Source organism: Bos indicus, chromosome 18 (assembly GCF_029378745.1).
Source record: "Bos indicus isolate NIAB-ARS_2022 breed Sahiwal x Tharparkar chromosome 18, NIAB-ARS_B.indTharparkar_mat_pri_1.0, whole genome shotgun sequence".
NCBI classification, from domain to species: Eukaryota; Metazoa; Chordata; class Mammalia; order Artiodactyla; family Bovidae; genus Bos; species Bos indicus.
The window spans coordinates 23,736,106-23,808,194 of record NC_091777.1 but is presented as its reverse complement, the minus strand read 5'-3'; the positions used below and the strand labels follow the sequence as shown (position 1 = coordinate 23,808,194).

General features: G+C 41.2%; 1 protein-coding gene and 2 long non-coding RNA genes across 6 annotated transcripts; 2 read left to right on the top strand and 1 right to left on the bottom strand.

Annotated features, from left to right (window-relative positions):
- Window positions 1–1,846: 1,846 nt before the first annotated feature.
- Window positions 1,847–5,519, bottom strand: IRX5 (iroquois homeobox 5). Its single transcript, XM_019978612.2, has 3 exons — window positions 4,821–5,519; window positions 3,350–3,755; window positions 1,847–3,201 (listed from the first exon to the last, which is right to left on the bottom strand). Exons 1-3 carry the CDS (start codon window positions 5,067–5,069, stop codon window positions 2,405–2,407), a joined length of 1,452 nt encoding a protein of 483 aa, XP_019834171.2. The 5' UTR covers window positions 5,070–5,519; the 3' UTR covers window positions 1,847–2,404.
- A 1,553-nt stretch (window positions 5,520–7,072) lies between these two features.
- Window positions 7,073–19,204, top strand: LOC109573080 (uncharacterized). Of its 4 annotated transcripts, XR_011561480.1 has the most exons (5): window positions 7,073–7,482; window positions 9,773–9,821; window positions 11,039–11,156; window positions 12,542–12,607; window positions 17,161–19,204. It is a non-coding gene; the product is annotated as an uncharacterized lncRNA (long non-coding RNA). The 4 variants fall into 4 exon arrangements; XR_011561479.1 differs by lacking the exon at window positions 9,773–9,821 and having other exon boundaries at window positions 7,077–7,482; XR_011561478.1 differs by lacking the exon at window positions 9,773–9,821 and having other exon boundaries at window positions 7,077–7,614.
- A 30,997-nt stretch (window positions 19,205–50,201) lies between these two features.
- On the top strand, window positions 50,202–60,814 carry LOC139177071 (uncharacterized). The gene is made up of 4 exons (XR_011561482.1): window positions 50,202–50,633; window positions 55,258–55,388; window positions 58,266–58,482; window positions 59,895–60,814. It is a non-coding gene; the product is annotated as an uncharacterized lncRNA (long non-coding RNA).
- The last annotated feature ends 11,275 nt before the right edge of the window (window positions 60,815–72,089 follow it).

Here is a 72,089-nt window from a genome sequence, read left to right as displayed (position 1 = left end):
CTTCCAAATCCCCCAGAGTCGATGTCGTCCTTAAACTCTCTCTTAAGAGAAGGGGACTGGCCTATTCTTCTGACTTTTTTAGAAGAGAAGGTGATTCCTGGGGTTGCATATTCAACAGGGGGGAAAAACTGATTGTGAACTGGGCTGTGTGTGCGGGGGGCGGTTGTGGGTGGAGGGGATTGGAGCGCGGGGGGTAGGGCAAGTCATCTCTGGAATTCAATTGTTTAAAAAAATCATTTATAATTAAAGGGACAAAGTAAAATACGATCGTCTCATGCATATTTAATCATTCACACTTCCAAGTTTGAAACCATTTTCCCTGCGTGAATTTTCTCACTCATTTAAACTCTGAAGTCGACTGCTGTTCGCCAAAACATCTGGACAATGCTGGTTTCAAACTTGTTTAAATTCGAATAAGCTAAAGAAGCCCCGTTGCAGGTTTAAAGGAAAAAGAAAAAGTAGCAAAAGTAAAAACTCCGGTGAAAGTTTGGGCGGTATTAAAAAATCAAGTAGGGTTAAAGTAGACTTGAGTAGAAATGCAAATATGTGCATTTTGATTTAGCCTAATTAAACCGGTGTTATGTGCAAACACATTCTCTCTACACTCAGGCTTGGGTTTAATAGAGCAAATTAATTTCCCTCGCTGGCGTATGTTTTTGCTCTAAAGCCTCCCCTTCCCCGACCAGTGAAAATTTCCCACGAAATTCCACACGTCCGTGGTTCTCCATCTCCAGCGCAAAATGGAGACTGGAGCACCGACAGTGCTAGCGGGCCTCGGGCGCAGGGCGGTTTCTCTTCCTCGTTTGGGACTGAGACCCGACCTGACTTCGTTTTGAGATGAAATGTGCGGGATTAAATGGAGAAAATAAAACCTCAGAAATACTTTTGCAGCTACTCGAGACTCTTGAATCCGCGATGGGAGACGTGCTAAGGTGACGACAAGCCTGATCAAGTCCACAACGGCCTCATTATCAAGGCAAATGTCCTTTAACTGCTGAATGCCTCTTGTCCAAAAAGGGGGCCCGTGGGGTGGGGCGGGGGACTCTTCTGATCCATCTGGGGCTCCCCTTGCTTCCCCCAAGCGCCTGTGGTGCTCCCTCCCCCACTTCCGCTCCCTCTCTCGCCAATCTCCGACTCTGCAAAGTGCAGGCTTGTAATTCAGGACAAGTGTGACACCTACCTGTGAAAGGGGGGAACCGTCCCCTCGCTGGTCCCGCGGCCCCAGCCCCGCGGCTGCGCGGGGAATCTACCCGGCCGCCTACCAGCCGCACGGTCGCGGATGGAACAATTACTAATTTAATCAAATCCAGCGAAGAGATCAATGCCCAATTTTGAAGGGGTAGAGACAACAGTGACTTAGGAAAGCCTTCTCCTTGGCATCCCCCAACTGCTTCCCGCCCGCATTAGCCCAGAGCACCTTTGAAATAGTAATAAGGGCTAAATCCGGCATAAAATCGAACTCATTAGCAAAGTTCACCAGCTGATTGCTTTGCATAAAACACGACACTGATTGGAAGTAATTAGGTTAAGCGTTGGAGCTCGGGTGGTGCGTGTCTCTAACTGGCTTTGCCATCTCTTCTCCCTTCTGGGCACACTCTTGGGTCTCTCTCGTCCCTCCTCCAGGGTCCAATCACCCCCCACAGCAGCCCGCATCAGTGATCCAAATTTGCATTCCGGGCAGGGCCAGGTTCCCTGGAGCTCGAAGCCTAATTACGGTTTCCCGCTGGCAAACTGGGTTCGGTGGAACCTTTCATTCCCCACTTCGAAAAAAACTTGCAGGTTGCATCTTTTGTCCAGGGCGATGGACAGTTTATTGAGGCTTCTAACAAGTAATGAGTGGCTCTGATAATGTTAAAATCTCTTTTAATTAAATATTTTGCATTTTACAAAGGCGGCTGCAGTTTCTTTTACTTTTCAAATCTAAGAGTATATAACCTGTTTCCTTTCTGTAATAATACTTTAGCTCATACCCAGAAAAAAATCAATAGGTGTAAAAAAATTAAATTAAACTTGTATTTTTAAACTATGAAACAGTTTTGGGGGAAACACAAATGTATATATTTATATTACAAAAAAACATTAAATGCCTGTACAGGTGTCTTAATTTCATAATTTACTTCAAAGATATTGAATTATCAATTTAAATACAAAAATGCTACATTAAATATACAGAATAAGATTTAATACAAATCCTTTTTAAAATTTTTCTTTTCAGTTGGTTAAGACATTTCTGTGGGTGTGTGGAGATGTTTACATTTTTATATCATCCATCTCCATGTACTATAAACTTTTTAGTAGGAGGGGTAGTTTTGCTTTTCTCTCATGTTGATGGAAAAATAACTGCCAAGGCCATGTTTTCTTTTTTTTAATAAATTAGGAAGGTCCGGGACCGACGCAGCCCGCGTTAAATGTCGGACATACCTTTCTTCAATTCATAGGGAGAGTCTTTGCACAGGTCTAGCTGGGACTGGCTCCGCAACATTTTCGGGTCTTTAGCCAAAGCGTCCGCTCGATTCAACACGGTCTGGTTTAATCCATTGAAATGCGAGCCCGGACCCGTGGTGGGGCCTGGCCCGGGCCCCGGGTGGCCGTGAAGGTGTCCGAAGGAGCCATAGTTCGTGTAGCCAGGATAGAAGGGCGCCGTGTAGTAGAGAGGCCGGGACAGCACCGTCCCGCCTGGGAAGGGACACTGCGCCGAGGGCGAGCGCGATGGCGCCGGGGCTGGCGACGCGCGGCTGCCTCCTAGGGCTTGCCCGGCTACGGGCCCGGGGCACGGTGGGCACGGAGAGCCCTCGTTCCCGCCGCCCCCGTCCTTGACCTTGTCCGAGGATGTGGCGATCTCCGCCAGAGACCACAGTTTGGGCTTGGCGAGCACCGCCTGCGGCGGCGGCGGTGGCGGCGAGTGTATGACCGAGGGCCCTCCGGGACCGGGGGGCAGCTCTCCCGCGGCTGGGTGCGGGCCCGGAGCCGGCGCGCCGGAGGGGTAATGAGGGGCTGGGTCCTCGGCCAGCCGCGCTGCCGCGGGCCCGGCCGGGGAGAGCCCGCCGGCGCGGGGGGGCCCGGGCAGCGCGTCGAGGCGGCCCTCGGATGGCGGCTCCTTAAAATCCGAGTCGCTGAGGCTGCCCTCGGTCTCCTTGCCGGCAGGGGTGGGCGGCCCCTGCAGCCGTTCGCAGCCCGAAACCGCCTTTTGCTCTGCTCCTCCTGCGGGTGAAACCCAGGCGGTCAGAGACGCGGAGGCCACAGGTCCCCACCCGCAAAGGCAAAAACCCTGTCCCCAACCTCCAGGCCTTGGGCGCCCCCTCTCCAGGCCCCTCTTTGGCTCCACACACCCTTTCCCGCGTCCACCAACCTGCTTCGGGGCCCTCGGGGTCGCCCTTGTCTTCGGGCTTCTGGGGCTCATCCTCGTCGTTCTTCTCCAGATCAATGTTCTCTTCCTCCTCCTCGTCCTCGCTGCGGTTCCGCGGCGTCCACGTCATCTTGTTCTCCTTCTTGAGGCGCCGGCGCGCGTTAGCGAACCAGGTGGACACCTGGGTGAGGGTCATCTTGGTGATGATGGCCAGCATGATCTTCTCGCCCTTGGTGGGGTAGGGGTTCTTGCGGTGCTCGTTGAGCCAGGCCTTGAGCGTAGCTGTGGCGTCTCTCGTGGCGTTCTTCCGGTACGCGGGGTCCCCGTACGGGTACGAGCCCAGGGGCGCCGCGTACGGGTGGTACCCCAAGGAACCTGCCATGCCCGGTGTATGGTCGTAGGGAGAGCCCTGCAGGGAACGGGCAGAGAGAACGTGAGAGTGGGCCGTGGTCCCCAGTTGCCACCTGGGCGACCGAAGCACACTTGCCCTGCGCCCAGGGGTCTTCGGGCAGCGAGGCCCGCACTCAGGCTTCCCCTGGGGTAGGGCTGGAGGGCTCAGACCCCGGGGCAACCCCTCTTCCTCCTTAGAAGGAAGCGGAGGCCGCCAATCCCTGAGTCCTTGGAGGCTCTTGGAGCAGTCCTGGCTTCCCAGGCACCTGGTAGGCCCCCCTCTGGCTGGGCACGTCCTCCCCTGCGTGAGCAGATCCGGCCACCGAGGCCAGGCCCCTCTACCCAGAGAGAGGCCCGGGCAGCGGCGGCGACTCTGCTCTCTGCGCCCGAGTGGCTGCGCAGTAGAAACAAGGGTAGTGAGCAAAGGAAGTCAAGGAATTTTTTTCCCCCACAGAGAAAGGCAAACGAAGAGCCAAGCCTTGTCCCTGAACTCCCACCCCTCCAAAAGTGTTACCCCAAACCGAAGCCACGGCGCTTTTCCAGAAAGTGCACCCGGCCGAAAAATCCCGGATGCACCGCAGCTCGCCAGACTTTTCAGAAATTTAATACCTCCAAATCGGATTGCGAAGATAGGATTACAGATTTGCAACATTTTGGAGGACTAATTAAAGGCGAGGCCAAACACATTTACACAGACCAAGCACGCTTCTGTTCAGATTTCGGATCTATTTCTTTTGAACTACTTTTCGCCAAATGGCCAAACCCCCTAAAATGAAATAGAGTAAAATGTGCGGGACGGCCTAGAGCTCACGTTTGAACCAAATGTTGCTCTTTGAAGCGACCTCTCCTCCAAAAAACCCCTTCCGCCAAGTTAGCGATCTGAGCAAGACGCGGCTCTCCTCTCCGCGCAACTCCTGAGCCCGAGACTCGGGCGAAGCCGAGAGAGACAATCGCCCAAGTTCGCAGGGGCCGCGAGGCTCTGCCGGACGGTCCGCTGTGAAGCCGAGGCCCGTGTCCCCCGCAGCCCCCGCCCGCCACGCGCGGCCCCAGCTGCCCTTGCCCGCCCAGGCTCCCGCTCACTTACCACGTACGAAGAGAAGGCGGCGGCGGCTGCCGCCGCGGGATCGGCGCCGTACTGGAGGTGAGAGTTGTAGCCCGGCGAGGGCGCCGTGAAGGCTGTGGAGCCGGCGTAGGGCGAGAACGCGGAGCCCGACGACGAGCGGCCGAGCTCATCCGTGCGGGGCCCCGAGATGACGCTGGTGCTGTACGCCGGGCAAGAGTAGAGCGCCAGCGAGGCGGACGGCTGGTACAAGTAGCCCTGCGGGTAGGACATGGCCACACACGGGCATGGGGCGCTCCGCGCCGCGGCCGCCAACGAGCCGGGCGGCGCCCTGAGAGGGCGAGCGGGCGGGCACCTGGTCTCCGGCTGCCCCGGGCCGCCGCTCCTCGGGCCCCGGCTCCCGGGCTCCGGCCCGCGGCGCCTCCTCGCTGGCTTCCCGCGCGCCTCCGGCTGCGACCGATGAGCCCGCTCCTCTGCGCGCCTCGCTCGCCCCGGCAGGGTTTCCCCCCCTCCCTTGTTGCTTTCTCTTTTTCCCCCTCGCTCTTTGCACTGGGGGGCTCCGCTTTTGGCTTCGCAAAGGTCCTGCCAAGATGCTAAGTTGGAAATTGAGGATTCTGACGCCTTGTGCGCGCCTGAAGCTCCTCCTTCCCGGGGTGTAGTCGGTGGGAGGACTGGCAGGAGCCTCTGGGCGGCCGCAGCCAACCCGGCCGCCAGGCGCTCTTCGTCCTCTCCCTCTTCCTCCCCGGCTCCCTCTCCCGCTCGCTGGCGCTCCCCTCGCCCCTCCCTAGCGCCCGCCTCTCCACCGCGGCCCTCCTCTCCCCCCTCCTCTTATTCCCCCCCACCTCCCCTCATCGGTCTCTCCCTCTCTCACTCAGACTCTCGAGCGCCGGCCCCAGGATGACAATCACATCCCAGGCGCGACGATCTCTTCCAACTTTCCTCCCCTGCTAAGTCGGGGAGGCGGAGCGGCGGTTCCGACACAAGCGGGCCCTGGTGGCCGGTCTGCCGTTCCAACGCACAAAGGGAACGAAGCAGCGGACCGCGCTCCAGCGAACGCTCTGCTTTTTCTACGCCACAGTAAATCACGGAGTTAGCGGATTTCTTGTTCTCGAGGAAGCTGGGCTCCAAAGCGGATCGCCGTGCACCCTCCCCTGGCTTTTCCCCCTAAAGGACCCACAAGAGCGCTGGAGACCAGGAATGAAGGCCCCTGAATGAAGGGAGAACCGGATGGATGCCAGCGTTCAGGGCGCTGGGAGTCCGGGGTGACTGTCCTTCTCCACCAGCAGCAGCAGGTGGGCGAGAGACAGGCCTTGGACATCTGCACGTCTCCGGCTCAGCCTCCCTTCCACCAACTCCCCGCCAGACGGCGAGGGAGGAGACACTGGGGACCCAGTACTACGGGGGGAGCCTTTCTCTAGAGAGGTTGTGGGCAAGAGCTGCCAGACGGAGAAGCAGCTACACTGGAGTAGGTCTCTGGACCCCATTACGCCCTCTCCCACAATGGCTCGCTGCCCCTTTCTTGGGGCTTTGCATCACCGGCAGCTCGCCCCTCTAGGCAGGTGGTGACGGTGGTGGAGAGTGCGGGTCCTGTTCCAGTTCGCACGCACTCTAGCTCGCACCCGCCCACGCTCCACCGCTAACAGTCCGCGGAGGAGTAACCAACCCAATCACTGTTTGTGCAGCGAGGCTCTGGCAAGGCAAACACAACTGAGTCACAGGCCGAGCCCTTGCCCACGAAGAATACAAAACAGAATACAAAACAGACCTTTTGCCTGTCTCTACACCCAGCGCCACCGCAAGCCACAGAAGCACTCGAACTCTGGGACAGACAGGGGCGCTGGTGAACCAGGACAGGGGCTGGCACAGTGTTGGGCACTCCAGTAGATCCGGGACTTTGTGGCTTTTATAATGCAGTCACACGGAAGCCGAAGTATACCTAGACACAAAGTTTCCCTCAATGACTCTGACAGTCGAGATACTTTTATTTCCTAAGTTCCAGCCGGGTCTGGCACACAAGCCTGCTCTCCAGACCCACACTCTCTGCAGCGCGACTTCACGCACGCGCGCAGACTCCTCCCCCCGGCCATCAGTTCTCCCAGGCTCCGCCCCTCAGGCGGATATTCTCCTACAACTTCTGAAATCGCCCGGCCCCATCCCTCCCTGCCTTCACCTCTAATTGGACGCTGGCCTCTATAGGCTCCGCCCCTCGGCGACGTGAGCCCGCTTCCCTCCAAGTCTAGGCGCCGAGGGGGCGGGGCGGGGCGGGGCGTCTGCGCCCTATTGTCATGGAGACGGGAAGCCGGCGGCGGCGGTGGCGGGCATAGCCCAGCTGAGGTGGCAGCGAACCGGCCGCGACTGAGGCGAGGCCGAGCAGCCCCGAGCGCGCGGAGCCGACCGCTGGCGGCGTCTCAGGCAGCCAAGGGAGCAGTGTTCTCCGGGGCTCGGGCTGGGCCGGGGTGATCGCGGGGAGTGCCCAGGAGCGTCCCCGCCCTGCTCGCGTCGCTCGCGCTCTTGCGGCCCTTCAGCTCCCCAGCGCCCGCCCCCGGCTCCGCCCGCCGCCGCCGCCGCCGCCGCCGCAGCCCCTCGCGCTAACGGTCGGTAGCGGCCCGCGCGCGCCGCCAGCCGGGGGCTCGCGCCAGCCACGAGGGAGCGTCCGCGGCTCACGCTCCCGCGCTGCGGAGGAGAGGTGAGCCCCGCGTCCACTCTGCCACCGCGTACCCTCCGCGTCTCGGCCGGGCTTCCTGCCTCTCGAGCCGCGTCCACGTCCGCCCGTGGACGGGATGGACGCGGTGGTGCCCTGCGCCCCTCCGGGCTCTCGGTAGGCATGGGCTGCGTGAACGTTGGGCGGGATTCTCGTGGTGTGACGGTCCCCCCAGCGGGCGGGCGTGGGCGTGGTCCCCTCCATCCACGCGCGGCGACTTCACCCTCTCCGCTCTGGTCCAGGATGCTGATCTCGGAAATGGAGCCCTGGAGGTTTGTGCCACCGAGAATCTGAATCTGTCAACACAGACATCCTCATTACATCATCCTGCCACTCTTAGCAACCCCCTCTGCCCCCCCAAAACACACACACACCATACTTACAACTCCTTCCCGTCCCCGCACCCCCCGGTTTTCTAATACTGTCTTCTTTTTGGTGTCAAGGACTTGGAGAGAATCCTGAAAGATATTGAAGCATTTAGAATTTATGGTTCTGTTGCTGTGGTTGTCACCTCCGCTCTGCGTCAAATTTGAGACTCATTTCTTAAGGATGTCTCTATTTTCTGCTTTATTTGCACATTGATGGCTCTGCTGCTCCGCTGGCCACCGCCGCCCGGCGTCTGAAATAGACTCGTGTTAATATGCGAGAGGGAAGAGCTGATTATTAGCAGACAGGCAGGATTCAGATAGCATCTGGCGGGTTTTCTCCGTTTTCATGTGAAAGCCTTCCGTTTTTGCTGGTAAACCGGAGGTTTTAACTTTTAGCCTTGGATGCGTTCCTTTCTCTCCTCTCCCTCCTTTCCCCCCTTTATTTATCAGCTTTCAGTTTGGGAGCCTGCTTACTTTTAGCAGTAGTTTAACTCATCTCCTGTCACTGAAGCTTTCTCCCACGGCAGGCAGGAACTAACTCCCTCTGGTTCCAGGTTACCAAGACGATTCTTTTTCTTTTCCGCTTACTAGTGCATTTGTATCTTTCTGAACATTTGCACTTAGGTTAGGGCTAGGCATGCCTTGATCTTAATGAAAGACTTTAAAACATTCTAATTTTAAAACTTCCTAAGGGTTTATTGGTTTGTCATGTCTGCACGGATCCTGTTACGCATTACTCTTAAAATTTAGAGCTTTAAAATAACAGACACAATTGTATTGCTAAGACATGATGTGGAGCTTGCTCCTAGGGTTTTGGCTGTACAGTTGTCATTGTTTAAATCAAGTGCAAAAGAGGTTATTCCTGTTTATTTAGTGTAATAACTGTTTACAGTAAAAACTTTAAAGACTTATAAAAGTAGATCTGCTGTATTTTAAAGATCTCATCATTCTTGTGGGAGAGACACAACACAGGCTAGGAAAGGCAACAGATTGCTTTTGTCATATCGCTTTGCTGTTTTGGAGTGTACTTAAAGGATTATGATTGATAAGGCTGTCTTGCCAGAGAATGTTGACACAGGTGTGCATCGTTATCTTAATTAAGATCCTGAGAAAATGTTGTCTATAAAATGGTGACATAAGAAGGGCGGCATATTTTTGTACAGTTTTGCTTCTGGAGAATTTAATTGCACTAGAAATCTGTCTTTGAGTTCCAGATTTTGTGAGCACTTTGGCAGCAGAAGTTTGAGAGAAATGATAGTTCAATGTTAAGTGTTCTGGCATGTATTGATACTACTTGTGGCTTTTTTGGCAATGCCTCTATCGGCTTTCTTTGTGCTCCATCTTTGTGGAATAATGGTTTCTGATTTAGAAAGGAAAGCATGAATAGCCTAGTATGTTATTAAGCAAACGTTTATTAGTATTCAGAAAAAAATATGTAGAGGAAGACATGCTTAATGTGCAGAAACAGGAATGTAATGAAAAAGTAAATATATAGGAAATTTATGTCCCTTCATTTTTTTTTTTTTTTTTGAAAAGTCTCCTAGGATGTTTTCATGATCTAAAACATATTCTTTTTTCTTCTCAAGTACTTAGCTACATTGTTTATGGAAAGCCTTGTTTTACTTCCAGACACAGAAGAAAACTGTTTTATTTCTTCCAAAATGTGTTTCTGTAAATTCGAATTGATGAGCAAGAGAAGATAGTGCATTTAGACTCTTATTAGTTTAAGGATCTGAATCATAACCTGGATGACCACTAAAATAATATTACTGTCCTTTACTTCAAATCTCTGAATGCCAAAACAATAGCAAGACGGATGCTGTTGATTATATTACCCCTTGGCTTATCCAGCACCTAATACCCTTCAACATAAGTATTGCATTAAGATTTCTCCCCTCTCTTTGTAGCTCATGATTTCCTGGAAGCTGGCTGTCCATCAGTGTGTGTGTAAGATGTGTGAGTGTTTTTCTTTAATATTAAAACTCATTGTAGAAAAAGGAAGTGAAAGTGGAGGAGGCCATAGGCATTCTGATCGGAGAGGCCAGGTAGAGAGTCACAGCTTGTTTGTGACTCCAGGGATAATTAGCTGCCTGTCATTATATGGGAAACTAAAATCAAAGAATGATTTATTTAGACTTGTTTGCTGAAACGAAAACAAGAGCATTACTTTTGAGATAATTGCTTTAGTTATCTTCCAGATCCCCCATCAAAAAATTTTTTTCTGGCAGCCAGCATCAGCATCCCAGTGTTATTATCCATCTATTATTTTCAAGTATGATATGTTAAAAGAAATGAAATCGGAATATGAGCTAATTACCTGTCATCTGGTTTAATAAATAATACCAAGTAATTATTAATGTATTAATATATAATTATGTATTTTTACAGTATAGAAATCTTGGGGAAATTTTCAGTGCAAATAAATTAGATCATGTGATCCTGAGTGAATTAAATATGTTTTTTAAAATAGGTTATGAAAACAGTATCGTATTTTGGAATAACATTTTAACTCTGAGATAGCAGAGCCTGTTTTGTGTGGTAGTACCTCAATATCTTTACATATTTCCCTTCAGTGTCTACATGGTGTTGAGTCCTGTAGTTTTAACATCTTTTTGGTATAAATGTTAGCTGTTTTTATAGAGAATAATTGTCCTTAATAGAATAGCAGCTGATACAACTCTGAAAAGATGTAAAACCTTGGAATTATTATTATTTTTGTTCAATAATGACTCTGGTTTGCTTTCATAGCACTACTATGGAGTGTGGTACTCATGACTTAACTTCTTCATAAATCTGTAGTATTTTTATAGCTGGAGTATACCTAAGTACCAATTTAGAGTGGTAAATTAACTTATATGCTTCAAAATTGAAAACCAGTATATACAAATATAGTTAAAGTTTAAATCTTTATTAGTGAGGATGCACTTAGTATTTGTTTAGGAGAAGAGAATATAATTTTCTCCTACAGTTATCTTCTATGTAATCCATTTTACCAACCTTTTCTCAGGTTAATGATATTCCACACCTTGATACAGTCTTTACTTGTTTATTTGTGGTAATATAAAGTGATACCTTGGGGAAAATTAGATTAGATATTCATATCTAATACCTCAGAAGTATTTAACCAGACTTCTATATTTCCTTAAACAGAATCATTTTTATTTTCTGTGCAGGTTATGAGTATGATGCTTCCATATACGTTTGGATGTTTTCAGCTAAGTTCACTTCTGAACTGTGGGGCTCCTCCAAGTGTTGACTGAAATCTGTCCTTGAGCATCCCCACGCTCGTCTGTAAGTGAGTGTCTGCACAGTTGTGCTTGTGTATTTGGGAGTAAACCCAAAATAGCACCAGTGTTTGTTTTACCAAAGTATTTATATTGGTAATAGGGATGGTCTCAGTACAGAATGGAAAGAACGCCACTTGAGGCCTTTATTACCATTTTACCAATGTATTAATAAGTAGGAACATTTTGCTTCATGGAAATATACTGAATGATTTCTTTTTTAATGGTATCTTTGGATAGTGAAATTTATGACCTCAGTGCTTTTCATAAAAATCAAGACTAAGGTTATGATGTGTTATAAAGAGATAATTATTCTTTGAAGGAAATATTTATATCAAATTACAGCTTTTTATTATTTTCATTACCCCAATTCTTTTTAGAATAAATATAAGGGGAGTATCAGCTCTAGTCATAGGTACTAAACTCTCTTAATGACAAAGGACATACAGGTGTGCACAAAACTTGTCCCTTCTCATCAGAATAGGGGCTCATGAACACAAGCAGATGAGAAAAGCTATAAGAAAAAAAAAATTGTGCAGAATATTTGTGTTGTCTAGTGGGGAAAGCAAAGTACAGGATTCAGTGATAGAGAATATTTTCTTAAAAAAAAGATGGTTGGAGGACCAAAAAAAAAAAAAAAGCTAATTCTACAGAAGGCAACTGGAGTACAGTCTGCTATAGAAGCAGTGCTTCTCTGAATACTTTCAAAGGCATTAAAGTGACTCTCAATATTAAATGAAGTAATATCTAATTGTTTTTAAATAGCACCTTTGTGTTCTTCTATATCTGACTGAGCCTTATAGGTCTTCATGTATGACCAAGAGCTGAAGTATTGTAGTGACTTAGGAAACACACAGATACAAAGAAAATGTTATACAGTGAACAATCTGATTCCTCTTTGTTTGTCTTTAAGCTTAGTTTTTGGTTTTGTTTTTTTAACCACATAAACTTGTTGAATTTAAAAGACGGAGGATTAGATTTTTTTTTTCCTTCCTAAGAATGAATATAGGAAAATCTAAACATGCAGTCAAATTGGTTGGATTTTATATCTGTTATTCGACAAAATTTATTAAGATGCATATTTATATATTAATGGTATTCAAATATATTAAAACTAATTCTCATTTTATATAAAATAGGTGTGTGGAAGGGAGTTCCCTACTCTTGAAAAGATAAAGAAAGCATGTCCTTTCCAACAATAATAGATTATAGTTTATTAATTGAGAAGGTTATACTAAATGTTCTCTGGTGAAAATGGTTAGGGTATGCTTTTTGAGAAATATATCATTCAGGAATAAAATCAATTCAAGTATAGGTAATTAAATTGTAATTCAATGAAGGAAGGAAGTGGTAGGAAAGATGAAGCTAACTCTTGCTGTTTTTCTCTTTAAGAATCTACAGTCCATAATGGAGCCACTGTACTGGCTTTTGGAAGGAGGAGATTCTGAAGATAGGGAGGTAATATTATCTCTTTTAAGAGAATACTTTTCTCTGTAATCCTGCGCCTTTATTACATATAAGAACTTTATCTAGGAGGCAGCAATTTCTTTAAATTTGGGGTATGGAAACAATCTGATTTTTCTCTGCTGAGTTTTTGAGCTGCTGTGTTGGGAGGGCTGAGAAATCTCAGCTAGGCCTACTCAACACCCTTAAAATAGCTTCTTTCTGAGAATTAGATCTGTGATGGTGGCCTACCCCATCCCGGTAGGTGTCATTTTAGTGTGTGGTGATGGGCACACATGGAGCAGTTGCTTAGCTGTCCTCATTTACCTCCCTGGCTTTGTTGCCTTTTCTAGGGGAGCACGCTGTCTGCAGGGCAGTTTACTGTCAGCCACCACCCAGCTCAGAGTGGGAGACTCGCTGGTTGACAACTGGTTCCAGAGCTCTGCCAAGGAGCTCTCCAGGCCCAGCCGAGGCTGCTGTAGCGCACGGGAGGCCGGGAGCTGCGCCACTCGGGTTCCTTCCCTAGTTGTCAGCTTTAGGTCCCTTTCCATTTTTTGTGTAATCCTGGGCTGTGGGTAATACTTTCCCTTTCCTCTCACTAGGTTGGCTTGCTGCTCTCTTTGCAGCTGTTGCAGGGATTCACATGGAATGGAGGACTCAGTTTTATTCTGGATGAGATCTTTGAGCATTTCTCTGCATGCTTTTTCAGTTTCAAAAACCTAATGTTGGTGTCCAAGAGTGAATATAAGATTCTTGAACAACAAAAATAAAAAACGAGAAGATTTGTATCAAAAAGAAAAGCTTCCATCTTTTCAGGCTATGCTGCTGCCTTGACTATGCAAGTTAAATTAAAAACAGAGTCAAATCCTTTTATAAAATATCAGTCTATCATTCAATCATTCTATTTCGAAGAATGTTTATAAAGGCTTAAATTGTGTTACGGTGTTTATGTAATTTTTTTTTCTTTTTAAGAAAAATGATATACTTTTCTAGTCATCAAAAATATCTACTCCCCAAACTATAGCTATAGAAGGATGTTAATGGAATAATGGACTTTATGATGTCTAATTATATAATTGGGAAATGGGTAAGCAACAGTTGTAGTAGCTAAAACCAGTTTCTTCTATTAAAGAGCTAGTATAGAGTTAAAAACAAAAAACTTCAAGAAGAAGACTCTGTAATCTTTAAATCAAATGACATTTTTGGTTAATACAATAGGAAGAAGAAGCATACCAATCTCAGATTCTTTTTTTCTGGCCTAGGTAGACGTTGGAAGCAGCTGAAGAGCTGTTAACATGTGGCCTGGAAAAAAATTATCTAAAAGTGGTTACTTGGAAGGCAGTTTACATTTGCAGAACAATTCAATATTATGACCTTGACCAACTTTTACACTTCATATTACTTGGGTTATTACTCCAGCTTTTAAAATATCAATCTATGGTATAGCTTGTATATGGAATACAAGGGTATTTTTGAATTGACTAAGTCTTGCTCGTCATTCTAAATTGTGCTTCAGTATTACAAAGTTGAAATGTAATATTTATTAATAGAAGGAAAATATAAAATTTAATATCTGGGCAACTGAGACCTTTAAACCTACTTTAAAAGTATAATCTTGACATCTATGACACTATTTTTTTGTCTTTGAGATACAGATAGAATTATGGATTATTCTAAAATCCAGATGTTTTATTTATTAATTCCAAATTTTGTTCTCTACAATGGACTTTCAAAGTAAAAGGAATACATTCTTTAGCCATGGACTAATTTATTAAACATTAGTACACAGAAAATCAGCCTTGATTAATTTAAAACTGTGAAAGGGGGCAGGTAAAACTGTTTTCAGCTGAAATTTCCTAATGCAGCAACCATTTAAATTAAATGTTTGTTAACATAATAGTGATGGCATTTTCTCCTCCTCCTCCTTGTGGTTTTGTCCAACTAGATGTTACAGTGGCAGTTGCGCTGACTGTTAAGTGTTTAAATGATGACACCATTATGTGAAGTGATTTTGAAATGAGAGATTCCAGCCAAGAATTACATCTGCTCCCATCTCCTTCAAATCATACTCTCTGGCAGTACAGATTATGATTGATTTGTTTGTGACAGATTGCAGGAAACAGTCATTGATTTTTCAATATTTTACCTTAAAATTATTTACAGTTGTAACCATGGGGAGGTATTTCCATGGGCTGTCAGCCCCTGAAAGACTAGGATAATATTCCCTGCTCTCTGACAAGACAAATTACCTGTAATGAGTGCAGTAGCTGAAGGGTATACTTTTATTTTAAAATATGTCAATAACCCCAGTGACTAAACGAATATTGATTTAGCATAATGAAGCCTGAGTAATGTGAAAATGAGCTTTTTCAAGGAGCATGGTAAAGACTTTCTTTTTAGCTGGTTGTAAGAAGCTTTTCATTCTTTTCAACTAGCTAGTGGAGATAAGGAGTTTTATATGCAAACCATCAGAATGATAGTGTTATTTGTGATAACCAGGGTCCAAATATTCTACCCTTGCTTTTATCGATTCTTTTTCAAATCTTATTTGGAGTCTTACTTTTAGTCATAGAATAGATACTGATTTACTTGCTGTTACCTTTAACCAGCTTAATATATTTACCATTTCAGCATCTTTTGCATTAGAGCCTGTGGTATTGAATATTAACATATAAGTCTATATCTAGTCATTTGTAGATGACATAATAATTATGTTAAGACATTTCAAATGGGTCTATTGTAGTATTTAATGTGCTGTATTTTATGGTAGAATAATTCCCAGTCCCTGGACATAAGATTGCTTTCACTGGGAATGAAGATTAATTTACTTAAGTCCTGATATTTTAGGCAGCAGTGCATGTTTCCATTTTTGTTAGACTTTCCCCTCCTTTCCAAATGTAATTCTCAACTTTTTAATGGATTAAGACCCTAAAATATAAGGTCCGTCAAACAAGAATGATAGTAAAGTAGTATATAGCTTTGTTTCATAGTTCATCGAGGAGCCTGAAGATCTTATGCCTGAACTGGTATTCCATGGAAACCTAACATATTTTATGATAACTAATAGTAATGAAATTTTATTGAAAGCAATAGGTAAAGTCCCTTTAGAAATTAAAAATGAGTTTTGATTTAAAGAAAATTCAGATGACTCTTTGTGAGTGCTAGTTCATTTGCAGCACTGCTTTGGAAATGTTGCAATAAAATGAAAAATACAAACAGATCTTTTAATGGAAAATAGGATAGACTCTAGAACAAAAGTTATCCTTTTTTTTTTTTCCCCAGGAATTTGCCTGAGGGTGTGAGACATGATTTCTGTTACTCATCCTAGTTATGTCCTGCAATAAACTGGATACTTTATAAAATACCGGTCCCTTGGTTTCAAATGCTGTAAGATTTTAGTTCTCCATTATCCTCTCCTCCAAGTTCTTTCCCTTTTTCTATAAAGGACCTTTGAAAATAGAAATATAAAGCCTGCACCATTATCATATGTGAAACTGATAGCCCAAATTTTTCAACCATTAATTTGGTTTATAGTTTTCTAAGTTGATCTCATATCTTAGATCTTAGATATGAGAACTTACCTATGGATAAGGCTTATCTACAGAATATACCCTCCAGAAAAAAATAAATATAGATCTTTCTCCTCAGTAATTAAAAAAAATAAAGCATATTTTCTTGAGACAAATCTGTGTTAAGGAAAACATCTATATTGTTGTTTAGTTTATTTTGGAATAAAATAATAAATGTATATGGTAAGCACCTCCTGACCCCATCATGTAGTTTAAACCTGGCTATTCATTTTATAATACATGTGCAGAACTATTTATGTGAGTAAAATTTAATAAGTACATAGATAAAGCTTTTTCGGGGGAAATTATTCTCTTTTGGATACTCTGCCCTTTTCCGTTTCTTTTCTCCCCTTGAAAAAAAAAGACCTGCCCTTGTTCTCTGATAAAGTGTTTTTAAATCATGCAAGTCATTGCCTGGGTTTGGTTAAAACATTTATTTTTTTCGAAAAGGAGAAAATACCCCCGTTTGAAAAACCTTTCTTGCATTTGTATCTATTAAGATAAACAGTTTACTTTGATACGGTACATACCAATCTACTTAGTTAATTTTTTTCCAGAATTCATTTTACTCTGTTTGGTCTGACCTTCTATGATAACTTAATATAGGAACAAATTAGCATATAATTCTATTTTCCATGTGACCTCAACCAGTTGCAGAATTGTACCGCCACTTTTCGGTAGGGGGGCAATTTGATATTTTATGTAGACCCTAGCATTAAGCATTTGCAAATGTTCACTGCATCCTGGCTCATGTGTTATCAAAAATGTTTCAAAGTAAGCAGTTAGAGGAAATCCTCACCCCTATTATAAGGTATTACAATGCCTCCAAAAGGTAGCATTTTTAATTAGTGTACGTGATTGATTAGTGATTTGTCTTTCTCCCAAGCATAAAGCAGCTGGGCAAAATTAAGTGAGGTTGGTGAAGTATAAGAAGATATTAGGGGCTGGTGGTGACAGTGATCATGACAACTAAATAGATTTTTTTGTTTTTTCTTTTAGATTCAGCAATCAGTCTTTGAAATTTCCTGTGGTCTGTTCAATCTAGATGCAAAGGACATGGAAAAATCAAGTGCTCAAGTGGTTTAAATATGTTTTGGATATTCTTATTTATAGATTACAGGATTTTTCCAATTAAAATCCGCAGTTGTCATGCAGAAGGAGGTTATGCCCTTCTTGATCACCAGTTTTATTTGAAATGCTTAGCATTATAGTGTGTTACTGAATGCTGTTTTAATCAAAGTATAGAAAAATAAAAACAATTCTATATGTTGACTTTTTTTCTAAAATGACTTTGTTGGACTGAATGAATGTTTATACCTGAAAAAGAGGGTTCCTCCCTGAGAAAAAAATCACTTTCTCCATTATAGCAATTCTTCTGGCAATCTGATATCATTAGAATAGGTTTAAAATCACTTTCTAATGTGACCCTATTATATTTATGGAAGAAGAAAGACTTAAAAGTTATCCATATATATAATTTTAATTCTCTATAGTAGTCCCTCTGGAATGGAACATTTTCTTTTTAAAAAATCTATTAGCTCAACTCAGGTATGAGGGAAAAATCATCTCAACTGGAAGAGCATTCGTTACGTCTTTGAGTATTTGGTTTATATAAAGGTTGACGTCCAGTCTTCCACAGAGTTCTTACATTTGGGCAGACTGAATAATGAGGGGTTGCCTTAGCATTGGGAAATTCCTTGTTGTGGCCTTTGTGGTGGCTGAAGGGAAACGGAAGGATTCCTCCGTGGCAGGCAGGCGTCTGGCTTCTGTGGTATGAACTCTGTCAAGGGGTATGTGTGACCAGAGGTAGCCCTTAGTGAGGGGACTGGAGAGATGCACAGATGCTGCTGACACCCGAAGAAGTAGTGGCGAGTGACTGTTTTGGGCATGACCCAGTTTGTACTTCATCCACTTCTATAGTTCTCACAAAATGCTATGATAAATTCTTAAGCTCAGATCTCCGTACAGCAAAGTAAAATTTTTAGGCTAGAATATTTTTTATTTTTAATTAAACTTTATATTTTGAGATAATTACAGATTTCATGTGCAGTTTTACTAAATAATGGAGAGGTCCTCTGTACCTTTAGTTAGTAAGTTTCCCCTCAGTAGGGAAAGTATCACAACCTGGACATTGGCCTCATTACAGCCCAGACACAGAACTTCCATCCCCGGAAGGATTCCTCACTCTGTCCTTTTACAGTCGTACATGCTTCTCTCCTGATCCTCTTCGTGTAGCATCACTAGGCTGTTCTCCTTTCCTGTAATGTTTTTTCTTTTCAAGGATGTTCTATAAATGGAATCATATAGTATATAACCTCTTGGGATTGACTTTTCTCACTCAGCACAATTTTCTGGAGCTTCAACTCACATGTATCAGTATTCTGTTCTTTTTATGGTTGGGTAATATCCCGTGGTGTGGTTGTCCCACAGTTTGTTTAACTGTTGTACCAGTTGAGACTTCAGTGTTGTTTCTGGTTTTTCACTATTATGAATAAAACTGCTGTAAACATGCATGTACAGATTTTTATGTGAACATAAGTTTTCATTTTCCTGGGATAAATGCCCAGGAGTGTGATTGTGGGTCATATGATAATTACATAGAGTCTTTTTAAGACTAGAATTGATTTTGTGTGTATGGAAGGGGAGACAAAGAGAACATCTACATTTTTGTGGTATTTTTGCTTTAACTGGATTTGTCTACGATTTCAAAACATACAGACTATTTTAAATAACTTGTAGCTAGATATAAAAAAAACATTTTTCCACAAACTAGATTTTGTTCTTATTTCTAGAGAAATACTTTTGAGAAAAAACTGACTTTTTGGAGGGGGGGTAAGCAATTTCTGTGTAAAGGAATAAAGGTAGACATACACTATAGAAAGTGCTGCAAAGCTGGCAGGGTACTTGGGGAAAATTTGCAAGTGTTAATAGAGACTTGACATTCAAGGCTATATTGTAATAGTTTTTCAATTTGTAGACTTTAACTTTTGTCACTACCATGTAGCCTGCAGATTTTATTTGTAGAATAAATTCATTATCTTTATCATTTGTGTTCAGCTGTGTTGCATTTCATGTCCATCTAATTCAACTATATGCATGTAGGAAGAAAAAGAAGGAAATGAAAAACAAACAATATCTTTTCTAGTGCAGGCATGCTTAGTTGTGTCCAACTCTTTTGCAACCCCGTGGACTATAGCCTGCCAGGCTCCTGGGTCTATGGGATTTTCCAGGCAAGAATACTGGAGTGAGCTGCCATTTCCTTTTCCAGGGGATCTTCCTGACCCAGGAATCAAACCTGTGTCTTCTGAGTCTCCTGCATTGGCAGGTGGATATTTTACCACTAAGCCACCTGGGAAAGCCATCTTTTCTAGTACCTGGCCCCTAAAATGCAGCTACTGTATGCGATGCTTAGTGGAAGAATGGCTTTGTTTCCAACTCCGGTAGAAATTATCCTGGTATACTTACTGAGACATAATAAGGCATATACAAAACCATCTATGCTATATTTTGGGAGAAACCCACTGAAAGAATTTTCAAGGATAATTTTATTTTGATTTTCTACCATATATATTGACTTTATCGCTCTTAATGAAGATGTAGCTCCATTTCTTTTTAGAAAACTTTGGATGCCATTAAGGGGTTACAATAATCCTTCTAACAAAAGTCAATATTATAAATCTTTAATTTTTTCGAGTGAGGCCTTAGGGACTTCACCTTAGGCCAAGCAGACCCCAATCTTGCAGTGCTTCTAAATATAACTTCATCTTTAACCCATTATAGCCATGACCACAGTGATATAAATGACATAAGACAATAAAATAGCCCTTGCCCTTGAAAATGACCTGGAAAAAAGATATTGTGGACACATGGAATCTATAAATACTGGTGGTCACTCATCATGAAGCAGCGAGGGAAGCACCTCTGTCTAGCACTTCTAGGCACTGGGACCCTAATGATAAGGAAGAGCAACACAGACCCTGAACCCTGAGAATGGTTCTCTTGATTCTTAGTTTAGGGGATGGGGACAGGGGAGAAGTAGAAAGAAACTGAGATAGAGACCAGCATGATTATGTGTTACCAGAAATCCAGAACCTTCAGAATTCAGGAGAGAGACTAGGAAAGCTGAAGCTGCTGGAACAGGCCTCACAGAAAATGGTGGGCTTCAACTGGGATGGAGCATATACATGAAATGGAGAAAAAAAGATATTAGGAAGAGAAAGAAATGAGCTGCAGTGCATTTTGTTGAAAGTGGGGTGCAGTCTGGTCTGGCTAGAATTTCCTGCAACATTAAAATGGTTTGTGACTGCCCCAAAGTATACTTAATAGCTTCCTATGTTTTAGTAACTCACCAGAAATGTGGCAGGCCTTCTTTAAGAGTAATATTTGAATTATGTGTATTTGAGAGAAAAAAACAAATGGATACTCTTCCTCCTAAAACCAGGGCTTGGAAGTATGTTTTTGTTTTGAAGCTCAGTTTGTGAAAATCAAAATATTATTTTCTTCCCTTTATGTTTGATAAGGGATAAAATATTTTGTACCTTTCTAATGTCTTAAATGCATAACCTATAAGACTGTAATACTTTGAAATGTTTTATTTATTTTAAGCTTAAAATAAAAGAACTTTAAATTCTTTTAGAAGAGCTCCAAAATTAAAACTGTAAGATCACATGTAGATAAAAGTTACATAAAGAACATGTTTGTAAGATGGTACATAGAGCTGATGGCTTTACTAAAAAACTCTTTTGGGCACCCTAAGAAAATACAAGTATTTCTGTGCATTTTTTTCAAGCATTCAAGGTAGGAGGAGAGCTGAGAGTCTTTTCTAAATATACATCCAATTTTAGGAGGCTAAACCAGAACTCTCTAATATGACTGGGCCCTGGAAAAAGGAAGCCACCTAAGGGACTATTAGAGTTCCATAAGTTTATATAAATCATAGATTTGATCAAAGTGATTATAAAAGACATCCAAATTAAGACACTCAGGGCTTTACATGTAATAATATAGATTCCAGTATCCTCAACTATATACCATTTCCAGTGAGGAGACCAAGATGAATTGGGTCTTAGGAAAGTGCTACATGAGGTGGGCGACTTAAAAGTTCTGAATATACGTAATGACCCAGTATTGTGGAATCATCTTGTAATACTGTTTATCTAGCAGTTTAAGAAAAAAAGAGAGAAAAAGAAAACGGTGCTATTTTAGATAGTTTAAAATTTTTTTTACAAATACTGCAAATCATAGGTTGGTTACCACTAGACTTCCTGACTCTGCTGTGATTGCTATATTCTCTGTATGTTCTTTTAAAATACCGAGCACTTTATAATTTTGTCTATAATTGTTTATGTATATTTTATCCACAAAGTGTTTCTAGAACAACTTACATTGCTAAATTACCTTAGCCTACCTGCCATCTTTAAGCTTTATGTATAAATATACTGAAGTGTCAATTGCAAGACACATTAGCAGACTATTTAATTTTTTTTCCAGAAGACTTTTTATTCAAAACACCTTTCAAACTCAGTGCATAAAAATAGCAGGCAGCTCCCACTTGCAGGCTTTTGAAGCTAGAGAAGACGTGTTTTTCACATGAAGAAGCTGAGTCCTGGGAAGATGAAATGCCTCAGTGGTAATAAGGATCTTTTGACTCCAAAGCAGATGCTGCCAACTTGAAGATGCTTGTCCCCAATTCTGGAAATTCAGTCTTCAGATGCTTGTATCACAACCCTAGTCTTCATAATATTTTGTTTTACAGACGTCAGAAATAAATGTCTAACTCATCATCTGTACGTGCCATCCAAACGTTTTGGCACGCAGTATGGGTACAAGGAACAAGGTAAAGCATGTTAATCTCAGAACTGGGTTTTAACCAAAAGAATGCTCCATGTATTCATTACTGTTTATGCATACCTGCTGGGTTTTAACATTGTGATAAATTCGGGGGATCAAATCTGAATGCATGTTCCCTGAATTCAACAAAGTGGGCATTGGACTCAGGCCTGGAGTTGAAACGGTGAACGGCATGCGGTGTTTGTCTTTGTGGAGCTGGGAGCTTAGCATCTGCCGTGGCTACAGAGGCATAAACAGACCATTTCAGCTCAGCATGGTGAGAGGGAAAGGCCAGGTGCCGTGGGACCACAGGGGCACAGTCCCCAGGCAAGCCTGACGGAGGGAGGGTAAAGTCAAGGAAGGCTTCCTGTAGGAAGGGGGCACTGAGGTTGAGTCCTGAAGGAAGGGAAAGCCTCGCGCCTTTGGGAGTCAGTGAGGAGCTCGAAGGAAGCAGAAGATATGTGTGCAGAGATGGGGAAGAAATGAGAGTAAGCAGGGGCCAGGCTGGAAGGGCAGTTTTTATGCCAGACAGAGCAGCTCGGACTTCATCTTCCTTTCACCAGATCAGCTCTGCATTGCGGAGGTAAAACTTTCAGTAGTGACGCAAGGGTCTTTGGATGATAAGAGACTCTTTCAGTGGTTTTGCAAGTAGTTGTCCAGGGATGAGATCAGTTGCAGGAGCTGAGAAAATGGCCAGGGGAAGGAGGGATGTCGGTGGATTGATGTGAGATGTTAAGATGCTAGAAATAAAAGGACATGCGACTGAAGGGTTACAAATGCAGGCAAAGGAAAAGCATGTCAGCGAGGATGTCCTGAAGGTTGCAGCAGTTAGGTCGTGGTGGTGGTGTTTCGAGACAGGGAACCTAGGAGAAGAAGGTCTAATGGAGAAAAGACAGTGTGGGCAGATCAGTTGGTTTTGAGGTACTAGTAGAATATCCAGAGGGGTTGGAACTCACAATCTTGAAGCAGCCAGAGAACACAATCTATTCTTTCATATCAGTCTATTTTCTTTTCTCTGAAAATCAGATTTTCTGATTTCTGAAAGGCAGATTTCTTAAAAAAAAATAAAGTGTTCTCTTTCATTATTAAATGTTTTTTCCTCGTGTGATACAGCTGTAATGATCCTATGGAAAGCAAGTCTGAGATGAACTGTTCAATATTACTGGGCAACATTTGTTTAAAAAAAAAAGATGTGGTTTGGAAGGATATAAAGGAAGGAAAGGGAAAGACTGTTCCTGGCGATAGCTGTCCCCTAAACAGCTCAATGGATTCAGTTCAGTTCAGTTCAGTTCAGTCGCTCAGTAGTGTCCGACTCTGCGACCGCATGAATTGCAGCACGCCAGGCCTCCCTGTCCATCACCAACTCCTGGAGTTCACTCAAACTCACATCCATCGAGTCAGTGATGCCATCTAGCCATCTCATCCTCTGTCGCCCCCTTCTCCTCCTGCCCCCAATCCCTCCCAGCATCAGAGTCTTTTCCAATGAGTCTACTGTTTGCATGAGGTGGCCAAAGTACTGGAGTTTCAGCTTTAGCATCATTCCCTCCAAAGAAATCTCTGGGCTGATCTCCTTCAGAATGGACTGGTTGGATCTCCTTGCAGTCCAAGGGAGTCTCAAGAGTCTTCTCCAACACCAGTTCAAAAGCATCAATTCTTCGGCGCTCAGCCTTCTTCACAGTCCAACTCTCACATCCATACATGACCACTGGAAAAACCATAGCCTTGACTAGACGGACCTTTGTTGGCAAAGTAATGTCTCTGCTTTTGAATACGCTATCTAGGTTGGTCATAACTTTCCTTCCAAGGAGTAAGCGTCTTTTAATTTTATGGCTGCAATCACCTCTGCAGTGAACACTAAATTTCAATTGTGCAGAGGGATTTAAAGATAGGGAGGGAGGGACAAAACACTTCCAGGAAAAAAAGACTGGAGAATAGTTTTGTTTTTAGAAGCTTGGTGAGTTTGGATTGCAATATATGCTTAAGTGATTAGTAAGTAACATTATCTGGATCATATTACTTTCAACATTCACCCACAAGTCCTCACTGAGCATGTACTGGGTATTGGGGACAGGGTACTGGACAGTGCTGGCAATTGAGTAGGGACCTCACTGGACATGGTCTTTCCCTCACAGAGTTTATAGTCTAGCTGGAGGGCTATAAATTCTGAAAGTAGCTCTCTATGATATTTCTGTCTGTATCTGTTTACTATAATTGACATAGATTGGGAGGACAACTTATGACTCTTGGATCCCATAGAAATGAACATGTATACCTCCAGAGGGCACTGCTATGTTCACAGCAGAAAGAAAAAGAAAGGATTCAGGCTGCCTTGACTTCCTTCTATCTGTTGAGCTGGGGCTGGTGGGATTGTTATTCGAAGCAGGGGACTGGAACATAAGTGGAGAGTAGCTCCTAGATATTCCTGAGTGGCTGAGAAAGAGTTGTGACTTGTTTGCTCGCAAGGGTCAACCTCCCCTCCAGAGTAGTGCACTTGTTACAGTTGATGAGCCTGTACTGACACCATCACCCATTGTCCACAGTTTACCTTAAGGTTCCCTGTTGGTGTTCTACATTCTGTGGATCTGGACAAATGTGTAGCGATGTGGATTCACCACTAAAGTATCACACGGAATAGTTTCACTGCCCTGAGAATCCTCTGTGCTTTGTTCATCATTTCCTCTCCACCAACCCCTGACAGCGACTGATCTTTTTACTGTCTCCATAGCTGTGCCTTTTCCATAATGTCATACTGTTAGAATCATCAAGTATTTAGACTTTTCAGATTGGCTTTTCAGTTAATAATATGCACTTAAGGTTTCTCTTTGTCTTATCATGGCTTTGCAACTTATTTCTATTTAGTGCTGAATAATATTTCATTTTCTGTATGTACCAGAGTTTATCCATTTATCTGATGAAGCACATCTTGGTTGCTTCCAAGTTTAGGCAATTATGAATAAAGGAGCTGTAAACATCTGTGTGTAGGTTTTTATATGGATACAAATGTTTAACTCCTTTGGGTAAATACCATGGAATGCTCTTGTTGGACCATATGTAAGAGTATTTAGGTGTATCAGAAGCTGCCAAACTGTCTTATAAAAGTGGCTGCATTGTTTTGCATTCCCACCAGTAGTGAATGAGATTAGGTTTCTGACTTAATGAGCCTGCGCCTCTTGCCTGAACTTGACAATCCTTCTTAGTCTTCCTCTTCTTTAGCTAGGACAGGGTGGCTGGAGTGGGCTGGAGTTACATATTTCCCTTCTTCCCTGTGGAAGGCTCGAGCCTGCTGGAAATGGGTATTTCTTTTCCCTCAGGTCAGGTCAAGTCAGGTCAGTTCAGTTCAGTCACTCAGTTGTGTCCAACTCTTCGCAACCCCATGAATCGCAGCACGCCAGGCCTCCCTGTCCATTACCAACTCCCGGAGTTCACTCAGACTCACGTCCATCGAGTCAGCGATGCCATCCAGCCATCTCATCCTCTGTCGTCCCCTTCTCCTCCTGCCCCCAGTCCCTCCCAGCATCAGAGTCTTTTCTAATGAGTCAACTCTTCGCACGAGGTGCCCAAAGTACTGGAGTTTCAGCCTTAGCATCATTCCTTCCAAAGAAATCCCAAGACTGATCTCCTTTAGAATGGACTGGTTGGATCTCCTTGCGGTTGTTAGGCTCTGGTAAAACCCTAGCAGGTTAGGCTCTATTAAAATAGTTTTCCCTGAGGACAGATCTTGTTAAGATGAGAGTTCTGGAACATTTTAAAATAATTCCTTTTCCCCTCCCCCTTATAGAAACTCATCTTTTTTTTTTTTTTTTTCTTTCTGGATATTCACTGTGAGAATCTGGTTGAGCTCCTAGAGATAAAACTCATAAAAGTGTGGGGGAACTCCCTTTGACTGGGTCCCCCTGGGTCTCCCCATTGCTTCTCAGCGTTGTCTACACTGAGCTTCTGGCATCTGGTCAATTACAGTTCAGGTTCTCCTACCCCACTATTGCTCTCATGGAGGTTTCTGCTTGTGGGTTTCTGCTCTATTATGGTTTTCTGTGTTCACCTGCCTCTCTCTCCAATTTTGGGGGCAAACGTTTGCCCTGTAACCTCACTTCTCCTATGGCTCTTGCAGGATTGTTGATTTTTCACTTTTCAGCTTGTTCAGTATTTTACTTGTTTTATATTGGAGTTGTTGACGTCTAAGCTCTTTACATGTTGGACCAGAAACCGGAAGTCCACAAATACTTACCAGCCTGTGACGAGATAAATACCAAAAAGAAAAGAAAGCATTTAGAAACCTGAATAGTTATTTGAAATTGCTGTGATATCCAAGTACACAATTTTATATTTTACAAAAATATTGGTCTGCAGAAGATTAGAAAATAGGAACGAAACAAAACGACAATAAGCAATTGGCCCTTTACGCCAGATAAGTGGAGAAGCATGGGAGTAGGAGGCAGTCAAGAAAATAGTGATTGGGATGGGGATTATACCACTTTTGTGGTTGTCTAGAAGGTGCTCTGAGATCCCTGGGGAAGAAGATCAAACTGTTTGGAGTACAAAGAAAAGGGTGATTAGGGCTTTTCAGAGTGGACGTGATGGGGAGGAAACAGCAGCCTATGGGAGGGCAAAGATAGCTTCCACCCCCCACCTACCTTACCCGAGCTGTCGGAGTGATCTTCCTAACATAGAGATCGGACCATGTCACTCCCTTGCTTAAATCCTTTAGAGACACCCTCTGCCTAATGCTCCTCAACTTCTCAGCCCCATTCATAAGGCTGCTCACCACCTGACCAGAGGACCCGTCTGGCATCATTTCTACCACTCCAGCCCATGCACCCTTCTCTCCAGAAACTGGTTTTCCTAGAGTAGATCACAGCGTGCACTACCGTTTCCATCATACACCTCCATCATCGCAGGCAACTGTGCATCTGTGGCCTCTTCTGCTTGGAAGGCCTTCCTTCCACTCACTCTTTTCTGTTGAAATCCCATATATCCTTTAACATCATCCTCTGGGGGATTTTCCTGCATTTGATGTCAAATGCACAGATGAAGGAGACCCAGGAGCTCAGTCAATTTTAAGTGTGGAGCTGGAAGGGAAACTTACAGATTCAGCCACACTTCTGACCTCATGTCCTTGTGTCTTCGTTGGGTATCTCACAACTGGAAAGGGGTGTGTTTCAGGCCACTAGGTAGGAGCAATTACTACATGACCCTGAAATCAGCATCTGGATGCCTCAGGGCTGGGGGAGACCAGAGAAGAGGCACTCAAGGTCAGGGGTGGGGAACTAACTTTCCAGGATGGAGGCAGCTCCCCTGGGGTTCCCATCCTCCTCACAGAGAGAGCCTCTAAAGCAGGACTTGGCAAACTTTTTCTCGAAGGAGCCAGATAATGGATATTTTTGGCTTTGTGGGCTAGACAATGTCTGTTGCAACTATTTTGTCATTGCAACGCAAAAGCAGCCATAGACAAGTGGGTGTGGCTGAGTTCCAATGACACTTTTACAAAAGTGTTCCAATAACATTTATGAAAACAGGCTGCAGGCTGGATTTAGCCCATGGGCTACAGTTTGCCAAACCCTGCTCAAAGGAAGGAAAATGTCCCCTTTCTTCTGCCCTGTCTCTAAATAGCCTTTCGAGGCCTCACTAAGTTTACCTTTATAGTTTCTAAATTCCTGAATTTTTTCCCTTCAGAATAGCATAAACAATGAGTAATCTGCCCCTACTTGCCAATCAACTGCAGCGGCCTGAAATGTCCTTTATTGGTGGAGTGAAAGATGCAATGGCATACACTGAACATGTGTAATAGTTTGTAAAATTAATCCTTAACCCAGGTGTCTTAATGAGATAGACACATGAGATGCTTCATGTGAATAATATGAAAGCTAAAACCTTACCATAAAGTGACTTGGTAATATCTTTGGTGCTCTGCCTGTGTTTTGCTGGGCTATGTGGAATTTGGACCTGGAAAGTAGGGTTGAGCTTTTCATAGACTGGGTAAGGCTAGAGGGGGGATACCCATGTCCATGACCTAGTATACTGTCTAGAATTCTCAGTCTATGGGAAAAATCGCACAGCTTACTGATATCCTGTCTTTGAAATAATAAAGTAGACAGTATAGCAATGCATCAGTTAAGCCAGTAGACATTAAAGGCAAGTACACCTGCCTCAAATGGCTCAAATGGTCATAAACTCTATAAAACACTCAAACCAAGTAGCCATGTAAATTAAAACCTAAAACAGTGGGGCTATTAAAACCCTGACATCATTAGCCTCAGGGAGGCGAGTAGAGGAGGCTTGCTAACGCTATGATGGTCTTTGTTGCCACACTCTGTTCTCAAGAGGCTCCATAGAGTTCACCCTGCTACCCTATTTCCCCAAAGCCACAAATCAGGGCATCTTTTGTCTCCTGACTGAACAGATGACCTAGTAGCAAGGCTTGTGCCAGGGAAGCCATGAAGGGGAACTCTGGCCTTGTCTTCATCATCTCCTGGTCCTATTTGGAGGAGGGCGTGCTGCAGTCCATGGGGTTGCAAAGAGTCAGACACAACTTAGCCAATGAACAACAACAATAGATTAGCCACAGTCTCCTGCTCTGAAAAATAACCAGAATGGGACATTCTTCCCCTAGTAGGTTTTGCCTCCAGATGCAGTCAGAATCAATGTGTGCTTTATAGCTGGCAGTACAGTGGTTTCCTTTACAATCTCAAACTCTTTCCCTTTGCATATGTCTTAGAGGTCTAAACACCTCCAAGAAAAGTTGATGATACTCCTGATATCTCGCTTCTTTTATTTATGTGACAGCCAGACCACTTGTAAATTATATTTCAGATAGACAACGATCTGTTGAGCACCTAATAGGTCATTATGATGTGAAATAAATGAGCGGTGTAGAATATTACTAGACCCTTACCCAGATGCATAGCCTGGATTCATTCGCCTACAGCCTCTTCTCATGAACACAATGTCTGATTATTTAGATTTTATCAAAAGGGTACAAGTGAGCAATTTCTTCTCTCTTTTCTCCCCGTTTATCTTAGGACATTTTTGTTTTTCATTTTGAAAAGCCATGGTGATATATTTATGGTCAGTGTTGAAGAAGGCTTGTTTTAGTTTATTCTAATGTTATGTACTTCAGTGCTTGAATTATTTACTGTGGGTTTGGTTATTGACCTATTTTATTTGTCATTTTATGACATACATATTTTCAGTGGAGACACTTAGGCTAAGCTATATTTATTTATACCGCAGTACATTAACCATAAAACTATCTAACTACAGTAAAAACCACGATAATCTGGAACCCTCGGGGAGTGGGTTATTCAAGATAGCCAAGTTTGAAGAATGAACATTAACTATTTGTGATGGAAACCTTTTAAAAATGGATCATACCTTTCCCTCTTATCTTGAAAATGCGATATCAAGTCAGTGAACTTGGATAATTACTCATGGTTTTCAGTTAGAATTGCACGGCATCACCCAGCTTTCATTAAAGGACTTGGTTGTTACAGAACAACTGTATTGGTTTTTGTTGCTGTTTGTTTTTAATGCTCACGGGCATTTCTTAAACCAGTCTTCTTTCTTCAATGGCTGTCAGCTGTGTTTCTCACTGCCGCCACCCCCCACACCCACACCCACCGCTAGCGTTCCCTCTGCCTTTCAATTTACTGCTTTTATACTTCTGTGGACTTGAAAACTAGGTGATGAAACTCATGAGAATATGGGGGGGTTGCCTGAGAAAGGGCTTCCTGGAACCCATTAACAGGTCAGATACTGCAGTTGTGTACTGACTTGCCACCAACCCTTATCTCCCTGAAAACTCTTATTTATTAATGTGTTGGTTGTCTTTGTTCTAGTCAGTGGGGGCAGAACTGCTGTAATTCCTCCCCTCAACACGCTTCTCTACTTAGCAAAGCTCTGCAACCAGAAGCTGATTCCAGCCAGGAATCAGCTTGTGTCTGGGAACTAAAGCAGCTAGTTGAATATTCCTTAGAAAAGCAAATCAGATTTAAAACAGGCCTCATCTTATATTCATAGTTTATTCAGTGATGCCTACATCATGATACTACTCTGCAAATTCTCCTTCTCTTCTTTATCCTATTGCTTCTTTTTCCTTTTTTAAAAAAAAATAAAATGCTGAACATATGCTCTTTTAGCTTGTAACTTATTGGGACTAAAGCTAACACATCCAAAAAATGCTTTTCTAAAAAAACATATTGTCAGAACTGCAGAGCTGGGGCTTCCCTGGTGGTCGGTCCAGTGGTTAAGAATCTGCCTTGCAATGCAAGGGACACCGGTTGGGTCCCTGGTCTGGGAAGATCCCACCTGCCATGGAGCAACTAAGCCTGTGCACCACAACTACTGAGCCCACGTGCTGCAACCACTGAAGGCCGCACGGCTAGAGTCTGTGCTCCCCAATGAGAGAAGCAATCACAACGAGAAGCCCGCACAATCGCAATGAAGAGTAGCACTCACTCTCTGCAACTAGAGAAATCCCACGTGCAGCAACGAAGACCCACCACAGCCCAAAGAAATAAATACATCTTAAAAAAACTGCATAGCCCTTAATGATTCTAATTTTTAATGCACATTATTATGGAGCTACTACAAATATTTTTACATTAGTTTCTTTGCACAGAAACAAATGAAAATTGCTTTATTAACAATGCTGACAGGTGAATATTAGACAAGAAAGTTGGTTGTCTGGCATTTCCATAGTGCTTAGCAGCATCTCCAAGGTTTCACTGTGCTTCCTCATTGGACCCTGAGAACAGCCCAGGGGTTACACTGTCCTCCATGTCAGAGCCAGTAGACCAGAGGTGCAGAGGCGTCCAGCGACGTGTCCAAGGTCTGTTAGCGTTCTTGAGACTGAGCCCGGGAGCTCTGCTTCCCAGACCGGTGGGTTTGCCCCGTGAGATCCTAAGTTATCGCACTGATGAGTAAGAGCTGAAACCTCTGAGTTTACAGCGTGCAGACACGTTAATTCTCACCGTGCAGCGGGGGCTGCCCACCGCTCCGAGAATGTGAAATGTCAGAGCTTCCAGCATGAGAGGAGGAGAACCTGAGTGGCGTGTGATCCTGAGGGAGAAGTCTGTCTTCTTCAACTAGTTGTCCCCCTGCTGCTGCTGGAGCAGTGGCGACTGCCCCTTTGGGATCCAAGGATTGACTGGTCAGTCATGTACAGTAATCTGGGGACCCCAGAACTAAATAGAGTGCCCTTAGTTATTAGCCCACTTAGGCTTCAAGGAGTGACTGGTTAGTTGCATACAGGAATTTGGGGACCCTACAACTAAATATAGTGGCATTCGTTGTTACTTAAGATAACTGTCCAGTGTTTTTAAAGAACAAAATACTGTTGTTCAGTGGTGTTTTGGCCTCAAAACACCACTAAAGTAGTGGTCAGTTAATGAAATTATTATCTTTCAATACTAGGTGCCTAAGGTGTTTTGGAATATATTCTGATCCATTTCTTAATACAAACAATCATATCTGTGCCACTTGTATCCAAATCAAAAGTTTCCCTTATTTTTTACTTTCAAATTTCAAAATATAACTGTTTCAGAGCTGGAAAAAAATGAGTCTTTGACAAGAATAATTTGCATTTAATTTGTCATTTGCAAACTCTATTTTTTTGTTTTAAGAATTGTTAATGATAGGTTATGTTAAACCAATGTTTTTGAAGGTCTATTAAGATGTTACATTCCAAATAGAACAATATTTAAATAAACCTTTCACAAATTTGTATTTTTCTTTTCATTTGTGTGTGTGTGTATGTGTGTGTGTATTTGCTGATGGAGTATAGAATGCTTCCTGAGAAGTCAACCCAACCCCCAAATTCTAAAATGTTCTCATTATCCAGCTTAGTTTTTTAAAAATCAGAAATTTAGGCTGATCTATTTATATTCACAGACTGGTGCTATCAAGTTAACCCTATAATTAAAATTCATTTCCCAAAGATGTTACTAACATCCTAGAAATATTAAAGATTTAAATCCTAAAAATTGGTATGGAAATGATTCAATTTTCTCTAATTTTTTCCCTTCTCTCCCAGAGTGATTCATTTCACTTTCTGTGTCTTCCTCCATGAACCACAATGCTTTTGCGGAGATCCCTAATTCAGTGAAACCTGTTTAGGGGATCATCTCTGTTAGAAAGACAGCTGCCGAAAAGGCATTCACTTTCCGAGCATGGATTTTAGATTACGGCCAATCAAGACTCAGAGCTGGAGGAACACCTGTCAGAGACGTTTTTCTACAAGAAGATGGTCTCTTTAATCAGGTTTCATTGCACTTCAGAAAAAGATTCATTTTAAAATGTGGGTAAAACGGCATCTGCTTTTATGATTCATCCTCACCACCCTTTTAAAGCTGAAAAACCAATTTAGAGTTTATTTACGACACCCTTCTATGGCAGAAGGAGAAACTTCAACAAAGTGTTTAACAAGGAAGGACTTTCCCAGATGTTAGACTTGTAACTCTTGTGAAGAAATCTAAAAATCTAGTTTTGAACTTTTCTCCTGTGAGTGTAATTAATGATAGGAATTCTTCAGGGCCAACTTTTATAAATGTTTAAGGTGAATTGGGAAAATATCCTTCCTGAAAGCTGGGAAACTGTCCTGTGTTGAAATTTGTTGCATTTATCTGCGAACAATGCAAAATATTATTGATACTGACTGGTGTTTAGAGGACTGACACCCAGCTTTCAACTCTGCTCTAATTAGAGGCACAGTTAAGTGTATAAAACACAGGTACCTTCTAACATCTGCAGAACTATATTGAGCGTAACTATTAAAAGACAAACTTCATTTCGTGAACTGTAATTTAGTGGTATAACTGTGCAGACCGGAATATCGGTTGATTTTCAAAACATTTTATTCTACACCAATTAACTTGGGTCCTAGAGGGCACAATGACAAGGGGTTACTCGTTCAGTATGTATTTAATTAATTGAAAAATGCTCAAATTGCTTTTACAGTTGTTATTAAAAAGTAGAATCAGTGTTGCCAGTGCTCAACCATAATTGGAACCCCAGGGAATTAAATATTTAGCATTAGTAATGTAACAGCACTTAGGACACAAATTTCTATTTTCGTAATGAAAGCTATACACTGTGAGTGCAAGCGGCTGAAACGACAGCTGTGACAAGTGAAACGGCCTGGGATATTTCAATAAGACACCTCATTGGACAGCAAGTCTTACCACATTACTCGTTTGTAAGAGATCTGCAAGTTTAATTCCCAATAGAAACCCGTTACCCAACTATTTAGATTTCTAATTGCATGCAGGATGAACAGTTGGGCAAATGTCTTGGCTGTAAGTGGCTGAAATGTATAGTGCTTTCTAAATAATCCTATATAAGTTCATGCCTTTGTCAGTTTAAAAATAGCAGGACTGTCAGGGAATAAAGATCTTGTTTGTTTTAAGTTTAATTACATTTTAAGCATAAATGCTTTCAGTGTTACAATGAGAAAAGTTGGATATTAGACTCTAATGAGCTACAGTGGTAGACGGCTAGAGACCCTAAGGGATTCCCTCCGTAAATTAACTGGATAAAAGTACTTGGTTAGGATATAGTTGATGGCTGAGCTGTTCTTGAAACCCAGTTATAGAGCTGTCTCTCACTCCTGTTTTCATTCTAAACAGGCCCTGTAGAGACTTCAACGGCCGCCTGTTACAACCGTTCAACTTGTCAAAATGTATTATATTACTCCACTAATAAATAGTATTAAAGGGTATTTGACTTCATTTCTCCTTTTCAGAGGGGATCAGGTTGATAAACACAACTGGCTTAGGTCGGTCTCATTTTAATTTGTTTATGTCATCTAAGGAATATTGAAGGTCCCTGGTTTGAATTTGGCAAACATTATTTTCCTGGGGATGTAAAACTTACAAAATATTATGGACAATGGAAACAATTAATGGAGACTATTTATTATAGAATCCCTGTCCGTGAAAGATGTATGACTTTGACATGTTTAGCCCATGTTCAAAGTATTTGAAAAACCGTAGCTAAACTGACATTCTTTGAAGCATAACTCGCCTAATTCCTTTGCCAATCACATTCTGTCTTTTCTTGAAAAAAACAAAAAGTTGCAAGACACTTTGGTTTCACCATCTTCTTTTGCTTACCATTGTCTGAGACAGTTGTTTTCAAGAATTTATTCTAACTGATCATGATTTCTATTTTATTTTTTGTAATGTTTAGATGTAAAGGTTATTTTTTTTAAGAGAGAGAAAAGAAAAATGTAGAAATGTATTTGATAAACTCTCCTTTGCACCCTCTTCCCTAGTCTTCCCTCTCTCACTGGTGATCACCTTTGCTAACAGTTTGATAATATATCAAGCATCCATAATATTTTTCATGTATATTATACATGTGCACAAAGAGATGTTATTTATACATTATACATGGTGTATTTAAAGAACATACTTTTCTTCCCCACTTAATCATCACGGATACTTTCCTATAATGGTGCCCAAATCTTCCTTATTCTTTTTCATAGCTAATTGTCATTCCATATTTTAGAGGCATAAGATTCGTTTAGCTATTGCCTGTTGATGTCATTTGAAGTTACCTCTAGTTTTTCACTATGGCAGATAGCGTTGCAGTGAACTTCCGAGTGTGCCTGAGTGTATGTGTGTATATGTGTGTTTGCAGCAGATATGTGTGCATCTTTGAGCACATGTCATAAAAAGATATTGAACTAGCATTTATTGCATGATTACTCTGTGCCAGGCACTATTCAAAGCTGCTGCTGCTAAGTCGCTTCAGTCATGTCCGACTCTGTGTGACCTCAGAGACAGCAACCCACCAGACTCCCCCGTCCCTGGGATTCTCCAGGCAAGAACACTGGAGTGGGTTGCCATTTCCTCACTTTACATATATTATGCCGTTGCATCATTACAATAAAGAGCTAAGATGTATTGTAATCTCCATCTTACATATAGGAAAGCTGAGGCACAAGAGAGGTTGAGGTGCTTGCCAAAGGCCCCAGGCAAGTAATAGCAGAGCCTGGGTCAAACCCAGGAGGTCTGGCACACCAGTCTGAGTTCTTAACCAAACCAGTGTGCCTGCAGAAATGCTTTGTTTTTCCTTCTAATTTACCTCTGCTTAGTCGTGAGTTTGAATGTGGTTTCATATGTTTATTGCCATTACATTTCTTCTTCTGAGAATTGGGCTGTTTCTGTCTTTGCTCATTTGTATGTAGTGGTGTCTTCTTAGCAAATGACAACAGATCTTAATTGTTAATGGCTGTTGGGTCTTAGTTATACTTCGTCAAATATTTTTTCTAAGCCCATTGCTTATATTTTTACCTTGGTTTATTTTAATACTACAAGTTTTGCTTTATGGATTGAGGTATAAGGAAGTTTTTCACCACCTACAAGATTACAAGTATGTTTTCCTACGTTTTCTTCTACTACTTTTAATTTTTTAACAGTTTTGATCTTCCACTCAAGTGGGATTTATTTGGGTGTGCAGTGTGGGATAAAGATCAAACCTTTTACTTCTAGTAACGTCCACAGGTTCCTTTTGTAAGCTGTCCATTTTTTTTCTCTATGGTTTGAAAGATAACCTCTGTTTAATATATTCTGCCTATATATATCTCTGGATTGCCAATTCTCTGGAATATTTCACTCGTCCAATCCTACAGCATCACACTTTTTACCATTATAACACAAAAGTGAGTTTAAAATCTTATAATTAAAGAATAATCTCTATCAAACACTCTCATATTATAAAAATAATATATATTATAAATATCTATATATAATACAAAATTATATATACATAAACATTTTTAAGATATTTTAATGACATACATTTGCTTTTTCAGATAAACATTTGTGTCAGTGTAAAAATTTCATTTAGAAATTCCTTTGGGATTTCAGTTGGGAATAGACTGAATTTATAGCACAATTTAGGGGAAGGGATGAACTTTCTAATCCTCACTCCTTATGATATCTCAGAATAACACCTCATAAATATCTGCTGAATGAATGAATATGTGCTTTGTTTTGGTTTTAGAGACAAGGAGAGGGGGTAAATACTTGTTTTTTTTCTAGATAGTTTAAAAATTCTTAAAATGATCTATTTCATTAGATTTTAAACTAATCATTGTGAAGTTCTATTATACATAGTATTTTCACCTAAAACATCTTCCCTATATTTCTAACTATGTACAGTTTCTTAATCCAAATGTAGCTTACTTTGCTTTCTCCACTTTTTATCTTTGTCAGACAACAGTTTTACTTTATTGGTCTATGTATATAAAAAATTTGATTTTATTGATATGTTCTTTTTCACTTGTTTTTCTTTCATCTTAATTCTTCCTTTTACTTGTTTTAGTTTATATGATTGACTTTTTCCTGGGTCTTTTGGCTGAATGTATAGTGTGTTTATTTTTCCCTCTCTTTTTGTTTTTAATACCTACCTTTAGGCTATAAATTTTCCTTTGGTTTTGCTTTGACTGTGTCCAGTAGTTTATATATATATTGCTTTCATTGTCTTTCTTAACTGAATAGCCTATAGTTTTACACTTTTATTATTTTTTAACCAAAGATTTGTTTTGAAAATAGCATTAAAAAATAAGTGGTTACAGCAGTATTTTGGGGGGGGGCATAGATCAAGAGGAGAGAGCTATCCATACATTGTTTATTTTAGGTTTCTTTTTTTTTCATAATAGGTTGAGAATAAAGCCTGTATCATTTGCCCTTTGGGTCGTATGTTGAGATTTCCTTTGTAGTCAAACAGTTAACGTCTGTAAACATTCTGCATATTTAAAGAAATATGCCTTCTCTCTTTAGGAAAAGTATCTTTAAGTTTACTTATTAAATCAACTTTGTTAATTATGTTTTTCAAATACTCTACATTCTTATTTTCCACATGTCTTAACCTGTCAATGGCCTGGAGCTTGTAGTTTGAAAACTTCTCCTGTATCTCCAATAATGTGTTTATATATTTTGAGGCTGTGTTGTTTCATAGAGTAAAGATTTGTTTCTGCTGTATCTTCATGGTGGATTGTGCATTTAATTGATATAAACTTTCTGTCTTTGTTCCCTTAGATTACTAAAGGCAACCTTTTCCCCAGTGTGGTACTCCTTGTGATTTTTTTTTTTTTTTTTTGAGAGTCTGGAGTTATTTCACATTTTTCTTGCTTCTCCTGCTGCTCCAGACCTCAACAGTGAGCCTTCCCCAGGCACACATCTCCTTCCATTTGGTGAGCAATTCTCAGTAGCACACACTGCTGCTACAACCCACTGTACCTGTGAGTGAGGGTGAGTGAGTGTGGGGAAAGGCTGGCACTAGAGTAGGCCAAGGGAGGCCCAGGGGGTGCAAAATTGAGGTGATCACTGTCAGTGACTTCAAAGTCAGACAGACCTCGCATGATGCTGAGAGTGTGTGCTTCCCTGAATTTCGCACTCTGGGGGCCTCACCTGCCTCCCCAGAGTCCTTGTCCTGCTAACAGAATCTATTGTTCTCCAGGTGGGCCTTTCAGTGATATTGAGAGACTGCCCATCACTCACTCTGGGTCTTTCAAATCTGTCATCTCTGAGTTTGCTCCATTGAGAGGGATGACTTCATTTCCATAGTAGTTATTCCTATACCTGTTTACAGTGTGATTTGCTCTGGAATTTCTATTAATCTATTTCTGTCATTTTAATTTTTATTTTCATCAGGGTAACAATGATGAATTAGTTAACAGTGAGCTAGCACTAAAAGAAAAACAGGAGGTCTTCACCTTGCCCTTCTTCACTCCATTCTAATCCTCAGAGATAACCCTTGAAAAATTTCTAGCTGTTTCTTCCATTATTTGCCTTCACATTTCTAAATCATATGATTTCTGCTTTGCTTATCAGTTAAAGGAGTGCTTTATTGACTTCCACTCATGATGCATGAATATATGGTTTTGTTAGTTTACCATTTCTATTGTTCTAAAACTTTATTCTCACAATATAATTTTTGGTTAAATTTGCTTTTTACTGCTGGGCAAAATAGTGTAACTAAACTTCCCTAATCATTTACACTTTTTTCCCTTGATGCTAATGATGGACTTGTTTCCATATTTGATTAATTTCCATTTGCTCCATCCATTATTCACTATCAAGAGTTTCTAAACTGTTAGACCTACCAGATAATAATTTATCAATTCTCTTTTGGTTATCTGGTTTTTCTTTTCTAGGGAACTCTCTCTGGAAACTTTCTTTCCCTCCTTCTCCAGTTTGCATTGATTGCTTTCTTGCTTTGCCACCTGGTTGTCATCCTGAAACTTATATTTCTGCTGTCCTGTGTTAGAGTCTGTGTTTTCTTGCTTTATGTCTTCTTCTTTCTTGCTTCTCATTTTCATGGAGCATGTCCTTTCACAGCTTTCTACAGAAGTATGGAAAGAAGTAAAATATTTTCATGTGAGAATGTCTTTACTGGAGGTGTGACACTTTTCTAAGAGCTCTATCTTATACCCTGATTGCTCTTGTTCTTTAACTGCTTATTCTTGCTTCATTGACACAATATCTTCCCTTATTTTTCTGAGGTTGTTAATAACTTGATTTTCAGCAGTATTTCCTTTGGTGCTCCTCATGGTCTCAGCTTCCTCCAGATCCCATTTTTTGATATGTTTAGGTCTTTTTCTTTCTGTTGGAGGATCTCCTCAAATGTCTTGTGGTCATTAGGTATAATATTTAAGAGAAAGGTACTCAAAAGCTGATGGGAAGCTGTGTGTACCGTTGTGAAGCTTTTTGGTGAATGAATTGGAGGATCAAGTGGCAAGCCATTCTTGACTCTGAGGAACCCTTGAACTTCTTGAAAGTCTCCCTTTCTTGAGACTTGGGTCTTGAGAGGTGAACCTACCAATCTCCTCTTTGGGAGGTCTGATTTAGTGGCTGACTAGGGCTTCCCTGATGTCTCAGTGGGTAAAGAATCTGCCTGCAGTACAGGAGTACAGGAGACTGGGGTTTGACCTCTGGGTCAGGAAGATCCCCTGGAGAAGGGAATGGCTACCCACTCAAGTATTCTTGCCTGGAGAATTCCACGGACAGAGGAGCTTGGCAGGTTACAGTCCATGGGGTCACTAAGAGTCGGACACAACTGAACGACTGACATTTTCACACTTTCTGGAAGCAAGGAGGAGGAAGGCCCCAGGGAGTATGCTTTAAAAAGTATGTGGCTTCAGTCATCAAGACAGTATGGTACTGGCACAAAGACAGAAATATAGATCAATGGAACAAAATAGAAAGCCCAGAGATAAATCCACACACATATGGACACCTTATCTTTGACAAAGGAGGCAAGAATATACCATGGATTAAAGACAATCTCTTTAACAAGTGATGCTGGGAAAACTGGTCAACCACTTGTAAAAGAATAAAACTAAAGCACTTCTAACACCATACACAAAAATAAACTCAAAATGGATTAAAGATCTAAACGTAAGACCAGAAACTATAAAACTCCTAGAGGAGAACATAGGCAAAACACTCTCTGACATACATCACAGCAGGATCCTCTATGACCCACCTCCCAGAATATTGGAAATAAAAGCAAAAATAAACAAATAGGACCTAATTAAACTTAAAAGCTTCTGCACAACAAAGGAAACTATAAGCAAGGTGAAAAGCAGCCTTCAGAATGGGAGAAGATAATAGCAAATGAAGCAACAGACAAACAACTAATCTCAAAAATATACAAGCAACTCCTACAGCTCAATTCCAGAAAAATAAATGACCCAATCAAAAAATGGGCCAAAGAACTAAATAGACGTTTCTCCAAAGAAGACATACAGATGGCTAACAAACACATGAAAAGATGCTCAATATCACTCATTATCAGAGAAATGCAAATCAAAACCACTATGAGGTACCATTTCACTCCAGTCAGAATGGCTGCGATCCAAAAGTCTACAAGCAATAAATGCTGGAGAGGGTGTGGAGAAAAGGGAACCCTCTTACACTGTTGGTGGGAATGCAAACTAGTACAGCCACTATGGAGAACAATGTGGAGATTCCTTAAAAAACTGGAAATAGAACTGCCTTATGATCCAGCAATCCCACTGCTGGGCATACACACTGAGGAAACCAGAATCGAAAGAGACATGTGTACCCCAATGTTCATCGCAGCACTGTTTATAATAGCCAGGACATGGAAGCAACCTAGATGTCCATCAGCAGATGAATGGATAAGAAAGCTGTGGTACATATACACAATGGAGTATTACTCAGCCATTAAAAAGAATACATTTGAATCAGTTCTGATGAGGTGGATGAAACTGGAGCCTATTATACAGAGTGAAGTAAGCCAAAAAGAAAAACACCAATACGGTATACTAACGCATATATATGGAATTTAGAAAGATGGTAACAATAACCCTGTATACGAGACAGCAAAAGAGACACTGATGTATAGAACAGTCTTTTGGACTCTGTGGGAGAGGGAGAGGGTGGGATGATTTGGGAGAATGGCATTGAAATATGTATAATATCATATATGAAACGAGTCACCAGTCCAGGTTCAATGCACGATACTGGATGCTTGGGGCTGGTGCACTGGGACGACCCAGAGGGATCGTATGGGGAGGGAGGAGGAAGGAAGGTTCAGGATGGGGAACACATGTATACCTGTGGCGGATTCATTTTGATATTTGGCAAAACCAATACAATATTGTAAAGTTAAATAAAATTAAATTAAAAAAATAAAAATTAAAAAAAAAAAGTATGTGGCTTTTTTAAGCCCCATGTCTTGAACAGCTCTTCTCTCTGCATGGAATCTCTGAGGCTGGACCCTTTAATTTAATGTCTCCTGCCCCTGACCATTGCTTGGATACATAGGAGAGGGGAGAAGATCTGGGAGTCTTACTGCTGTGCAAAGAATTTGAGCCCATCTCTACCTTAACCCTCAGCCCCCAAGCTCCACCATACCTGCTTCCTCCCATTCCTGAGCCTTTAGGTGCCATGGGCTTCATTCTCATTTTTGCTCCCCTTTGCAGAATTTAGATTCTAGCTTCCTTTGCTCTTTAAAGCCAGCTTATCACTTCTCCACACTCTCTGCTTTCGAAATTGTTTTGATGTCTTTGAAGATGATTTTGATATCTTTCGTGCAGTCATGTCTTCCTTCTTTTTTCCTTACATACTTGTGTCCTTTTTGCCTGGAATGGAACCCTTATCTCTTCCTCAGGTCTCAGCTTTACTGTCACCTCATCAGAGACCCCTCTTGGGGGTGTCTCCATTTTCTCCCTCTTATATTGTCTTTTGTCCTCTCTAGGCTGAAAGCTCTATCTTTTATCACTCTTAATGCAAATCCTGGCACCTGCGTGGTACATATTTGCTGAGTAAATAAACACAGCAGAGATAGGTTGTTCTAGACTGCAGGAAGTACACCGTTTTCCTTCTGCCTGGCCTGGAGGAAGCTGCCATCAGAGGCACCCATGTTGCCTTTCAAGTGCCAGATCTGGGACCACATACTGCTTTACGAAGGAGTGAAGCTGGATCCATGTGGAGAGGAAGATTATGTCTGCTCCTCACTCCCTCACATCTGTGTTCCAGCTGTGATGACTTAAGCCCTGTCCTTTTTGGAAAAGAGTGTGTAGATCAGTGATCTTGGGTTGGGAGTTGATTCATCATGTTAATAATGAGAGCTCACATTTATTGAGCACTTCCTACGTGCTGGGCACCATACTGTATGTGCAATATTTTGATGTTGTTTAGTCACTAAGTCGTGTCCAACTCTTTTGCGACCCCATGGACTGTAACCCGCCAGGCTCCTTTGTCCCTGGGATTTCCCAGGCAAGAATACTGGAGTGGGTTTCCATTTCTTTATATATGATCTCATTTAATTCCCACCAGGGGGTAAATTATCTCTGTTATTCCTGTTTTTATAAATAAAGAAACTGTGACTCAGAGAAGATGAATTGCTTGCTCCGGTCCATAGGATTTATGAATGAGAGAAGGTGGATTTGGACCTGGCTTTGTCTGATGCCAAAGCTTCTGTTGGTGTCAGCATGTTCTACTGGTTTCTGTGATGTTTTCCTCCCTCTACACTAAAGCATCACAGAATCACTGGCTGGAGTCATGACATCTTAGAGGAAGAAAAGATCACATCTGGTGAATGTGATCTCCTTAGAGGAAGAAAAGATCACAAAGGTCATCTATTTGGTCTAACTCCTATTGGCACTGAGGAGAAAACGTATGCCTGACACTTCCAGTCACCCATCATTTGCAGGGTGAGCACTGCATTTAGCACTGATGCCTCATAGGAAATAGCAGGACCAGACTCCGTGGCTCACCAAGGCACCTACAGAAGGGCACAAAAGTGGGCCCCAGATCATTCTGGGCAAGTGCACACAGCCCTCTGTCCACAGGGTAAAGGAAGCTATAGTCTGATGTAACTTAAGTAAATACAGTGCTTAGCCTGAGAAGGGCACCTTGGGAACCTACTCTGACATCGCCTTTCTTCTGACTTATAATTAACATAAAACACCTATTAGTCAGTTTTGCAAAACCCCTGTGCCACCCCAGGCTTTGTGTTAAACACAACACTCATGCAGCCCAAGACTGCAGACTCAAAGTGCAATGTGGAAAAAAAGCACAGCAGGATATGTTCCAAGATTCACCCAACAGTACAAATTTTGGACTAAAATCACAGGCTATTTCTTTCCACTCTTCCCCACCAAGTTTACCTATTCCCATAGTTCCCTAGGTTTGCAAAGATTTGAGGGTAAGGGGATTACCACTGAAGCAAGTAGATTTCACATCCTGATGGTGTTTTTGTAGCTGCCACATGTGGCCCCGTGTTAAGTAGCTGAACATTTCTGTTTGCTGGCAGCCAAAGTCAGCCCTCACCTCCTAGGGAGCTCCTTCTGACTTCAAAAAGCATTCCACAGGGTTGTAGAGAACAGGGAGTGGGGGAGAAGGTTACCACTTATGCTGCCTGAATTCAAGTTCCATCTTTGTGCTTCCTGGTTATTAAAGCCTCTCAGGAGACAATGAAAGGGGAGAGGATTTACAGGGGTTTCTTCAGATAAGGTGCTAGAAACCCCGATATTTGAATGAGAGATTGCATTCTTTTAGAAGCAACTTTTTATTGTTTTTTTAAAAAAGCATAACTAAATGTTCAATTGGGAAGGTTCCTATCACAATGTGCAAAGTATACTGAATCAGTTAAGGGATCCCTTGCTGTCCATGAAAGCTCATCTTTTTGCATCTCTCAGGAAAAAAAGCAGTCATTTAGAATGTTTTCCACAGTATGGCAATTCTGCTGGTGGCAAGTGAAGCCAGCCTGAGGAGGCACTGCTTCCAGAATGGCATGAGAAATGTGTCATTCACAAACTGTCACTGTGCATAGCTGGAGAGTATAAATGAAGCTAGAATAAATATAAGCCGGACACCCCCTGACTGGAGTCATCTCTCTTTTTGTTTGTTGATGTTTTACTTTATAGTGACTTCTGACAATTTAGCTACCAACAGACTGTCATGAAAAGAATAGCTCTCTTTCTCTCTGAAAAGTATTATTCTTTAAAAAAGTTATTAACTAATTTAATATCGGGATTAAGCACAATGAGTTTCTAAATTATGGCATCATCTTAACAGCAGCCTGCCTGCTGGATTTTTGAAAAAAATTTATTTTTGCCTGTTAGAATTTCTTAAAGTTTGAAGAAGCCTTTAAAGTCTTCTAGATTGTTTTCACCATTGAAAATAAACCAACATAATTCTTATTTTGTTCTACTTCTTATTTTGAGTGAAATTTTAAAGTAACATAATAATTCTTTTTTAATTTACAAACTTTGGGGAGAATCCTTAACACAGTACAATAAGTTGCTTCATGAGCCAGCTTCCTTCAACAGATTTAATAGAGATGTGAGCATACTTTGTTCTATCGAATGAAAGTAATAGGCTGATTTTTATTTTGAAATGTAGCCAGTCAACAGATACTTATTGCACATCCCTGTGCATAAGGAACTGTGTGAGATGCCACAGGCATCACATGTTTGGGACGCAATGACTAACTTAGAACATCAAGCATCTTCTCTTATCCTTCTGCAGTGATACGTATTGAGTGCGGACTACACATCTGTTGTGATGATCTTGGGGAGAAAGGGGGCGGGGTTCTCTCAGCAGCACCTGCCCTTTGGTGCTGAACCTGACTTGAGTCAGTCTCCCTGTCCCTCTGGGCTTCTGTCTCTTTCCTCCCCCTAACTCACAGGGCAGACTACAGTTGGAGTGGAGCTGCAGGTTTCTCTGCGTGAAGCTAATTGGCCCATTTGGGGCTTAAACCCAGATTCTTAGACCTCTTAGCACCTTACTTTAGACAACTGGGCTTGGTGCTTTGGATGCAAATGCTAATTGTTAATCATTAGGAATAACTTTCTCCATTGAGGAGACAGGGTTGGCTGGCTACTGCATCAGCCTTGACTCACGCTTACAGTGGGAGCTTCGGTCCTCCGTGTAGAAACAAATGAAGTTCAGGTGTGGGGCCAATATGTCCCCTCTCACATTCCAGGGGACAGTTCAGTGGGTGACACATCCCACGACCTGGCCTCCTTCATGATAACATGCAATCATCAGGAGTTAACTTAAACAGTAACTAGCTAGAGATTGATGCAAATGTGTGAACCACATGCCTATTTGTTGGCGGCAGCCTAAAAGGCTACCATGGTGACTTCTGGAGGAAAAACTCTCTTCCTCTTCTGATTGTATGGATTTGTCGGCTTGAGAAACCTGCACAGTGATTAGGTTGACGGTCTTTGTTGGCCTGAGGCAGTGTTCTCCTTATGTTCTTAAGTAACAAAGCTTAAATGTCTCAAGAAATAGATGAATAAAGGAAAACACTTACTTTTTAGTGAATTCAGAACTGCTGACTTACAGAATTGAGATGCATTCAGTATGCATAATAGCCTGAATCTGATAGGCCGTAAAGTTCAGGAGTCAGAAGGATCCATCAACTAATTTCCAGATCCAGAATAGTAACTGTTTCTCCCCTTGTTCAAACAGCCATTCCTAATCCACCTGGCACTCTTCCCCTGGCCCAGATGCGTCATTAGAACCTTCCTTAAGACAAGTTTAAGGCAAGTGATTGGAACTGGTGCTTCAGGAGACATTTATAGACCAGCTCTGATCTAGGCAGCTTCATTCAAGGAAATGTCAGAGTTCTGTGTTTCCTGGGAGTCTACACTGGTTTATGTTTGGATATTCTCACCCTCTTTCTGTCATGACTTTTGTGTATTATTCTCCAAATGGCATCAGTTTTCAGCCTAGACTTAACTACATGTGCTTTGTGTAGCTACCAGGCAAAAAAAGGAACTTTCGAAAGTCACATGCAGTTTTAACATCATAATAGGATGCCATATAATAGTAACTGACTTTTAATCAGTGTTAACTAGACTTTATTAGTTTGAAAAGTGAACTATGTTCAGTCTTTTAATTTTTTAAACCATTTCTCTTTTTATAATTTTATTTATTTTTGTCTGTGCTGGGTCTTCTTTGCTGTGCGTAGGCCTTCTCTAGCTGTGATGAGTGGGGTCTACTCTCTAGCTGCAGTCCTGGGATTCTCATTGCAGTGGCTTCTCTTATTGTGAAGCATGGGCTCTAGGGCACACAGGCTTTAGTAATTGCCACACGCAGGCTTAGTTGCCCCATGGCATGTGGAATCTTCTGGAACCAGGGATTGAACCTGTGTCCCCTGCATTGGCAGGCAGATTCTTAACCACTGGACCACCAGGGAAATCCTTAGTCTTTTAATTAAACGTCTCATGAAAAGTCTTTTGTTTGGACCAGAGGCATTTTTCAGATTATGTACCTTAGGATACATGCCCCTTAAGTCAAAACAAAGGCTGTGAGTGTGTGTGTGACAGTGTATGTGTGTGTGTGTATTCACAACTGAACTAATACTAAAACCATTTACTGAGCACTTACTATTTGCTGGATATTATGGTAGTTATTCCAAATATATTTGAAATATTTTTCAGGGCTGCTATAACAAAATACCACATTGAGTAGCTTCAAGAATAGGAATTTATTTTTTCATATTTCTGGAGACTGGGAGTCCAAGATCAAGGTATTGGCGAGTCTGGTCTCTCCTGGGCTTGCAGATGGCTGCCTTCTTGCTGTGTCCTCACTGGCCAGTCCTCTGTGTGTAAGCATCCGTGTGCCTCTTGCCCTCATGTCCTCTACTTATAAGGACCCTCATTAGTTAGAATGGATTAACTAGGGGGCCACCCAAATGGCCTCATTTTATAACTTAATCACTTCTTTAAAGGCTCTATCTCCAAACCGTTCTAGAGATTAGGGCTTCAATATATAAATTTGGGATGAGGGAGAGGGAGACACATTCAGCTCCTAACAGTGTTGAATTCTCACCACAATTTTTGTAATGAAGGTACTGTCATTATCTCCATTGTAAGATAAAGAAACAGTGGTTCATAAAAGCTGAATCACTGGCCTGATGACTTTCATGTAGCAAGCCAAGCATACCATTTACATGCTCCGTATTTCTTTTTCAGTGTGTGTGTCAGAGATATCATCTAGGTTTTGAAGTGACTTTGAAAAGGCCCATTGAAATTTCTGGATTCCTTTAAAAGAAGGCGTATGTAGCCATGTTGCTAAGGGGCTTCTGCCACTTAGCAGCCGTGTGACCTCTGGCAGGTTACTTCACTTCTCTGGCCTTTGGTTTTCTAGTCTACAAAATGGGGTTATTAATCATACCTACCTGAGAGGGCTGTTGTGAAGAGGATGTGAGATAATCCACATAACATATGTCTGTAAATAGCAGGTATTAAGTAGATGTTAGTTGCTATTATTATGTGATTATCATCATTCTGAGAAAGGTGCATTTTCAGAATGGGACCAAGTAATTACTATCATTCCATTTTAATATTTGAAAGTGATATTACCTGCTGGTTATTTGGATCTATATATTATCATAGTTTTAAATATTACCATTTTCAACAAATTATGTCATTTTACATCAGTAACACGTCAGAGGCTGGTGTAACGTGTCAAAAGGGATTTAACTCATCGGCTGTGTGTCGTCAATGTGACACAGCTCTGAGAATCAGATCAACAGCACCTGCTTTTAACACACATTGGACATACCTGGGTGGTTTCCTTGAAGTCAGGTGACACGCTGAGCTGTTCCAGCACCAAGTTTCTGGGGAGAAAGACCATAAGAGGTGATCAATACTTCCTACAAGCCAACTTTCAAGTAATCCCATTGCAAAATGGCTCTGCGGTCGCTCCATCATGCAGAGGCCTAAACTAGGCAAATGGAATGTTGCAGAAAGTCCCCCCAGAGCCCAGCTGGCCCCCAGATGCTGTAGTCTTCTTTTGTTGGGTTGCGCTGTCATGGCTGCCAGCTCTCTGGAGTGATGCTCCTTGTAGATGCTACCAATCTAATACTGCAAGTCATGCTGCGCTGCAGGGCCTCATCCATCTCGTCCAAGGTACTTTTGCAAGTATTCTTCTAGATTAAATTCCTGGCAGTAAAGTAGCTGGATTAGAATTTCTGTATATTCAGAATTTGGATTGATACTACCAAAGCGCCCTTATAAACAGTCAGACCAATACATTCTCATCTACAGTGGATGAATGCACCTCTTTGATGTTATCAAGTATTTTCATTTTTGCCAACACGATAGGTAAGATCCATTCTCCCATAGTTGCTTGGATTTGTCTTTAACTATCAATATCATTGAGCACCATTTCATGCATTTGTTCCCTGTTTGTATTTTTTACTTCTGAGTGTGAATTGCCTATCCATATCCTTTGTCCACTTTTCCACTGGTATATCTTTCTCCACCTGAATTATATAGACCCCTTTTCAATCGAGGAAATGAGCCCTGAAGGCAAATATTTCCTCCAGTTTACCCTTTGTCTTTTGTCTTTGTTTACAGTTTTTCAGTCCATCCTAAGTGTTTACATGTTTTTAAATTTCTCAACACCCAGGAAATTTGTTGAGAGCTGGACTACATCTCAAGATCCCTCCAAGTCTAAAGAAGATGCCACAAATACCATCAACTACAAAATGAAAGGAATATGCGTCCAGTGGTGGATTTTTGCAGACTTTAGCAGGTGAGTGAAAGCTACTTCTATTGTCTAGGCCTTTCCAAGGATTCTGTCATCTCTCCTGTAAAATACTCAACTCTGTCTTATATTAGCAGAACAGTCAACATTACAATCAAAATATGATTGTTTTAAATGTTTTTGCTATGCTATGCTATGCTAAGTCACTTCAGTCGTGTCTGACTCTGTGTGACCCCATAGACGGCAGCCACCAGGCTCCCCTGTCCCTGGGATTCTCCAGGCAAGAACACTGGAGTGGGTTGCCATTTCCTTCTCCAATGCATGAAAGTGAAAAGTGAAATCGAAGTTGCTCAGCCGTGTCTGACTCTTATCGACCCCACGGATTGCAGCCTACCAGGCTCCTCCATCCATGGGATTTTCCAGGCAAAAGTACTGGAGTGGGGTGCCATTGCCTTCTCCGTTAAATGTTTTTAAAATGTTTTTATTAGTTATAAAAGTAATATGGTTCACTACAGTGATTCAATTTTTTAAATCTAACAATAGGTTCTGGATTTTTAATATCCAGGCTCTACCCTTCCACCATGCTTATCCTTCAGGAATGTGCTGGACAACTCTATCAATGTTTGGGGTAAAGGAACATGATTCATGAAAAGGATGAATCTCCCTTAGAAGGCTTGGTGAGTTCAAGGATGCTCTAAGACTTCTTCAAGGGGAGGAAAAGAAAGTAAGAACTTTGAATGAAGATATTAAACAATTTGGAGGCAGCTTTAAAGTATTTATGACATAGTTTTAAACTTTTTGGAAAATATGGATCCTCTTATCTATAAGCTTTCTCCTCTCTAAAACTTAAACTATTAAGGTGAAAAGTAAAAGTGGTATCCGACTCTTTGTGACTCCACAGACTATACAGTCCATGGAACTCTCTAGGCCAGGATACTGGAGTGAGTAGCCTTTCTCTTCTCCAGGGGATCTTCTCAACCCAGGAATCAAACCGAGGTCTTCTGTGTTGCAGACAGATTCTTTACCAACTGAGCTATCAGGGAAGCTTAGGTAAAAAACTCAATCATCTAAATTAGAGAGATCCCCAAAACCTTATGTGCATATGAATCACTTGGGGATCTTGTTTAAATGCAAATTATGTGATTCTGTGGGGGCAGGGGGACAGTGGTTTGGGCAGGACTGAGATTCTGCATTTTTAACAAGCTGCTTGTTCCCAGACCTCTCAGTAGCTGGGCTCTAAAATATAACTTTTGTGAACACATTCCCCTTATTTGCTGCAGTAGTCTATGTACATAAACACATGCTTTATATATATCTTTATATTCCTGCTTTCTAAAACATTAATTGAGAAATAGGCCATTGTTACAGAAACCACAATGCACTTCATGAAAAAACATTGGGCACAAAGGCAAAACAGTGACAAATTGATACTTTCTTGCTTGGTCACGCCTGATTTAAGGAAACGAACCCCAAATAGGCTATGTGAATTGGAAATTGACTTCAACCACATTTAAATTGTTGTCTTTTAAAATATTAGCAGTTGAGTGTGTAAACCAATATTTATTTTCTAATCAAAGGTTTGTGGCAAATGGTTTATAAATGAAAGAAATGAGGGAAGAATGCTTTGAAATGTTTCTCATAATAGAAATGGAAATAGGATATTTTATTTCTTTAAATGGCAGGCACAGGCTTCAGCTAAAATTCATCCTGCTCTGGAAAGAGGAAATTATATGAAAAACTGATCATAGTATGAAAGCCCAGACCAGCACCTCTCTGCCAACGATCATAATAAATATCTTTCAGCGGAAAAAAAGTTGAAGATCCAGCTACATTAAGGAAGAATCTATTAACAGAATAATTGTATACTGAGGATCCCTTTAAGAAACACTTCCAAAATTCCATTATCTTAACTGTCACTCGCACTTTGAGTTGTCTCAACACTGTGTGTTTTCATGAATTACCAGAGCTGTTTGTTTTTTCCTTTATCAGTCATCACCCTGTCAGCCGGGCCATTCATAACGACTTTTGGCAGCTCATCAGGAGAGTTCAGAGCTTGAATAGGACCCTATCAACTCTCACACCTCATTGTGTGAAACTGTTTACCAGCATTGCCTTTTTCTGTAAATATTACAAGCAGAGCCCTGAGAAGTGGAGATGCGTGAAAACAAAATGGACAAATCTTGTAGCGGTTGGTGGAGATGGCAGGTGGGGGTGGGGTGGGGGGAGTGACTGAGCATTTACAAGTACTCAAGTTTCCTTTATTGGGCTGAATCCTACCTAGTCACTGGGCTTGAATTCTTGTATATGCTGGTTAATTAGACAATATTTAATTTGACTTAACATTGGTGTCAGTTTGGTGAAAGTGAGGCTCTGTAATTAGGGAGTACAGACCGGGTTTCTGGCACAGTTCTGCTCACTTCCTCTAATTTAATGCCCCCCTTTCCAGTGTATTATCACCCTGGATGTGTTGAGTTCCCTGCTGTCTTTTCTGCTTGACTGGTAACAAGGTGGCCCACATGAACACCAACAGCAAATGGACTGACGCAAGTCTCCTGGTCTTAACAGCCTGAAGTTCTGCCAGATTCACCCATCAGAAATAATTTCCTCTTGAAAACGAATGTCAGTAATTCTCTATGGAAGCTAATATCACCAACTTGCAAATGGGTATGATTTTTGTTGTTGTTGTTCTCTATTTTTACTAAAGTTATATATACACAGATTTTTGAAGGGTCAAGTAGTTCCAGGTTTTGTGATTAAAAAATAAAAAAAATTAAGCCTTCTCCCCAGCTCCCCACCCTGCCCATCAGAGGCAACCACTTTCAATTCTTACAGCAGATTATTTAGAAAATAATGTCACAGGGAGAAATAGGTTGTTTTGCTTTACCAGTTTTGGGATGTTACATAAATGTGACTTGCTTCTTCCCTTGACCATGAAGGTGGATTTTCCTTAATTACTCTTTTTAAAAACCAGGGTATAATTTATATACAATGAATGCACAGATTTTCAATGTACCATTCAATATATTTTCAGTTCAGTTCAGTCGTTCAGTCGTGCCCGACTCTTTGCGACCCTATGGACTGCAGCACGCCAGGCCTCCCTGTCCATCACCATATATATTTTAATGAAAGAATATACTGACGTACCTGTACACTAAACTGCAGAACATTTGCAGTACCCCCAAAAGTTCCCTTATAGATCTTTGCAATCAGTCCCCTTCTGTAAAGCAATCACCCTTCTTATTTCTTTCACTGTAGATTAGACCTACCTGCTCTGGAACTCTCTGTAAGGCATTAGATATTATGTACTCTTTTGTTCCTGACTTCTTTTGCTCAAAATGATATGTTTGAGATTCATGCAGAAACTTATTTCTTTTAACTACCAAGTAGCGTTCCATTGTATGAAAATACTACTGTATGTCAATTTTCTTTATTGATACTCATTTGTTTCCACTTTGGGGATGTTTTTATTATTGATTTATGGAAGTTTGATACATTCTAGATAACAAGCTCTTTGTCAGAAATCGACTTTGCAAATCTCTCTCCCAGTCTGTAGTTTATCTTTTTATATTCTCAGTGGTATTACTTGATGAAGAGAAATTTTAAATTTTGGTTATGTCCATCTTATGATTTTTTTTATGATTTGTACTTTTTGTATCTTATCAAAGAGCTCTTTGCCAACCAGGAGATCATGCAAATATTCTTCTATGTTTTCTTTTAGAAAACATTGAAGCTTTCTAGTTTCAGATTTTACATGAAGGATTCCTTTCCTATCTAAATATAATTTTTGTCTATGGTGTGATGTAGAGGTTGAGGTTCTTTCTTTTTTAAATATGAGTATACAATTGTTCTAGCATCATTTGTTGGGAAAACTTTCCTTTCCACAAAGGATGTGTGTGTGTGTGTGTGTGTGTGTGTGTATTTCAGGACTTTATTCTGCTTCACTGACTTTTATTATCTTCCTTATGCAAGTAACAGCATCTTAATTATTGTAGTTTTCAGCACAATTTAAAAGTACAAGTTTTCAAAATTTGTTTTTCTTTCTCAGGTTATTTTTACTATTTTTTAGCTTTTGCATTTTCATGTACATATATAATCAACTTGTTAATTTCTACTACAAGCCTCATGGAATTTTGATTGGGACTGTACTGAATTTATAGATCAATTAAGGGTGAATTGATACTTTAGCAGTATTGATTTTTCCCATCCCTAAACATATTATATGGTTTAAGTTTTTATTTATAACTTTCTACAGTATGTAGCAGTTTTAAGAATTTAAGTCTTATCTATATTTTCTTAACTTTATCTTTGAGTATTTATGCCTTTCCTACAAATGTAAATGGATTACTTTTTAATTTCACTTTCTCATAATTTGCTGGTAACTTTTGAAATATAAATTTTGTATATTGACCTTAATTCTTGTGACTAAATTCACTTTTCAGTTTTAGTTGTTTTGTGGGAGTAGATTCCTTAGAGTGTTTTCTATATACAATCATGTCAACTGCAAAAAAAAAAAGACTTCTGCTTCTTTTTAATTTTTATACTTTTATTTTTTTCTTACATTGTTGTGCTAGATAGGGTTTCCAGTATATTGTTGAATAGATGTGGAGACATTGGGTGTCTTGTTCCTGAACTAAGAAGCATTCAATATTTCACCATTAAGTATGACATTAACTGTTGTTTTTTCATATATGCCCATTATCAAGTTGATGAAATTCCTTTCTTTTCCTAGTGTTCTGAGTTTCTTTTCATGAATGAGTATGACATTTTGTCAAAAATGTTTTTGCATCAATTGAGATTTTTCTTCTCTTTGATTCTGTTAATGTGATGAATTACAACTATTGATTTCATAATGTAAAACCAACCTTTAATCCCGGCATAAGCTCCATTTATTAATAACATTTGTCCTTTTCATATAACACTGAATTTGATTTGTTAATATTTTATTGAGGACTTTGTATATTTATTCATGTAAGATATTGGTCTATAATTTTTTTTCTTGTAATGTCTTTGTCAGGTTTTAATAACAGGGTTATGTTGGCCTCATTAAACTACTTGAAAAGCATTTCCTTCTATTTTCTCAAAGAGTTTATATAACACTGGTATTAGTTTTGTCCTTAAACCTTTGATAGAATTTATGAGTAAAGCCATCTGGACCTGAGGCTTTCTTTGTTGAAAGGTTTTTAATTATGAATTCAATTTTGAAAATGGATATAAAGCTCTTTGATTTTTTTCTATGTCTTCTTGTGCTAATTTTGGTAAGATGTGCTTTTTGAGGGATTTGTCCACTTGTTCTAAGTTGTTGAAATTATAGGCATAAAGTCATTAATGTTTCTGTCTTCTTGGAGAATTGAATCCTTTTTCATCAGGTAATAAGCCTTTCTATCACTGGTAATATTTCTTGTCCAATCTTGTTTTGATATTAATAAAGCTACTTTAGCTTTCTTTTGAGTAGTGTCTGCATGGAATATCTTTTTTCATTCTTTTAATCTATTTATGTCTTTATATTTAAAGTGGTATTCTTGTAGCCAGCATATAGTTGAGACTTGCTTTTTATCTAATATAACAATCTATCTTTGAGTTAGTGTAACTTACATTTAATGTGATTATCGATATGGTTGAATTAAAATCTACCATCTAACCAGCTGTTTCCTATTTGTTCCGTTTTGTCTTTTGTTTCCTTTCATTTTGCCTCCTTTTTAATTAATTGAGCATTTTCTATGAGTCAATGGTATTTCTACTATTGAATTATCATGTACAACTCTTTTTAAAAAATTGAATACTTTAGGGTTTACCATGTACATCTTATTTAATCAGTCTGCTTTCACATTGTATCCCACTTCATGCCTGCTATAAGGACACTATATCCCCAGTTTCTTCTCTCATCTCTTGTTCTGTTTTTGCCACGTATTTACTCTTACATGTGCTATAAATACACAATCTTACTCTTTTTGCTTTAGGTGGTTATCTTTCAGAGCAACTAAAAGCAACAAAAAATTAAATTTGGACTTTGTTTATCTTTAGTTATTCTATTTCCAGTGCTCTTAATTTCTTTGCGAGGATTCAGATTTCTGTCTGCTATTATATGCTTCTGTCTGAAGAACTTTCTTTAACATTACTTGTAACATTGATCTACTGGCAATGAATTTGCTCATATTTGTTTTATGGTTTTGGTTCAGGAAAGTCTTTATTTCCTGTTCCTTTTTGAAAGACATTTTTGCTGGGTATAGGATTCCGACTTGACAGGTTTTTGCTGATGTTCGGCTACAGAGCCTCATCCCTTGTATAGTTTCTGGAGAAGTCTACTTTAAGTCTTTAATTTTCATTCCTCTATATGCTGTGTGTCTTTTTTTTCACTGGCTGCCTTCATAATTTCCTTTGTCTCTGGTTTTCAGCAGTTTCTATGTAATATGCATATGGTGTGGGCGTATCTTGGGGAGGGGAGTGTTAATTCTGCTAGGTGTTCTTTGAGTTGTTTGGTATCTGTTATTCATTTTGGAATATTCTTGAGTATTATTTCTCCTTATTTTTCTTCCTGGGATGCCAATTGTACATAAGTCAGATCTTTTGTCATTGTTTCACATCTCTTAGATGCTCTGTTGTGTTTTTCCAACCACGCTCTATCCTTCCCCACTGTTCTGCAATCCATGTCAGAACTGATATAAACCCAGTTTCCATAGATGTGAGGGTTTGACTGAAGAAACTTGCTGTTATATCCTCTCTTAATTCTCCAAATCCCTATGGGTTTATCCCTTTGAAAGATTGTTTTCTGGGACTTCTCTAGTGGTCCAGTGGTTAAGAATCCGCCTTGCGATGCAGTAGGGCTCGGGTTCAATCCCTGGTTGTGGAACTAAGATCCCACATGCCTTCGGGCAACTAAGCCCACATGTGGCAACTAAAACCCAATGCAGCCCAGTAAATAAGATTGTTTCTGCCATTTTAATGGTCTTGGGAGGGAGTGAAAGTAGATGCACATGGGCAGTCTGCCATTCTTTACCTGAAGTCAACTGTGAATTTCATTATTTAAGTTAAACTTAGTGGTGGTAAAGAACTAAATTTCCTATTATCTTTGAAGTAAATCAATCTGTTACATCATCTTTCTCATTTTAAATCACTTCTGCAGTCTCAAAAATAAGAGAAAAGAATCACAAATAATGATAGCTAACATTTATTATCCATTTATCATATGCTAGTGTTATAAATGCTATTATATTAACTAAATTTTATTCTCATAACAGCTTTATAATATAGACAATCTGGTTTTGTTTTTTTTTTTTTTTCATTTTTATAGGTGAAAATAAACTGAGGCACAGAAGATTAAGTAATTTTCCTAAAAATTCATAAATAGAAAATGACAGAACTTGACTTCTTAACCACCATATTCTAACTGCTTCCAACAGATGGGAAGATGGTGGCTTTTAGGTACTATCTCTGTTTATGTTCTCTGCAATCTTTCATGTACTACTGTTAACTTTCCAAGAATCTTAATCTGTTAATCAGCAAGTACGTATTCAGTGCCTGTTATGTGCCCAGAATTGTTTTGTTCAGTGTGGAGGTATAAAGAAATACAGCCAGGCCATTTCCTTCGGGGAGTTTACATCTATCTCTCCAAGAGAAGGCCCCCACAAATCTGAAAATAAGCTTAATGTACAAAGTGGAACCATCATTCAGAAAAATGAAAGCTTGATTTGATCTGGGTGCTCAGAAAGCATGAAAAGCTCATTAAAAACCCTGATGCTTATTTAAGAATTTACTTAGCTTCTAGCTTACCTGTGCTGCCTTTCATTTCTCCCTTTACCTCTTTTATTTTTTTGCAGCCTAATTTTAGCTATTGTACGGTTTATAAACATTTCTTCCACAGAGCAAATGTAAAAAAATCATTTATTTATTTGGCTGTGTTGGTCTTAGTCGCAGCACAGGGAATCTCTGTTGCAGCACGTGTAATTCTCTGGTTGCTACACACACGCTCCAGTGTATGTGGGCTCAGTAGCTGTGGCATGAGGGCTTAGATACCCCACAGCATGTGGGATCTTATTTCCCTGATTAGGGATCGAACCCATGTCCCCTGCATTGGAAGGTGGATTCTTAACCACTGGACAACCAGGGAAGCCCCCACAGAGCAAATTAAGAAGATTGTTTATAAGCTCAAAACATCTTTGTGAAAGTTTAAAGTGGGAAGAGTCTCAAATTCTTGGTCATAGTGATATATGGAGAGATATATATATATACACACAAAGCTTTATAGATATATGTACTTTTATCTCAACTACCTTCTTTCCCTGTCAAGTTACATAACTAAGAATGAACATGTGTTAACATTTGATGTTCTCTGGTATTTCTGGAATGGCAGTGAGTAAACAAAGTGTTCATAGATGTAATATTGTCTTTAGGTTGGTTAGCACAGTGACTGCCTCCTAATAAAAACCTAGCAAATTTTTATTGTTTCATGGATTGAATGCATGAAATTAAAGAAATCCTAGGGTGACTTTTTTTTATAGATGATGAAGAAAATCCTCATGAATTTGTATTATAATTTGAAGGGGTTTTCCTGATGCAATACATGTCAACACACCTTAGAGAAAAAGTTGTCATTGATTTGTTATCCTTACACCAAATCTCTTTTAGGATTAAGAGACAGGATTCATTCACAGTGTCAGACCCCTCCCTCCCCAGTGCAATACCTAGCAGACAGTAGGTATTTGTTGGTTGGAAATATCTGTTAGGTGGAAAAATGAATCATTTGACAGTCTCTAATTTGACGTTGAAGAAGTCTAAGTGCTCAATAACCACTTCTCCCAATGGCAGGTTCTACACAAAACTAACAATAACAACAGAACAGTGTTTTAGGAGAAACTTGATAATGCAGCAGTCAGACCATGGACTTTGAAGCCAAGCAGACCTAGAGTCTAGTCCTATCTCTGCCACTTAGGAGCTAGCATATGACCCTCAGGAAGGTTGCTTAACCTCTTCAAGTCTCAACTTCCCAATCTTTCAACTGGGAGCAGTAACAGTATTCCATATGCTTGTTGTGAGGATTAAAAAAGATACTCTGCACTGTGACCCACTACAGTTAGCGCTCAACACATGGTAAATAGACAGTTATTATTCTACAAGGATTTCAGGAGTTGAGGCTGTGGCCATTTGGATCTGTAAAGAATCTTGACAACAGTGGGGAAATCTAAAACAGAGGAGCTTATATATTTCCTATGTTTCTCTTACCTTGCTTTAGGAATTTTGAGTGATGTATGTTTGGTGGTATGAGTATGTGGAAGGACACAGAGGTGCGGTGGGACAGGGTCTAGAAATTCTTTCTACCTTTAGAGAAATGCCCTCTACCAAGGATTTATGCTAACAGGGCCCACAGGCCCACCCTATCAGCTGAGGATGAAAACAGCCAGAGACAATGGGATATGACACAGTAATGAGTTCTCATTTGTCAGGTGTCTACTTGCTGATATGGTCTAAGGATATGGTGTTCAATAATTTCTAGAAATTGGTAATAATGATACCATTTACACGGCAGCTCCTCTGGCAGTTTTCAGAGTGCTTTCACATACACTCTCTGTTTTAATTTCCACCACAGTGCTATGAGGAACCTGAAGTAAATATTATCATTCCCATTTTATAGATGAGTAAATATATTCTGACAAGTGAAATGACCACATCCAAGGTCACACAGCTGCTCAGTAATCAAACTCAGATTTAAACCTGAGTTCTCACTCTGGGGTCATTAATTTTTTTTTTCCATGAAACTCAACAGCTTGTTTATTCTACATAACTCATGTAGTATTTTGAATATTAAGTGTGCTTGCACCCATGCTCCCTGGTGGTTTAGTCAGTAAAGAATCTGTTGCAATGCAGGAGACCTGGGTTGGGAAGGTCCCTTGGAGAAGGAAATGGCAACCCACTCCAGTATTCTTGCCTGGGAAATCCTATGAGCAGAGGAGCCTGGTGGGCTACAGTCAGTGGGGGTTGCAAGAGTTGAACACGACTGAGCGACTAAATCACCACCGCAAACCCATGCTAGACCTTTAAGACTTTGTGTTCATAAGGTCATTTAGTAATCAAAATCTGCCTGCAATATAGGGACGCAGGAGACATGGGTTCGATCCCTAGGTCAGGAAGATCCCCTGGAGGAGGAAATGGCAATCCATTCCAGTATTCTTGCCTGGAGAATCCCATAGACAGAGAAGGCTGGTGGGCTACAGGCCATGGGGTCACAGAGTCGGACACGACTGAGAGACTGAGCACACACACATGGAACAGCAGCTAACCTTCTGTGTCTTTTTTGTCCTACAGAGAACAAAATTTGTCATCCAGATACACCTAGTGTTTAATGATGTCAGTAAGGAAACAGTCCACCCTTTGGTCCAGAGGAGGCCATGGTTATTCTGGTGAAGCACAGGGGCATGGTCATTTTGATCAGTCACTCTGCAGAGGGTCCAAAGCTGTGAAGCAGAGTAAACTCAGGACAGACAGCTGGAATCCTGGGAGTGTAACCTCACCAACAGATGAGGTAGTAATAGATGACTCCTGATTAGTCTTTTCCCTTTCCCTCTCTCAATATATATTCTGAGTTGTTACCTAGAATAAATCCAACAGCTTCTAATTAATGCACTCATTGTCTTTGTTTTGAATGGAAAAGGGAAAAAAATATGTTCATACCCCTGCTGGCAGTATGGGAATTATGCCTAAAGTGGAATATCTTTCTCCATCACGAGTAACATTAATCTCTATAGTCCTCCAAAGTAACTAATTGCCACATAGTTGAATTTCTATTTGTATGGATGGATGGTATCCTTTATGAGTTTCCGGGTAACAATTTGTTGCAGGAAAGATTCTCTCCAGAAACCCTTCTTAAGATTATTATCAAATTCCTCAACCAAGAAGGAGAAGTCAAACCGGTTAGGCTAGATATAGACAACCAGTTGGCAACAAACTGAGCTCATCAGTCCTGGATTCTTAACTGTCAGAGAGGATGGGTGGATAAAGCTACAGCGGGCTTGTTGTCCGTTACAAGTCTTCCAAAGGGAGGGGGGCAGCCATGCCACAGTTTTCTTCTATCCTGAGCCTGTCCTGCGTTTTTCTAAGTGTGTGAGCATGAGCCCCCTGCACACAGCCATGCCCTCTGATGAGAAGATGATGGGAGGAATGGTGAACATGAAGATGCCATGGCCACTGCTCCCTATTCTCAACAGAACCTCCTTTTGTTCCAACAATAACAATTTTCGATAAAAAGAATCATTACATTTTAGACATTTCAATATAAGGGCTTGGAAAGATACCTTACCTTGTTCGAGGTCACGCAATTATTAAATGGCCATGTAGGAATTTGAGCCTGGGTCTGTCTGCCCCCAACTCAAGGCTTTTGAGCATCACTCTCATTGTCTCTACTGGGATAATGGCTTCCTTGTGGTAACTGTTAGAAGCTGGAAAATGTGGGCCTGAGGGAACTTTTCAATATGAAATGCTAACTCTTTGCCTACCGAGATTCTTATTTTTAAAAACCCAGAGGAAGTTCATATTAATAGATTTATTTAACATTTATGTACAATATTTACATTTACAAAATGCTTTACAGTGTAACAGAATGGGCAGAAATTTTTATTGCAGCATATAATTGTCTTTTCTTTCATATTCATTTATTCCTTTGATTTATTTCAAATGTTCTCCACTTGGTCTTCTGAGATCATGTACAATGGTAACAAATTTAAAATAAGATTAATAAAAGATTATTTTGTATCACTCCTAGGGAAAACTGAGCGGGGCCATGCCATTCTCTGTTCTTGATAAATGTTATGCAAAAGCGCATAATATCGTCCCCAGCACACTGCCTGTAACACCAGCTGTGCTTGTTCATGGTGCTTTGAAACTGTATTTGGCTCCTATTCCTCATTTATTTTGTGGTGTTTGTTTTCTGCCCTTCAGCTGGTTGGGGTGCTCCGTATTTGGGATGATAAACTGCTGTGTGTCATCTGAAGAGGCTGGACTATGGCCTTTCTTCACTGATCACCAAGCCGGAAACCTCTGCCAGCTTTTCTTGCTGATGATTCCCTCTGCCTGGAAAGCCTTCTTCCCCAGATGGTCCCGTAACTACTACCTTCTCTTCACTTGGGGCTGAGATCAAATGACACCTTCTCCAAGAGGCCCTGCCTTGACCCCAGGTCCCAAAGAACCTCCCCCATCAGTGTATCCTGGCATTCTCTTTTATTTTCTCTTTAGCATGTAAGATTCTTTAGTAAAAACCCTAGAATTGGACTTCCCTGGTGGTTCAAGAATGGTTGAGAATCTTGCTGCCCATGCAGGGGAACATGGGTTCGATTCCTGGTCCAGGAAGATGCCACATGCCGCGGGGAAACGAAGCCCATGCACCGCAACTACTGAACCAGTGCTCTAGAGCCTGGGAGCTGCAGCTACGGAAGCCCTCACGCCCCAGAGCCTATGCTGCAACAAGAGAAGCCACTGCAATGAGCAGCAGCAGCCCCCACTCACCACAACTGGAGAAAGCCCGTGAGCAGCGAGACCCAACACAGCTGAAAATAAATATATAAATAATTTTAAAACCCTAGAATTCCACTATTTGATAAGAATAAATGTATATAATAGTTATTGATAAGTTAGTATTTTGTCATTTTTAAGTTGCTAAGGAATCTCTTTAATATGAAGTACTCTGAAGACTTACAATACATTGCTTATCTTTTTAGAGTCAGACCATTACTTTGGAGGGCATGCAAATATATGGCTAGGGGAAAATGTCTGTATTTGGTTACCTTACAGGTTCTAAAGCTAAATAACTTCTGTGCATGATCAGTAGATTAAAAATTTACTCTCAAAAAGTTTTTCTCATCCTTGTGTATGTGTGTGTGTGAATTTTTTTTTTTTCTTCAAGAATTGCAGGTAGTGTGCCTAACTAAACTGTGATTTAGAAAGACAAGTGTGGAGGTCTGCCCTGGGAGGAAGGGTTGGGGGACAGACAAGATTGGGTAAGTGGTTCTTGACCCTGGCTGTATGTTATTAACAATGATCTATCCTACCAACCAGGACCAGTAAAATCAGGACCTTGGAGGGTTAGCCCAGGCACTAGTGATTTTTTTTAAGTCTTTATTGAATTTGTTATAATAATGCTTCTACTTTGTGGGTTTTTTTTTTTTTTTTTTTTTTTTGGCCATGAGGCCTGTGAAATCTTAGCTCCCTGAACAGGGATCGAACCTCCAGCCCCTGCTTTGGAACACAGATTCTTAACCACTGGACTGCCAGGGAAGTCCCAGGCACTAGTGTTTTTTAAACTGTGCCAGGTGATCTGATCTGTAGCCATGAATGAGAACCCCGGATTAGCGGGCTGCTATAGTCCATTCTTGAGAAAAGTGAGTGATCAGGGTAGCCGCTGTCAGCCCTGCCTCTCCCACGGCTGCCAGGTAGAGGCGCTTGATTCTCATCCAGCTCTGACCAAACCTGGAAAGACCTTAGGATCCCCCTCTTACCTGTGGGTGGTTTCCGAAACTGGTCTTGCTGTCTTCAACAATGTCCAGTGAGCCTGGTCCAAGGCCACCAGGGCTCTCCACTCTGTTTCCTGTTTCGATTTCCTTTTTTTTTTTAAAGCTGCAGGGCTTGTGGAGTCTTAGGTCTTAGTTATCCCACCAGGGATTAAACCTGGGCCCTCCACAATGAAAGCACAGAGTCCTAACCACTGGACCACCAGGGAGTTCCCCTTTTCCAATTTCCTGTTTGGTCTCTAGCTGTTCTCCTGGACACTCAGCCCAATCCTCCACTGCCTTCCCTGTTTCTGGCTACTTTTTGCTTAGCTACTGCTGACTTCCAATTCATGGTGGCCTTATATCCACATCCAAGCTGCCAGCTAGGGTCTGGCTTCAAAGAGACGAACTACCCAGAACCACAGTGGGGGCTTCTTCCTGATTCATTCTAGCCTGGCAAACTCAGCTGCTGCCAAATCCCCCAACAGGGCAATCTCCTTGAACATGGCCCCTCAACACTGCCTTCAAATTCTTGGGAGAAACAAACCCCACTCCCTGAGCAGGAGGCTGTGTAAAGCCATGGGCAAGGGGCCGGGACACAGGGAGGGGTGAAAAATGCGGGCCATTAATGCAGTCAGCCAACCACAGATAGAAAGCAAATAAGGGAGATATTGATTGAACATTTCTCAGAAAGAAGCAACAACTGTGTGAACATCAGCTCTATGGGGAGTTTGATTCAATCTGAGGTGAAAATAAGGTGACAAAATGACAATTTGATCACGTTGCCATGAAGCATCCAAAAGTTTGGCAACTCACGTGTGAGTTGAGAAAGGTGTATGAATTATTTAGACAAGTTAACAATAGCAACTTCAGAGTGCTGCTCACAAGCAGGAACCAGGGGAGAGAATGGGCTCAGATGAGATCTTGGCAAAGACTGGGGGGCCTGCCATGCAAAGCTGCCTCCTCCCAGGAGAGGAATGGGGTAGTCGGGTCTACAGCAACCACGGTGGGGTTCTTGGGAGCCTCTGTGGACTTGGTTGTATGAAGCATGCTCAGTCCATCTTTTTGCTTCTCGTGTAGGGGCCTCCACTCTCTGAATCTCCTCTCTTTAATGCACGCACTCAGGCAGATTGTACCTCCCTGCACCTTTGAGACATGAGAGGAAGGGTCATACATTACTTCCTTGTGGAAGCCATGAAGAGCCACCACTGTATTTTTGATGTTGTTGTTCTCTTTTCCTCTGATGATGAATTGTCAACCTTGTGTTGAGATGGTGGCATCGAAAAATGGTAGAATCTTTGAGTCCCTGGGCGACTAAATGAAGCACAGCCACCTGCTGGCCCACAGTGGACAGACAGAATGAAAGAGACATCAATCTTCACTATGTTAAGCCCCAGAGCCTTGGGGGCTGTTGTTACTGCAGCAGAGCCTAGCCTATCCTTACTACTGCAAAGATTTTCCCCATGAAGGTGCTCCTGTTAACTCTCTAGAACTTTTACTCATCTCCAGCCTGGTAAAGCAGAAGGAGAGGTAAAAGGTTTCTGGCATTCCTTTTCTGTGCTCATCTATGGTGGGTGCACTCAAGGGGATGGAGAATGGAAGGGAAATAATGTTTGTTGCTTTCCTACTCTATACCAGGTGCCTTGCCAGATGCTGTGCGTGCAGTCAGTCTTCAGAACAGTGTGGCTAGAGGATTTTAATTTTTATATTATTGATAAGGAAGAAGAGCTCCAAAGAGGTTAAATTACTTGTTTAAAAATCACTTAACTATGGGGTCAGTACAGTGGTTAGGACTCTGCACTTCCACTGCAGCGGGGCATGGTTTCGATTCCCTGATCAGGGAACTAAGATCCCCCATGCAGTGTGGTCAATAAAATAAAATAAAAAATTCAACAAGAAAGAAAAAATAAAAAAAAATTACCTACTAGGAAATGACAGAGTCAGGACAAGAACCCAAGTCCATCTGACTTAAAACCTATAAGTTTTCCTGTACTATAAGCATACAAGTAATGGACTTAAACCCTTGATAGCCTGTTAGTGTTTATCTAACATTATCTCTTTGGTTTAGTTAGATCAATCTACTATTCCAAGCTATTAATTCTTAGAATTATTTTCTTCTTTCATTTCACTCAGAGATTCACTGATCTTTGACATCCAAGGTGCTACAAATCTGCATGTTTGTTTAACTCAAACCAAATGCACTCACGTTTGTTTTAAGTTGGAATATCATCACCAGGATATCTGGAAATTCCTCCACTGTGGCTCCAGGTTTTACAAACTGTGAGGTTTGCCCTTTCTGGCAAGGCTCTTGGAGGAGGGAAATAGAATGAGATGGGATGTAGAGGGAGAAAGTTTATTTGTGAAGAGGAGAGCATGAAGGCTGTACTCAATTAACAGAGACCCTTAGTACATGGGATCTTTACAGCTGCCTCTCCATGACCCTTAAAAACATAAGATCCAGCTACTTGAGGAAAGGCCCTGTGACTCCCACTGCGGGCGTGCATGCTCTGTTGCTAAATCATGTCTGACTCTGTGCGACCCTATGGACTGTAGCCTGCCAGGCTCCTCTGTCCATGGGATTCTGCAGGAAAGAATACTGGAGTGGGTTGCCTTTTCCTTCTCCAGGGGATCTTCCCAGCTCAGGGACAGAACCTGTGTCTCCTGCATTGGCAGGCAGATTCTTCACCACTGAGCCACCTGGGGGGCCTGTGACTCTCACTGGCCTTCACCGAAAAATGAGGTGAAATCTTGATGCAAACCCATGACTCACCCTTGACACACACATGAGATGATTCCCTTGGCTTTCAGAGCACAACCATGCCGTCCCATTCAGAGGTCAGCAGAGGGCATGCCTTGGCCTGTATTCTCCGACTCACGACATGACTTCTGGATGGAGAGCTAAGATTTTTCTCAAGTGTAACAATATTAATTATCAACTCACTTTAACACACGTATGATGTATGTGTGCATTTATTTCACAGGAATGGTATAAAGATTAAATACTTAATGAATCCATTTTTCATATCAAGGATATATTTGCCCTCCACCTAACTATACCTCTCCCTTCTGTTTCTCATGAGAAATATAGCTATCTTTATTATGTAATCAGTAATATATCATTCCTTCTAAGCAGGATCTAATTTTAGCAAGATGATGAATGGCCCGGGAATGCATTCCACTGCCCTCTGCAGAAAGGAATATATATCAGACCTGCTCAGGTGTATGTCACTTCTTTATATTGGGAGCTTTCAAGCTCCCCAAGTGGCAGCCTGGGTTTTTCTGGCTGAGAGCCCCAAGTTCTCTGTTTTGGCCGTGCAGAAAGCATTAGGAAACAGCCATGTGTGAACAATGATCAGGCATGCTCACTCAGCCAATGAGATATGTATCTCTCCTGCACCTGGAATTATTGCACCAGCTAGAAAATGACCAACTTGGGCTTTTCTTTAATTTATTTATGGGAAGGATCTGTGTGTATGGGACCATCCTCAGCTTCCAATCACCACCTCCCATTTTCCCCCCTTTTGCCTTTAAGCAGTGAAATTTCTTTAAAATGTAGGAATCATTCCAGTTCGACTAGCAGCATGAGGAATTAGTCACTTTTTCCTGAGCTTTCGAGAAGAAAATGATCATCTACTTTCATGCTGCCTGTAAGTTTTATAGCTGCTTCTGTCCATTCATAGCACCTTACAACTTGATAGATAACATATTAATTTTGAAGTTATTTTGAATTCATTTTTGATCTGTAGGAAAATCAAAGTAGTACCTTATCTACATTTCAGATGTGAAAACTGAGGTGCAGAGAGAGTTAATGATCAAAACCTCCATATTGATGATTGCCTATCTTTAATTAAAAACTTTTTTTTTGGTCACACCCCACAGGGATCGAACTCAGGCCCCCTCTGTTGGAAGGTGGAGTCTTAACCACTGGACCACCGGTAAAGTCCCTTAATTTTTAATGACCTCTATATAAGATGGAAGATAATAGTTACAGGTGTTTGCTTTTGCAACAACCATATAGGTGAAAATATGAAATTTTTTGTGCAGCTACTATATTTGCTGATTCTAAGATGTACTTTTCTCTCATACTTGTGTTGCCCAAACTGGGATACAGTTGATAATTAATGGAGTATCATAATCTAATTGTTGCTGTTTTTTTCTTTCTTAGTGGTTGCAGCAGATTGGCACTTAAAATATCTCAAATCTTCACCCCTCTCTGAGTCTACATCCTTTGCAAAGATGTCGCTTTGTAACTCCTCCTATCAGCCAAATCTATTTCCCCAAGCCTGGAAAATGGGTTCAGTTCAGTTCAGTCACTCAGTCGTGTCCAACTCTTTGAACCTCATGGACTGCAGCACACCAGGCTTCCCTGTCCATCACCAACTTCCAGAGCTTGCTGAAACTCATGTCCATTGATTCGGTGATGCCATCCAACCATCTCATCCTGTCGTTCCCTTTTCCTTTTGCCTTCAATCCCTCCCAGCATCAGGGTCTTTTCCAACGAGTCAGTCCTTCACATCAGGTGGCCAAAGTACTGGAGTTTCAGCTTCAGTATCAGTCCTTCCAATGAATATTCAGGACTGATTTCCTTTAGGGTTGACTGGTTGGATCTCCTTGCAGTCCAAGGGACTCTCAAGAGTCTTCTCCAACACCACAGTTCAAAAGCATCAATTCTTCAGCGCTCAGCTTTCTTTATGGTCCAACTCTCACATCCATACATGACTACTGGAAAAACCATAGTTTTGACTAGACTTTTGTTGGCAAAGTAATGTCCCTGCTTTTTAAAATGCTGTCTAGGTTGGTCATAGCTTTTCTTCCAAGGAGCAAGCATCTTTTCATTTCATGGCTGAAGTCAGCATCTGCAGTGATTTGGGAGCCAAAAAAATAAAATCTCTCACTGTTAACATTGTTTCCCCGTCTATTTGCCATGAAATAATGGGACTGGATGCCATTATCTTAATTTTCTGAATGTTGAGTTTTAAGCCAACTTTTTCACTCTCCTCTTTTACTTTTATCAAGAGGCTCTTTAGTTCTTCTTCACTTTCTACCATAAGGGTGGTGTCATCTGCATATCTGAGGTTATTGATATTTCTTCCGGCTATCTTGATTCCAGCTTGTGCTTCATCCAGCGTGGCATTTCGCATGATACACTCTGCCTATAAGTTAAACAAGCAGGGTGACAATACACAGCCCTGAAGTATTCCTTTCCCAATTTGGAACAAGTCTGTTGTTCCATGTCCAGTTCTAACTGCTGCTTCTTGACCTGCATACAGATTTCTCAGAAGACAGGTAAGGTGGTCTGGTATTCTCATCTTTTTAAGAATTTTCCACAGTTTGTTGTGGTCTACACAATCAAAGGTTTTGGCATAATCAATAGAGCAGAAATAGATGTTTTTCTGAAATGCTCTTGCTTTTTCGATGATCCAATGGATGTTGCCAATTTGATCTCTGGTTCCTCTGCCTTTTCTAAATCCAGCTTGAACATCTGGAAGTTCACGGATCACGTACAGTTGAAGCCTGGCTTGGAGAATTTTGAGCATTACTTTGCTAGCATGTGAAATGAGTGCAATTGTGTGGTAGTTTGAGCATTCTTTGGCATTACCTTTCTTTGGGATGGGAATGAAAACTGACTGGAAAATGGATGGGCCTTATCTTTATTTGTTCCTGAAGAAGGCATTTTTGGGGTTCACCCATTTCCCTTGTTCCACACGGCCTCAGCCTGCCTGACTCCCATAGGCACCGGCATTCTTTGCTTGAGTCTCTTTGCCTGCTCTGATGGTTTAAAATAAGTTCAATCTTTGACAGGTCTTCTTACACTCCCCTTGAATGTGGGCCAGGTGTCATAACTCATTTCTCTCAAATGGAAGGTGGTGGAGATCATGTGACTTTCAAGGGGAAGTTATAAAAGCACTGTGGCTTTGCCCTCTCAGATCACTTACTTAGCACTAAGCCCTATACCTTGTCCTGAGGGCATTCAAAGGGTCAAAGAAATAGAGACCTCTGGCTAAAAGCCAGCCCTGATTGGCCAGCCATATGAGAGGATCATTTTGGAGGCAGGAGTCCAGCCACAGATAATGAAATTCTTGCCGATTCCCTAAACTTCTTAAACTGCAACCTCACGAGAAAGCCCAAACCAGAGCTCACCAGCTAAGCTATTCCAAAATCCATGACCCTAAAAAAAAAGACTTTAAAATAAATAAAAACAAAATCATTTCAAGACATGGAAAAAGGAATAGTAGTCACAAACCGAGAATAAAACTATTTGAAAATGAGCAGATTTGGAAAAGACATTCTAAAAAGGAAAAAATATACTAATTGAAATGAAAATCTAATAGACCAGTTGGACTGTAAGGCAGAGATGGCTGCTGAGAGGTTACGTGAACTGGAAGACACATTACAGGAAATTATCCAGAATATAACATACAAGATAAAGAAATGAAAAATATGAAAATTGATCAAATGATAAGGTCCTATTTATGTCTATTAAGAGTTCCAAGTGGATAAAAAAAGAAAGAGTTAGTAGCAAATAAATAGTAGTCAATAATTTCCATTATGTAAGACAGGAGTCTTTAAAGAAGCACACCAGTTCTTATGCAGTATAATTAAAAACAAACCCATTCTTAAATACAGAAGTTCAACTGCGAAGTATCAACCTTAAAATTTACTGCTGCTGCTGCTAAGTCGCTTCAGTTGTGTCCGATACTGTGAGACCCCATAGACGGCAGCCCACCAGGCTCCCCCGTCCCTGGGATTCTCCTGGCAAGAACACTGGAGTGGGTTGCCATTTCCTTCTCCAATGCATGAAAGTGAAAAGTGAAAGTGAAGTCGCTCAGTCATGTCCGATTCTAGTGACCCCATGGGCTACAGCCTACCAGGATCCTCCATCCATGGGATTTTCCAGGCAAGAGTACTGGAGTGGGATGCCATTGCCTTCTCCTAAAATTAACTAGAAAGAAAAAATAAATTACCTAGAAATGAATGACAATTAGACTGGGGGCATAATATTCAAAGCAAGAATAACTAGCAGAACACAGCTGTTGTGTTATAAATATAGTTACAAATGCACAGGAATAATGCATTTAAATTACTGACAGAAAAACTATCTTTCCAGAGTGAAAGTAGAATAGAGTAAATTCCAGATACAAATGACTATTTTGGCCAGCAGTATTTGGCATGTTGTACATGAATATTTACTTTGGCCCGGAAGTAAATTACCTTGAAAAGAAGAAGTGGGATGCAGGAAATATTTTTTAAATGGATAAGTATCTAAACAAACACTTAATAGTATAAATTGAAATGGCTACTTTATGAGTGTTTAAAAATAAGGGAAAATAAATTTCTAAGTAATAAAATCATGGAACATGGGAGAGCAAATCAGGGTTAAAGCATATATTATTTAGAAGGAGATCAGTGATATTGATCGGGCTTCCCTGGAGGCTCAGGTGGGGTTCCCAGGTGGCGTTAGTGGTAAAGAACCTGCCTGCCAACGCTGGAGATGTAAGAGGTACATGTTCGATCCCTGGGTTGGGAAGATCCCCTGGAGGAGGGCATGGCAGCTGACTCCAGGATTCTTGCCTGGAGAATCCCATGGACAGAGGGGCCTGGTGGGGTACGGTCCATAGTGTCACAAAGATTCAGACATGACTGAAGAGACTTTGCACACATGCGTGGAAGCTCAGACAGTAAAAAAATAATCTGCCTGCAATGCAAGAGATCCAGGCTTGATCCGTGGTTCAGGAAGATCCCCTGGAGAAGGGAGTGGCTACCCACTCCAATATTCTTGCCTGGAAAATTCCATGGATGGAGGAGCCTGGTGGGCTATACAGGCCATGAGGTTGCAAAGAGTTGGACATTACTGACTGACTAACACTTTCACCCTCTTTCAAGTGACACTGATTAACTCTAGATGCTAAGTGTGAATATGAATATAAGGGTGGGGCTCCTCACATGGCTCTAGTGGTATAATAGAACCTGTTTGCCATGGTAGGAGACATAAGAGACCCAGATTTGATCCCTGGATCAGGAAGATCCCCTGGAGGAGGGCACAGCAACCCACTCCAGTATGCCTGGAGAATCTCCACTCATGCTTGGAGAATCCCATGGACAGAGGAGCCTGGCGAGCTATGGTCCATAAGGTCACGAGGAGTCTGACATGACTGAAGCGACTTAGCATTCACGCACACATGAATGTAAGGGTAGCCATGACAGAATAGAAATGGAATGCATAATTTGCACACAAGTAAAAGAAAAATATAAAATTATGAACTTGAATACTACCCACCAAAACATGACAGTAGCTTCCTGTTGGGAAAGAGAAGAGATGACGGTGACCAGGAGGGGCTAAGGTTGGGGGGTAGAGGAGATGTCAACTTTATCTGAAATGTTCTACAGTTTAGAAACCATTTAGAAACAAGCCTTTCCCCCTCTCCGCCTCTGGGAGATGATCAGGATTTTCCATGATATTCATGGCCCCTTATAACATGCCTGTATGTTTCAGCCAGCTTAGCTCCCTCTCTACTTCCCAATGCATATTTTTCATTTCCATCAGGCCAGTCTCTCTTTTTACATACATCATCTGACTTATTTTAGGATTCAGGTCTCTGTTGTCCAAATCCTGCCAGTTCTTAAAGACCTTTCTTTGTATAATCCAATATTGACAACAACAACTTTATGTGTTTGTAGCACATAACACATAATTGCACTCTGTTTAGCTCTCTCTGATTTGTATGTAACTATCTTATGTTTTCTATTCCCTTTTAATTGCTTTCTTTTATTCAATATTTCCCTTAAAAGATTATAGAATCTCAGAGGTCAAGAACTGTGGTGTTTATTATACCTTGCCCTGGAATCCCTCATGGCATGTTCCACAGCTAATCACATTGTAAAGAATATGTTTGTAAAATTGAAAGCAGTCTCTCTGATGGAAAGGCAATGAAGAAAGGAAAATGAACAAGCAAGTTCTGACCATTCTTTAGTGGATAAATTGCACCGAAGAAACAGTAAGTCACTTATTTCAATGTTATTGATTAATCTCAGTGATCTGGAACGTATTTGAGATTCAGAATAAGTTGGTTAAGAACATGTGGTTTGGTGTCAGGCACACCTCATTTGAGCATCAGTTTAATCATGTAATTACTATCTTTATGACTATGGATAGGCAACCTAACTATCCATTTGAGCTTTAATTCTTCATGGTAGAAAATATTAATAGTTCGTACATGGAAATCACCTAGTTCAGCACATGGAACATAGTAAAACACTCATGACCTTGGATTATTATTACCTAAAATAAGTAAAACCAAAGCCACGCATGAGATAATGCCCACCTTGTTGCCAGCCCCTGATAGAACTGCATTTATCTGCCCTCTAGAAGTTAAGTGTGGCTATGTTCTTTTGTGCTTGGCAATGAAATGTAAGCGTAAAGACATATGTGATTTCCTACAGAATTTATAAGACCTTGTGAGCAATTCACCACTTCCTCTTCCCTTATAGGGGCACCCTGGAAGCATGTGTTGAGATGGAGCCTCTGCTCCCCTGGGTCCCTGAATGGCCATGCTGAGGAGAGCTCTCCTGAAACCCAGTGGATGCATAAAATGAATGAGAAACCAACTTGTGCTGTGTTATTGCCCCTGAGATTTTGGAGACTTTTGTTCCTGCAGCAAAACCTAGCCCATCCTGACTAACATAATGAATTAAAAGTTGTTTTTCATCTACCCTCAACCCCCCAGAAAAAAAACTGTCTAAAGTCATGCTTTAGAACTATTTGCTCTTACTTTAAAACATTCTCCCCAACTTGTTTATATGGTTTTCCATCTCACAGGATGTTTGAAGCAAAATACCAGAGGCAATATTACCAGAGGTATGCACTGGTAGGCACAGCGAGAAGGGAGAGCTGCTGGGCAATAAAAAAGAAAAGAAAATTGTGATAAGAAGATAAGGAACTCAAAAAGCATTATGACCTGGGGTCATTTTTTTTTTTTTAGCTTTGTACTTATTTTAATTAATTTTTTTCCAGTTTTTTAAAATTGGAATATCATTGCTTTACAATGTTGTGTTAGTCTCTGCTGTACAATAAAGTGAATCAGCTACACATATACATATATCCCCTCCCTCTTGGACCTCCGTCCCACCACTCCCCATCCCACCCACCTAGGTCATCACAGAGCAGATCTGGGACCATTTTGGATAGGTGGAATGAATGATGCTTACTCTAAGAGGCCTTTGAAGTCATCTCTGTATCATGACCCTGCTTTTTCAGTTTATTACAGTTTCACTACATTTTTATTTTGCTTATTCACTTTTAAAATTTTATTGTACAATTTAGTTTTTACAATGATTTTTTTTTTTTTAATGCTTACTATCTCCTGAGCATCATACTGAACACTTTTGAATGTGTGGCAGGTCATTTACACTCTCAGCATCTCTCAGAAATGGCAGGTTTTATCCCACCTCTATGGCAGCACTTAGAGATCTGTAATTGCCCCAGGGTTTCATGGTCAGTACTGCAGAATCGGAATTTGATGTGAACCCAGCCTGTCTGATTTCAGAGTCCTTTCACCATCATGCCTCTCAGGCATTAGCATAACAGCGTAGGATGACCCTCAACAAAGGCTAAATTATGTTTCAGGGAAGTCTGTTTTAAAAGCCTGGGAGA

Coding starts and splice junctions, on each gene's coding strand:
- IRX5 (XM_019978612.2), bottom strand. CDS start 5,069: ATGTCCTACCCGCAGGGCTACTTGTACCAGCCGTCCGCCTCGCTGGCG. Junction 3,756..4,820: donor CCGCCTTCTCTTCGTACGTG/GTAAGTGAGCGG, acceptor CGTTCCCTGCAG/GGCTCTCCCTACGACCATAC. Junction 3,202..3,349: donor CCCCGAGGGCCCCGAAGCAG/GTTGGTGGACGC, acceptor TTTCACCCGCAG/GAGGAGCAGAGCAAAAGGCG.